General features: G+C 51.9%; 1 protein-coding gene across 1 annotated transcript; it reads right to left on the bottom strand.

The window, feature by feature from the left end:
• Positions 1 to 9,449: 9,449 nt before the first annotated feature.
• On the bottom strand, positions 9,450 to 57,052 carry SEMA7A (semaphorin 7A (JohnMiltonHagen blood group)). Its single transcript, XM_074965975.1, has 14 exons — positions 56,878 to 57,052; positions 28,831 to 28,964; positions 27,868 to 27,909; positions 27,150 to 27,245; positions 26,355 to 26,436; positions 24,933 to 25,043; positions 23,271 to 23,410; positions 22,524 to 22,705; positions 20,091 to 20,199; positions 18,248 to 18,446; positions 15,014 to 15,129; positions 13,104 to 13,255; positions 11,816 to 11,889; positions 9,450 to 10,302 (listed from the first exon to the last, which is right to left on the bottom strand). Exons 1-14 carry the CDS (start codon positions 56,987 to 56,989, stop codon positions 9,941 to 9,943), a joined length of 1,911 nt encoding a protein of 636 aa, XP_074822076.1. The 5' UTR covers positions 56,990 to 57,052; the 3' UTR covers positions 9,450 to 9,940.
• Positions 57,053 to 71,041: the final 13,989 nt, after the last annotated feature.

The following is a 71,041-nucleotide window of genomic DNA, read 5'->3' on the forward strand; positions in this document are numbered from 1 at the left end:
TTAGACTGACCTACCTAAGGTGACGTGGCACGACATTTTTCACTCCCCTGAATGATGTAGCTAGGTGGGTCTAATTTTTAAGTGTAGACCAGGCCTTAGAGCCAATTATTTGGTGTTCACCACCTCCAGCCAGTAAGACGTGGACACGAGCAGACTTCTGGGCCTGACTACACAGGGGTTCCTGGATCTCAGCACACAGCCCAAGTACATGGGGATCTCTACGGGGGGAGGAGTGTAGACATGGCTAGGTCGATAGGCAAATTCTTCTGTCAACCTAGCTACTGCCTCGCAGAGAGATGGATTAACTACGGTGCCGGAAAAAACCCATCCCAATTCCTGCAATGTAGGAAGCGTCTGCATTACAGCAATGGCTGTGACGCTGTAGCGGCTGGAGGGTAGCCATGGCTTAATACGCCTGTTTCTAAGAACTGTTCGAAGGCATTGGGCTGGCTCCTCTGCCGGGGTAAAATGGCACAGCTCTGCAGGGAGCTGAGAGCACAGCTGGGTGTCTGGTCTGAAATGTTCATAACAATGAGCTTCACTTACAGATCCGTGGCGCCTTTTAGCTGGATGGGATTTAAACAGGCTCCTGTAATGGGCTAAATCTTTGTGCTTGCCAGTGTTTTAACAGTCACAAGAACACAGTTCGGTCCCACTTGCACCTGGCTTTACACTGGGTGACAAGGAAGTGCCCTTATTTGGCTAGAGCCCAGGGGGCCTTCAGACTGTCCATTCTTAGAAATGTTTGCATGTGGCTAGTTGTAACTAAGCTCTGCGGTTCACACCTCCCGGAGCTGCGCTGCGTGGTGTGGGGAAGGATTCACACCTTGCCGGTAGGCTCAGTGGAGGCTGGAAATTGCACCTTGCGGAGGGCTGAATGCTGTGAGAAGAAGGGGAGCTCACACCTTTGCTGAAGCAGGGAGGAAGCCCCCGTGGCTGGGGGTGCAGCTCTGCACATGTCTCTATGCACACTAGATTCTGCATGGGGCTAGAGGAGAGCAGCCCGGAGGTGACTCGCACTGGTATGCTGGCAGGAGGCCCACAGGAAGGACATGCCAGCTGGGCACACCTGATACGTCGTGAGTGACTCTCTGCAGCACCACCCTGAGTGCAGGTTCCTGCAGGGTGACATTTTCCTGCACACACAGTATCCGTCCGGCTCAAAAGTCAGCCCAGGGGTTTCAGCGTGAGTACCCCTCTGAGACACCAGGTGCATCCGTGGGTAGCTAGCCCCACCCACTGCGTGCAGCGCCAAAGCAATGCTGCTATTTATAGCGTGCTCAGCACTCGCTCAATCAAAGCTAGCACAGGCATGGCTCCTTGAACGGGGATTCGCGCCTCCAGCTGCAAGGGCCACAGCCACACAGGGCAGAGTCCGTCCCCTCCACCAGCTCTGGCCCCCACCCCCTGCACCCAAAGTTGCTGTGGGTGCCGTGCTTTATTGCTGCCCTGGGACCCAGCCTGGCACACAGGGGCCGTGTGGTAACAATGATGTGGGCCCCCCCCCGGCCCCCTCTCCTAGTCCCACCTCAGAACCCCGGGCCGTGGCTGTTTCAGCCTCTTGCCAGAGGGAAGAAGGCTCAGGGCTAAATCCTGGCATCGATCTCCTGCACAAGTCACAGATCAAACACTCACGCAGGCTTTTCCCAGGACGTGCCCTCACACACATTCGCAGGGTGAAAGGATGCTGGCACTTAGCACAGAGTGAGTGCTTTTCTGCCATTGCACTCCCAGTGCTTTGGAAAGATGGGCACTTTTCATTGTTGGGGAAACCCGAGGCACCTAGAGGTGAAGTGAATTGCCCAGAACTGAAGCCTATGGGAGAGATCATATAACCTACCTAGAAGACAAAGAACCATATCCCAGGCTGTGGGAGGTCTCTTGGGAGAGGCAGAGGGCTTTAGTGGATAGTGCACTGGACTGGCTCTTGGGTGAGTCATGTTGCCGCTCTGCGCCTCGGTTTCCCCTCTAACCCTTTTTCTGTCTTGTCTGTCCAGATTGTAAACTCTTCGGGGCTTACACAATGTCTCTCACTGTCTGTTTGTTCAGCACCTAGTGCAGTGGGGCCCTGATTTCAGTTGAGGGCCTCTCCGTGCTACCATAGTAACTAAGCCTTGTGTTGTGTTTGGTTTCAGAAGCCCCTCCTGCACATCAAGGAACCCAGGGAACACATCTCTGACAATGCCAGATGGCAAACCACCTGTAAATGCACTGACAGGCCAGATTGTACCCTCAGCCACCTGGACCCATTGAGAGCGGTGGAGGGCTCAGTGCGAGTTGATCACTGAGGTCATGCCCAGGAGCAAAATGCTGACCACGAACAAACTTGTTTTGCCAGCTGTGCCCCCTCCAATTCCTGCCTTTGTTTAAAGAGACGGGGCCAAGATTTCAGGCTGCGATTTGGCTTGTTTTGGTTTTTGGTCCATTGTCTGACTCCCACGGAAGCTTGACTCACATTCCACTCCCTGCTCGCCCCATCGCCCTGCTGGTTTTCATTTGACTAACAACAACTTCTTTTCCCCATTTTACATTTAGCACACGTTTTTTGTTTCATGTAAAAAGACATTGTCCCAATTACTGCAGGTCAGCCGGGATATAGGAGTTTAGTTTTGCTTAAAAACTACAGCTCTGTACTGAAATGAATACACATGGAGTATCAGAGTGATTACTGCTACAGCCAATACACAGAAGCCCCCAGCCCGCAATCGAATCCATGTAAGGCCCCATAGGTGTCTGGCGAACCCTGCCTTCGAGGAGGTTAGCCCCCAGCCCCACCCCTTCCACCTGAGGTCCTCCCCCCGCCCGCCAGAGCCCCGAAGGCCTGCCTCCTGCCACTGGAGGAGCCCCGACTGGCCTGCCCCAGCCCGAGCACCGGCACTAGCCACCCCTGGCCCCCTAAGACTCTGACCGCCCACCTGAGCCCCAAGCTCCAGGCCACTGGCTGGAGCTGAGCCCCCACTGGCTTCAGGGGAGAGGGTGAGTGAGGGCGGGGCCTTGGGGCGGAGAATGGGCGGGGCCCTGACCTCAGTTACAGGTGACTTAGCCTCCCCTGGCCTTCGATACCCGCTGCCCATGCAAGGCCCCACACCCCATACTCCCACGCTGAGCTCCTTGAGCTTCACATGGGTTTTCATAGATTCTAAGGCCAGAAGAACCATTGTGATAATCTAGTCCAGTGGTTCTCAAACTTTTGTACTGGTGTACACATAGCAAGCCTCTGAGTGCGACCCCCCTTATACATTAAAAACACTTTTTAATACATTTAACACCATTATAAATGCTGGAGGCAAAGCAGGGTTTGGGGTGGAGGTTGACAGCTCACAACCCCCCATGTAATAACCTCGTGACCCCCTGAGGGGTCCTGACCCCCAGTTTGAGAACTAGTCTGATCTCCTGCACAACACAGGCCAGAGAACTTCCCTACGACAATCCCTGCCTAGAGTGTATCTTTTAGGAAAATATCCAATTTTGATTTTAAAAATTGAAGTGATGGAGAATCCACCATGACTCTTATTAAGCTGTCCCAATGGGTATTGACTCTCACTGTTAAAAACGTACACCTTATATCTAGCCTGTATTTGTCTAGCTTCAACTGCCAGCCATTATATCATGTTAGACCTTTCTCGGCTAGATAGAGTGACCAGACGTCCCATTTTTAAAGGGACAGTCCCGTATTTAAACCCTCCTGCAGGTGTCCCGACTTCTTAAAAATGGGCAAATTGTCCCATATTTTCTGTCTCCCCCCCCGCATCAGTACTGGCAGGTCCTGCTGCTGGCTGGGTCCCTGCTCACCAGCCACCCGCCCACCAGTGGTGAGTGGGGGGGGTCCAGTGGCCGATGATGGGGGTGGGAGTGCAAGAGTAGTGGTGGGGTGAAGCTGCAGCAGGTGGGGCTGGCCGCTCCCGCTGCTGGTCTGTCAGCACAGCCCCCGCTGCTTGCCAGCTCTCGGCCAGCAGGGCCCGCCCCCCATCCCGTTCGCAGGAGAGAGCCCCTCCCAACATACCCTGTACCTATAGCTGACATTCTTTCTTCCTAGATGCGCTGGCTGCACGCTGCGATGGCTGGTGAGTGCTGGTGGGCACTAGGCGACAGCCAGTTAAGTGTCACCTCTGCTGGCCACCAATCGGCCCTTTACATGCGCCCCCCTCGCTGTCCTCTCCCTGCTTTGCCCCGTCACCCCCTGCATATCTTCATATCTCCTCCATGTCCCCCCCAGCGGGGCGTGTCCCGCTCCCAGCGCTGTGCGGAGAACCAGCCCCTGGTCAGAGCGCTCAGCTCACCGGCAGCCTGGCCGGCAGGCTCCTTCCTTCCCTCACTGCCTCTGGCTGGGCCGGCGCCCCAGGAAAGCCCAAAATCTTCCAGCCCGGGGTGCTGGCTAGGAGGAGCCAAGCCCTGCATGTGCCAAAGCCCTGCACAGTGCTGGCATGGGGAAGCCTCACCGCCCCTCAGCTAAGCTCTGAAGTGGTGTGTGTGTGTGGGTGGGGAAAGCGATTTCCAGCCTATTTGCGCCCTGAACCTGCAGGCTCCACAGCAGCCCCCAGGCAGGGGCTTAGCACCCTCTTCACCCACCCCCTAGGGCAGAGAGCTGCTCCGTCCTCTAAGCCAGTGCGACTCAAAGTGGTGGTCCGTGAGCCATTGGCTGCCGGTCTGCGCGCACATTGGAAAAAAAAATGCCGGTCCCCCACATCCGATAGCTTGAGAAGCACTGGTCTAGGCAACCTCCCCTGTTGAGCCACCTCTCTGAACCCGGTTTGCTGAAGCCCCTGGTGCACAGTGCATCCTTAGGGCTTAACCCCTTCCTGCCCATGCTGGAGCTGGAGGACAGGTGGCAGCTGGGTTATATTGGTGGCCAGCAGCAGCCTGGAGGTGTTAGCTGCCTTTCGACACTGAGGGCAGGAAGGGACAAGCTGTTTCCAGTCACGGGGGGAGAGAGATGAGCTCTGCAAACCCCCGGGCCAGGTCATCCCTCCCCCCATGCAGCTGGAAGTAGCTCCCGTCCGTTCTCTCCCCTCCCCTCCCACCCAGTGCAAAAAGGCGGCTGCTGGCCACATTCTGGTAGGAACCCCCGCAGAAATCTGGAGAGGGAGCCTGTGATCCTGCATTCCCCCCCCACCCCCAACACACTTGTGGTGCCTCGGGAAGACACGGCACCAGGTACCAGGAGAGGTGGGTCCATCCCAGGCATGGAGGATGGAGAGTGCCAGGCAGGGACAGTTGGTCACACCACCCTCCCATCTGAGAGAGGTGTACGGGAGTGCGTGTGTGTCACCTCTGCCCTGTGGAGGGGTAGGGGTGAGGTGTCACTTCTCCCCCTGTGGATCCTAAAGCCTTAAAAATAAGAAGGCAAAAAATAAAAAGACTCCAACTACGCAGTATTTCTTTTTAACAGGGGCTCAGTCAATTTGATGTTAATTTGAATGTTTGCACTGCATAGTTCGGCTTGATTGCTGTTGAACGCGCTTGAATAGAAGTAATTTTACTGGGTGTCCTGTATTCAGCACAGGGAAATATGGTCACCCTATCTACTAGATAGACGAGCCAATTATAAAATATTTGTTCTTCAAATAGGTACTTATAGACTGTATCAAGTCACCCCTTAACTTTCTCTTTTTTAAGCTAAATAGACCGAGCTTCTTGAGTCTATCACTAGAAGGCAGGTTTCCTAATCCTTTAATCATTCTCACGGCTCTTCTCTGACCCCTCTCCAATTTATTAACATCCTTCCCAAATTGTGGGATTCCAGGAGCGGTCCCACCAGTGCCAACTACAGAGGTGAAACTAAGCTCTCTACTCCAACTCCTCTTCAGATATCCCAGGATCACATTAGTTGTTGATTACCTGCCATGGCCCCCAAATCTTTGTCAGAGTCCCTGCTTCCCAGGAGAGAGCCCCTCCCACCACACCCTGTACGTAAAGCCGACATTCTTTGTTCCTAGATCCATCCAGCTTACCAAGCGTGCCAGCTCGCTCTGTAGCAGCTACCTGGCCTCTTCATTATTTACAAGGCTAGATTTGTGTCTTCAGATCCACTTCAGCACTTCCTAGGAGCATGTATAACTCACCTCCACCAGTTACCATGTGCTTCCATGTGTCTAAATGAGCACCATCATATTAGGCAGTGAGGTTCTGGCTGGCTCAGGATTGGCTCTGGGCTACAGAGCCTTTCACCTCTGCATCACCTCTTCAGATCTAGGTCAGTGGCTCAAAGGCTACTCTTTACTCATGGCTGTTTGGTGGCCCCCATGACAAAGGGCTGTTCTCAGCACTGCCCCTAATGGACAGGTCTCCACCTTGTAACCTGAATTAATGGTGTCCTAACTTGCCCCTCCTTGGCAGTCCCAGCAATGGGGTGAGATCAGAGGAGTTCCCAACCTCTCCAAGGGCACAGCTGGAGCGATCTGGTGGCGGGGGGGGAGGGGGGGGGGAAATCCATGGGGAAAACGTGCTGTGTGGATAAGCAGAACACTTCTCTCTCTGCGGGGCCAGCACCTTGCCCCAGCTTGGAATTCACTTTTGAACAGATGCTTCCCCTTTTCCATCACTGCCCCTGAATTCCAGCAGTGGATCTGCAGTGAGATTAAAATCTCCCCCAGCTCCCAACCCCACTTTGTCCCTAGCTGCCCCCCTCGCAACGTGGTGCGATGCAGCAACTTCCTTAGTGTTCCTGTGACTTTGTGGCTGTGCTTTGACTCAGGCAGGGCAGCTCTGAACGACAAGAGAGGCTGGCGTTCCATTTCCTTGGCTTCCCAGCAAAATCATCTTAGCCACGCTAACCAACAGACAGGAAGAAATGGTGTATTGCTGAGAATTAGGACTTACCCAGCATACCCATCATCTCCACCCCGTTCCCCAATGCCCCTCCCGATCCGTTTCTGCTCAGTCTGAGTGTTGATTAAGACTTCCCACAAGTGGAATTACAATCCAAGGACACCTGAATACACACAGTCAGCAAATCATCTAGGCACGTGGCTAACTGCTTTGCTGAATCAGGGCCTGTTTCCCGCAGAGCAGCTCTCTTTCCACATGGCAGGACCCCTCCAGCTAAGAGATGGGGCCGTAATCATGACCACACTCACGCTTTAGTTAATGAAAAGTCACAGCTTTATTGAGAGGTTTTTTGAGGGGGAGGGGAACTTTAAAAAATCCCCCTCTACAACAGTGCGATGCAAAATTAACATGGAAACAGATAATAAATAAGCCTTTTAATAGTCACATCATTATGATACTAAAGTGCTTTGAGAAAGGCTGTAACAGAACCAGTGTATAACACACAAGAAAGGGTTTGCGAATATCAGAAAACGTAGTGCAGCAAAATATGCTCCATGGCTGGGTGGCCAATGCCCAGGAAACTGACAAAGCACGCGATGCCCACAACCTAAGGAGAATTCTGCTTATTTCACAGTTTATCCTAATCTCACTAGTTGAGCTGAAATGATCAGAAACAATCAACTCCTTCTAGCATCACTGAGAAGGCAAGACTCTTTTGAACAATTTTGATGAGACTCAGACTTGGGTATCAAGGTCTACATTTTGTCCTCCAATACATGCCAGCAGCTCCCAGAAACTTTAGAGGGACATGTGTGCAGGTCAACAAAGCCAGAATTTGACACCAGAACTGGATTATTTCCGGGAAAGTCTCCTCATCCATCCATCACCACACTCATCCCCATGGTATTCGAGTACCTCTTGCACATCTTTCTCCTTTGCACACAGCCCTGCTCAAAGCCAGCTCAGGCTCATGAGTGCTACGTGTGGGTATTGCTGTCTAATCTGTCTACAGGCAGGGCCACTAGTGCCGATTCTGGATTCCTTTTCTCTCGTGTATAAACTCAATATAAAAAGGTTAAGCAAGTAGAAGTCAATTTAAGGTATAAAAAAATTTAGTATTATTTTTGGACCCAAATCTCTGAATAGAGATGGGTACAAAACAACCCCCGAATCTGAGGCTATTTCCTACTCTGGGGCTGTTCAGAGACAGCTTGCTACTTCATGGCTAGCTCCTGTCACTGTGCTGGCTCAACGAGACGCCAGAGCGACCTGCCCCCTGACCTTGAGAGACGTGCAGATCCAGAACTTCACAGGACTCAGGCCTAGCTCCAGTTCTATTGCAGGCACACCCATTCACACTCGGATCGATCACAAATGATTGTAATATCCAGGTGACCAGCTCCTTATATACCCTGATGATCCACTAACAAACCCACACAGAGGTGCTCAGCTATTGGATTTATACACACACACACAATGATCTGCTCTCACACTCAAAAGGTATTTACACACACACACAAAACTGAAATGCATTTCTCCCAGGCCTCTCTGACCCCTCCCAAGAGCATCTCCTTTTCTGGTGAGCAATACTCCAAGGCCCTGGAGTTGCACAGTGCTTTAGGGTAATGGTGGTGTAGATATTTGGGCTTGGGCTGGAGCCTGGGCTCTAGGATCCTGTGAAGGGGAAACGGCCCAAGATCTCAAGGTCTACACAATTAAACAGCCCCTTAGCCCAAGCCCTGCAAGCCGGAGTCAGCTGGCACGGGGTCAACGGCAGGTATCTACTGGCAGGTGTCTGTAGCCATATGCTTAGAGAGGAATCTCTCAGAGACAAGCCAGGAGACTTGCCTGGACTCTGACTGGGCAGGTTGGGAGTGGAATAGATAATGGTTTCCAAAAACGTAGCAACAAGAACGTTAGACAAGACCAACAAGCCGTCAAGATGGGCAGTTCCAGCGGATTCCCCCCCCCAGCCTTAATCCTCACCACATGCCCAGAGTCTGCAGGAACCCAGGACAACTGCATGAATTAATGCAACTCATCCTCTGTACCCATGTGCCTCTCCTGACTCCTCTCCCCCGGCGCAGCCGGACTGACTCTTGTCCCTGCTTAGCTGGGCTCTCCCTGCCCCACAGGCTGCTGCTGTCTACAGCAATTGCTCTGCCTTTCCCTTTCAGGGGAGAAACACCAAGGCAGGATCCTTCCCCAACCCCCTGCTGACCAATCTGCAGCCCCCTCCTCTTCTAGTGCAGAACACTTATTAAAATGATCTTTCCATCTCTTCCACCCCTCCTGCCTGACAGCCCCCTCCATTGCCTGCCAACGTCACCTCCTGCACATCTTCTGTCCCAAACCACGACTCCACTCTCCTTTGTTTTGCCCCCTTCCTCTCCCCTGAGCCTAGGTTCCCTTGTGTGCACATCCCTCCCTCGCTAGACCATAGGCACCAACTTCCTCTCTTCCCTGTGGGTGCTCGACCCCAACACTGCCCCTGGCCTCACCCCCACTCCACCCCTTCCATAAGGCCCCACCCCTGCCCACCCCTTCCCCAAAGTCCCCACCCCAACTCCACCCCCTCCCTGCCAATATTCCAACTCCTTCCCCAAATCCCCGCCCCGGCCCTGCCTCTCCCCTGGAGGAGGAGGAGGGGCGGAGGGTGGGGGGAGCTTGGCTGTGGGTGGGTGCAGAGCACCCACTAATTTTTCCCCGTGGGTGCCCCAGCCCTGGAGCACTCATAGAGTCGGCGCCTATGCGCTAGACACAGTCAGATCAGCCCCCTGCGTTAATCTCTTTGGTGGCATTAGCTTCAGTCCAGTCCTGCCCCCTCTCTTTGGTGGCCTCAGCTCCTGTGCTGCATGGAATCAGGACAGGGATCTGGGCTGGTTTCATCCCCTCCATTCAGTGTCCCTAAAACACCTTCCGGCATGAAGCTGCCATGATGGAATCGATGGGTATGGACATGTGGGGGATGGAATCCATTTGCTCGGAGTGGAAGGGATGCCACTTACGAAGCTAAGAGGGGGCCGAGATGCACAAAGATGAATGTCCAGAGAGCAGCCACTGGGATGGGGCTATCCCTTCCTTTCTGAAGTGCTGGTAAGAAGGTGAAGAGGATCAACAGTAGCCCAGATGGTGAGTCCTGGCCCATGGGCGTGGACACCACCCCACCCCTTCACTGGAACAGCAGGGCAAGAGCCATCATCTGCAGGAAGCCCAGCCAGAAGGAGGGGGAGCTGGCCACAGCCTGGCTCCTCCACCTCAAAGTCTGGGAGGGCTTAGGTTGCTTCAGCAGCCATTCCCTCACGAGGGTTTGGGAGAAGCCGTTCTCCTCTGAGATGCAGGTGTAGCGCCCGTAGCGGTCGTGGGTCACGTTCTCGATGAAGTGGAAGCAGGGCCAGTGGGTGGAGCAGTTCTGGATGCAGCTGCCATTGTGGTGCCACTTGTAGGTGGCGGCATGGGATTCGGTGGGGCAGTACAGGAAATAGCGGGAGAAGAGTGCCACAGTGACGTTCCGGTAGCTCTCCAGGCTATCCGCTGGCCAGAGAGAGGAACGAGATGGTTGTCCCCAAAACATGGTCCAGCATGAAACGGGCTTGCTTCCCCCTTACTCACGGGAGGCGGGGAGGAGAAGGTCTCAACCCACCTATTCTGCATGTCCACCCAATGTGAATACACAAGCCTGATCGGAGGGGAACATTTCCATTGACTTCAATGGGCTTTACCAGGCCAGTGTTTGGAGGTTCCCTCCTGCCTCTTTAAAAGGCCTCAGACCACACCCGGGCAGATTTTAAAGGAGAAAATCTTTGTTCAACCCCAGCAGCTCCCTGAAATAAGTCAGGGCCAGCTGGGTGCCTGCAGAGTTCCCATTGCTATCAGTGGAGCAAGAGACATGCATACAGGAAGGGAATGCGGAACCTGGGTTTACAGCAGTTGTGAGGAACCGTTGCTGAGAACGGCAGGGTGAAGGGTTGCTACGGATCGTGGGGGCTGCACACAGGGTGGTCTGACTCCTGCTTCCTTTGACTTCAGGTATCTTACAGTGGTTAGTTTGGCTATGTCCCATTGTCCTGGGCTGGAGTGGATCAGAACTGCGCGTCATAGACTCTATACTGCTAACAGCAATTCTCTAGTTCAAGTGGCAGGGGCCCATGCTTTCAGAACAGGAGGAGCTGAGCTCTAGTCCTGAGGAAGCTGAGTGGCCTCAGCTGGCACTGTGCTACGTGCCATGAAATGCTAGGGGCTGTGAATCCATCACCTTATTTAACTACAAACAGGTATTAACACAACCCTGCACATAACAGGGGTGAGAGATTCAGTCCTTCTCACCTGACTGCAGGTACTAGCTGCTAAGTAGCTTCCGTCCCCCTTCCCACAGAGGGGAGAGCAGTTTATGCAGAACAGTGCTTACTCTTGGCCACTAAGGGTCAGTCTTCACTCCAGTGTTAGCCGGGAGATCAGTACTCCTGGGTTAACCTAATGCCAGGAGCGAGCAGCCACTGCAAAGCCTTGCCCATGTTAATGTGTCCTCACTGGTGCTGTGCTCCCCCACGGGTTGCTAGGACTTCTGGGGGCCCACTCCATGACTCCTAGCATTTCAGTGAGCTAAGCCACTCTATGATTCTTCCCAGGGAGTTGTGGGAGTCTGTCCTGCTGGGCACAAGCTGGATTTGGGGAAGGCAGTGAAGGACTACCAACTCGCAGGTGCATCCTTGCTGCAAAGTGGGCAGGTTACCAGTGCCAGCGAAAGCAGCACCCAAGCGCTAGCCTGCACCCCCTGCTGAGCCGGCTAGCCTGGGTGCAAAGCACTGCTAAATCCGGAGAGAGGGTTTTGCATGTGGATGGAAGGGGGGTTGGGGCAACACCCAGGAAAGAGCCCGAGTCAACTCTGCAGTGAAGGCAGATCCTACAAGGTACAATCTTCCCAAGGGTGTATTAGAAAACCTCTTCCTAAGACATTAATTACCTACCCTACCCATGCCCTACCTGCCCAACTTTTCCCAAGAACAAGTGGCTCTAGAAATCAAAGAGCAGTGCTGATTATAAATACCTTCCTGCTCTTTGAAGCTGGAATGGGGACATATTTCCGGTGAGGACTCCAAGGTCAAGTTCTGTAGCATTGTCCTGAATAGAAGGGAAGTGGGAACAACCATTAACAGAGAAACAAAAGTCACCTAGTTGTTTATATTGGATTTCTTTCCTGACCTTTGAAGATTTATCTCCTAGGGATCAGAGTTGGCCCTCCTCCTTCCTGTGACTGGGTGAAGGGAGAGAGAGACGTTGTACCATGCCCAATAATCTCCTCCACACACATTCACTCTACACTAATCTTTTAGGGCCTGTCTACATTACAAAAACAACACTAATCCCTGGCTCTTATCTAGCACATTTGATCAGTAGAACTCAAAATGCTTTATCGGCAGAGATCACGACCATTATCCTCATTTTGCAGATGGGGAAACTGAGGTAGAGAGGGGAAGTGACTTGCTCTAGGTCACCCCGCAGGCCAGAGGAATAGCCAGGACTAGAACCCTTGTTTCCAGAGTCCCAGTCCAGTGCTGTGGCTGCTAGGCCACGCTGACCCCTCTGTGTACCCAGGACTGTGACCAAATCACCTTCTTGTCTGGGAGGACAGGTAAAGCAGGTTATAACCATGTTGGAGAGCCAGGTGCCAGCCTGGGTAAAGCCATTAGTAATAGTGCTGTTTGCATGGGTAGATCTCAACAGCTCAGACTATGATACTTCTCCCCTCCCCTCCCCTCGCAGTCTTCCATGGGAGAAACTACACCCAGTAACACCTGGGCAGGTAAGCGTTCTCCGTGTACACAAGGACCTCAACTGCTTGTGGAGCAATGGGCCAGAGCATGAGCTGGGGTCAACTGGTTAAGCTCCATTAACTCGGATATCGCTATATTGTTTCATGCCCGCGGACGGTCTGGCCACATGTGAATAAGGGTCTCACAGGCTGACGCAGAGGTGGGTAGGTTTCATCCCCTTCTCATTGCTGGGCACTGCCACGTTCCACCCCAGAAGTGGGTGCATTTAAAGCAGGGCATGAAAGCTCCATCTAGGCTCAGGATGAGCCAGGATAGTGGCCAATGGATACAGAGCTTTCCAGAGGAAAGCTAGCATAGTTAGGTCAGCTTCCATGCTGCAGTCACAGGATGTGATTGCAGGTCAAGTGGACACACCCAAGCTAGCGTTAATCCTGGAGCAGTGAAGCTGCCAGCAGGGCGAGCTTCCCCTGTCCAAACCCACCCAGGCTGCCAAACCCACCCAGTACCCGCACTGACACCAGGAACAAGCAATAAAACAGGGAGCATCAAAGGGAGACGTACAGGTTAGCTTTAACGGAGACGCATTTCCCGTCTGCCCAGCCGCAGTAGGGATCCTTTGCCATGACACAGCTCTCGCAGCTCCTGTGATATACCTCGCACATGTCCATGGGCAACTGGACCACCTCGCTTGGTGAGCTCACATAGAGCTTTGCCTGCATGGGGAAAACAAAGCAGAGCTATCACTCCGGCAGCAGTTCCTCACACCAGGCGCCTTCCCGAACCCCCTCTATTTACAGAGTGCTCTTCATTCCAAGGGCTCCCAAAGCTCTCGGCGGGCTAATACGTACATAACCAAGGATCACTACCATTGCAATGCAGCCATCTCTGGGGTGGAACGCCGCAGCTGTGTAACAGCAGACAGTACGGCGATGCTATACAACAAGCAGGGAAGTGAAGAAGAACGTAGCATCCTACCAGAACTGCAAGAGGAAGCTGAAATTGAAGTTACCCAGGTTGGGATTTGGAAACTGGGCCCTCGGATTAACATCCCTGTTCTTCCAGAAAGTGGCTTGGGATCCCCAGTGCTCAGGGGCTTGATCTGGTGTCTGGGTGTGATGAAGCAAGACTGTTCTTAATGTTTCCTCTGAATATTGTGGGGGTGCCTCAGTTTCCCCTATGCAGTTTTTAAGTATCTAGGTGGTGGGATAAGGGTGTATGATCATTGCAGAGCCCTAGAGGGCAGGTGTGTGCAGGGGTCTGGACACAGAGAATGGCCGACCCCCTGTTTCCTGGCAACTGATGGCTTGGCCTTTCCCCCCTGCAAGGTGAGAGCTAAAGGGTTGGAGAACAAAGGAATCAGGTGACCTCCTGGCCCGGGAAAGGGACAAAGCCCAGAGGAGCAGGGGCTGGAGAGAGTTTCAGTTTGGGGCTGGCTGGGGACATGGAGTGAAGTGCAGACGTGGTTGTCTGGCTCACTGTCCCCCCCAAAATGGACACAGCTGAGGGGTCCTGTTCTCTGCACCTACAAGATCTGTTTTAGACCATGTTCCTGTCATCTAATAAACCTTCTGTTTTACTGGCTGGCTGAGAGTCACGTCTGACTGCGAAGTTGGGGGGCAGGACCCTCTAGCTTCCCCAAGACCCCGCCTGGGCGGATTGGCTGTGAGAAGCACACGGAGGGGCACAGGATGCTGAATGCTCCGAGGTCAGGAAGGGGGAAGCTGTGTGAGCTTTTTGCCCTGCAGACAGTCTGCTCACAGAGAGGAGACTTCCCCAGAATCCTGACTGACTTCGTAGGCAGCAGTTCCAGAGCATCGACCGGGGACTCCGTGACACTGGGAGGCAGTCTTTGCCCAACGAGGAGCAATTCCAGCGAACGTTACATCTGGAGATCAGGTATTTTAAAGAGTCTCTCTCCCTTCCTTTACGGCTAGCACCTGACCCTTGGTAGTGTGAGTGATTTGCCCACAATTAGCAGGTGGCATCAGGACTCTAGGTAGGACTTGGGGCAGCGTTTCTCAGACAGGGGTCTTGACCCAAAAGGGGGGTCACAGTAGTGCCACTCTTACTTCTGCACTGCCTTTGGAGCTGGGCGGCCAGAGAGCGGTGGCTGCTGGCCAGGCACCCAGCTCTGAAGGCAGCGCCGCCACCAGCAGCAGCATAGAAGAAAAGGTGGCATGGTATGGGAGTGCCTCGTCACTTTTTTTTTGGAGGGGGGAAGGGGTGTCCCAGCAAAAAAGTTTGAGAACCCCTGACTTAGAGAAATGTCCTTCAATCCTATGGGAAGCTGGAGGCAGCTCCAAGATACAGACATCCTGAGCCCTGATAGGAAAAGCAGACTGTTTCTAAGTCTGGTGCCCAGATTCTGCTGCTTGTGTCACTGCAGGTGGGCTGCAGCCTTCCAGACATCTCCTCTCCGCTGCGGGGGGGCCGGGATGAGGCCATGCAGAGCGACGGAGGAAGGAACTCACCCTTCTGTGATCCAGGGTCATGGCCAGGATGGGAGCTGGCTGTTGAAAGGGCTGGATCTCCAGGATGTTCAGGACGCCGTGCGGCATCTCCACTATTTTGTGGATATACCCTTTGTCTGCAAGAGACAGGAGAGCAAAGGTCAGCCCACAAAGCAGGGAGACTTGGAAGCATAGGAGGATGGTGCCAGGGCTACGCAGAGAATGGGGGAGAGAAAAAGCAGGGTCAAGATCAACAGCCCTGGGTCTAAAAGCAGAGCCTGCCTTTTCTGCAGCGTCTCAAGCTGCATGGGAAGACAATGCCCTCTTTGCGAAACTTGGCATGAATTAGTCACAGGAACCAGCAGCCCACTGAAGCTTCCAGCAAGGGGCTGATTCCAGGGCCCTGACCACTGCTGCTACGGATGGCAAAACAATGGGGGCCTTTTTGGAAAGGGCTCGACAGAGCAATAAGCACCATGGGAAACGGCCAACAAAGGCTGGCCCTGTCACCGAGTGCTCTCAGCTCCATACCCTGCAGCCCCCAAGAGCTGGTTCCCTATTGCCACCTCTCACAGACTGGGAGAGGAGGCCCTGCTGCGAAGAGCAGGAAGGTGTGACTGTCCCTTTAACATCACGGAAGGGAAAATAAACTCAAGATCTTTCCCCATCTTGGGGCATTTGACTAGACCACAAGTCTGGCCTCTCTTCCTCCTGCTCATGAATCACATCAAGTTGGGGGAAAAGGAGGAGTACATATTCTCCTGTCCTGTTCTGTTTGGATGCAGACCTCCTTGTCCTATGTCACAGGTGGCCAGAGGGTTGCACGCCCTCTGATCCTGCCCCTACAGCACCTGGTTGACCCTGGAGAGTACAGCCCACTGAAACTGACAGTGCTGCACTGGGCCATCCCAGGGCACAGTGGGGCTGGGCAACGCTCCCAAACGTTTCCAGCAACCAGCCCGCCTGGGAGGGCTCTGTTGCCAGAGGGAGGAATCCCAGGATCTATGGGGTCGCTGTGCCACTGGGGGGGGGGGGGGGGGGTGGTGCTGGGAAGGGAGCACCACTTCCAAAGCTAATGATCTTCCGGCCCTGGTTCTGTCTCTTGTCCTCATCCCCAAGCCCATGGATGCTCCTAGGCAGGGACAGAGGGGTTGGGGGTGGGGAGGAGAGCACAAGACCATTGCCAACACCGCCATTTAAAAAAATAAAATAAAATAAAATTAGGCATCAGGGGATCCCTGAAAATAAACAGACAAAACTGTGGGTTCTTCAATGGGCCTCCTACTGCTGGGTCCCACTTTCGAGCTCTTCTCTGCAACCAGGAGGGCTAGAAACTTTACATGCAAATTTCAGCTTTTCTTTTTAAAACAACGATCACCTGACTCCAGGAGCTGGGGCTTTAAAGAAAACCTCGAGCATTGAGACTAGAAAGAGCGGGTGTTGCTGCAGAGGGCTCAGGAGAGGCCGTGATGCTAGAAGCATGGGGAGGGGACAGCTCAGTCCTGAGCGCACAATGAGGCAGAATCACACGGCCATTCTATCTATTCACCTAGCTTAGGTACTGTGATATTGGGGGCTGCACAAGTATCTGAGCGCCTCACAATCCTTTAGGTATTTATCCTCACTGCACCCCACGAGGCAGGGCTCTGCTATTATCCCCATTGTACAGTTGTGGAACCAAGGCACAGAGAGACTAAGGCCCAGATTTCCAAAGTAGCTAGGTACCATCCTTCCTCCCATGCTGGGCGCTGATCTATCAAGTACAACAGTTTGCAGGAAACCCCTCTAATAGGAAATTGGGAGTCTGACATTGTTCTCTGCATTCAGCTCAGGGCGTCGGCCAGGCCAGAAAGTCAGGTCTGTGGCGGGCAAAGATCCAGCCACGTCTGCCGACGTGGATCTGATCAGGGCACCTTCCCTGCTCCATGCTGGGAACCTCTGCTGGCTTCTGAGAAGGGCCCACCTCTCCCCTCTGCCATGCCCTGCCCAGGGAGGAAGCAGACCAGATTGTGACAGCAGCTAGAAGGCAGGAGCCCAGAAGTGGCTCAGTGGGGGGAAGGCAGGTCAGCACTTGGACACACACACACGATGGGTATTCTGAGCTGCTGCACCTCAGCAGAAAGTTTGCATTGTTGGCTGAACCTGGTGGATTTGCAGCAGACCTCTTGAGAGGTCTCCAGTCCTTCCTGCACAGGAGTACGAGCCTCCAACAAAGGATTTTGGCCCCGCTGCTTCCAAACCCATTGAAAAGGCTCAGGGCATGTGCTGAGTTTGGTTTTGCACAGCCCCAGTGTGCAAAGCGGGGGGGATGGGAGGGTGTTTGGATCTGGGCCTTTTCCCCAAGCAAAGGTTCTTATGTCACCCTCAGCCTGTCTGCCTAACCCTAGCTCTGTACTGAAAGCCCCAGACAAGCAGGAAGGTTATATGCCTGCTAGCCAATACCAGCTTCCCCAGAACCGAACATGGGGATTTGCAGTGCTTCATTTGTAATGAAAGAGGTGCCGGGGCTATGAACTGCCAAGTCGAGAGGCACCGGGGCTCAGCCCTGGCTGCCCTTTGACAAATCAGCACCTACCACAAAGCAATGTCACAGCTACCAGAGCTGCAGAGCAGTGGGTATTAAATATGGCACAGCTCTCAAATATCACTCACTCTCACGCACACCCCACTTTTCCAGCCTGTACTAAGCGAGCCTCCACTGGGGCCAGAGCTTCAGGTCGTATAAAGTGAGTCTAGTTCCACTGAAGCCAAATGATGGAAGGAGTCAAATGGCGCTACATCCATTTACACACACTGAGTGTGTGGCACGTGATTGCTATTTAGTAAAGGGCCCCATTTCAACAAGTAAAAACCAAGGCACTGCACTTAGTCAGGACAGACTATAAAATACAGATGCTTCCAGCACAGGGCCTTCTATCTCAGGGTGTATAGTAATGAACTGGCTAGAGGTAGGGATGTGTGTGTGTGTACTCCCATACCACTTCCATCTACAGGATGGAATTGGAACTGTTTACCTGTGTGTCATAAGCCCTACACTGCTAACAGCTCATAGAGATTCTCCTTTAATGCTTTAGGAGCAGACTGCTATGCGTTCTATCCCTGCAGTCACTGGAAATTTCCCAGTGGCCATGGGGTGTAGTATAGGGACAAACGCAGAGTCCCTAGGTGGCCATGGATTAGTTCCAGTCCAGTGCTCCGGAAGGGGCTGCCCGGCCTGGGTCCTGAGGGTAAAAGGTGGAGAAAAACAGTCCATACCTGTCACCAAATAGAGGACGTTGTAGGTGTGTCCGTCCCTTGCCTGGACGCGATGCACCACGATTTTCTGGTAACGATTCTTGTTGTGGAATAGGGGACTATTCCTTGGGGCAACAGGCTGCACCCTTTCCTCCACTGCCGGGTGGAGGTCAGCTATTTTGAAAGTCTCGGGAGGGGTATGATTTCTGCCCCAAGGGCACTGAGCCAAGAGAAAAAAAAACACCACCACATTATCAGGGCCATCCAGATCCACAGGGAGACAAAGACATGGGTGAGCCATCTCCCCTGCTAATTCCCCAAGGGAACCCTGGGACAAGGAAGCTAGCTACCAGGGGTGTGCTCAGGCACCTTTGCTCTGCTGTGTCAGCAGAAAAGCCCCAGGGAGAATTCCCCCAGCACAGCTGTGGCGTAAAGCAGCCACAGGCCACCCTCGATGCCTGGTGCTGGGGGCATGCCTGGGGGGCAGGCTCTGGAGGAAGTGGGGCCATAGCACAAAGCGCTAAGGCAATTCTAGGCAGCACCGCAGCCCGCTCAGGGTGGGCTACCTAAATTGTGCCATTTTGGCCCCTGGCACAGCCCAGACACAGGAGGGTGCAGAAGGGGCTTAAACCACCATGCCACTCCCTGGGCTGGAAGTTTGGTCTCCAAGAGGCACAAGCAGCCCATATTTCAGAGGCCGTCCCTGGTTCCTACCAGGGAGGCATTAGCTAGTTGGGGAGAGGGAATGTGGTTTCTGCAGCAGCTGCAATCCCAAATGCTCCAGAGATGTGTCACACACCCCCAATGTCCCCCCTGACCCACATGGGGACACGCTCACAGCCTGAGGCACAAGAGAGCCAATCACCCCTATCTTCTCATGCAGTGGTCATAGTCTTATCGAGCCCTGTTATAGATCTGGCCCCAACGCACAAGGAACCTCTGCAGCAGTGACAGGTGCAGCTTCCCTGTGCGCTGGGCAGCAGACTGGTGCTTCTCAGCCGTTGGCCCTGTTATCACCCAGCCTGTGCCCTTGGCCCCACATGGGTAATTCATCTGAGTCACTAAGGCAGAGTGACGCTTTGCCCTCAGAAAACAGGTTTAAAGCCCAGATCCTCAAAGGTAAATGGGAGTTGGGTCCTTAAGTGCCTCTGAGGATCTGGGCCACAGAAACCCTTCTCCCTCTCATCAATCACTTGCCTTGTGTCTTCAAGGTCCCCACTGTCTAACAGCATTGACATCAAGGGATCAGCCCCCAATAAGTTCCCCCTTCTCTAGCTCATCCCATCTGAGGAGCTCAGAGCCCCATTATATACACTAAGGACTGAAATGTACCACTGTCACCTGGCCAGGAACTTAGATTGTAAACTCGTTGGGGCAGGGACCATCTTGGCGGAAGCGCCCTAAAAGTGTGTGAGGGGCCCCACAGGTACCCAAGTGCCCCCCTGAGGCCCTGCCCCTTCATTGTCCATCCCCCCCACGAGGTCCCAACTCCCGCTCACTCCTCTCTGCCCCCTCCTCCTGTTGCTCGCCCTTACGTCAGAAGTGGGAGTGCATAGCCCTCCTACTTTTAAAAGTGTGGGGGGGGGCATGGCCCCCTGGCCCTCCCTGTTCCCAGCACCCCTGGTACAGCACCTAGCATCATGGGCTCCTGGTCCCGCACTTGTCCCCCAGGCACCATGTGACTAGAACTAATCAGTATCCCCCATTTTACAGGGGGAGAAGCAGAAGCAGTACAGAGAGATGAGGGGACTTGCCTAAGGTCACTCAGGAGGTTAGAGGAAGAGCTGGGAATACAAATCAGATCTTCCGCCTCCTGGTGCTTTAAGCATCAGACCACCCACCCAGAAGGCCAGCTGTCACTCACCTGTCCAGGACGGATGTGGGGCATGTCCTTAGTGTAGTCTTTGAGTTTCGATGTCCGGAACACAGTGTCAATGTCACCGATGGTGTAGACACAAACGGCAGAGTACCCCCTACAAGCAACAAAACAAACAGAGGATCAGGGCCTGGCCGCCATTCTGCTACTGCTCAAATTCTTAGCCATTGTTTCTCCCAAGCTGGGGGGGGGCGGGAGGTTTATTACATAACCATGGATAGGGACAATTCTAACTATATCCCAGACACGTCTCAGCCAATGAGAATGGAGGGATGAAGCAGCAGGTCCAAGCCATGTGACAGTGGAATAGTAGCCATATGGGTGAGGACATATTAGCCAGGACACCTGAGTCATTTTGAAATGGATGCCAGCATCCTAAACCTGAAACCGTGACTCAGGCAAAACCCCCACTGAAATTAACAGCAAGGGCACCAGGGCTGTGCTTAGTAGAGAGATGCTGAAGGCTCTCTATTCCCCAAGGGAAGATTGTCTATCTTAGGTACTTCTATGGCACTGTTCCTGGAGCCTCACAGTGTTTTATGGATTTATCCTCAACCACCCTGGGAGGCAGGGCAGTGCTGTTATCCCCATTGTACAGATGGGAAACTGAGGCACAGAGAAACTAAGCAACTTGCCCAAGATCACATGGGAAGTCAGCAGCAAAGCAAGCGAGTTTGCATCGAGGAGGAGGAGGAGGAAGGCTGGGGCTCCTATAGGGGGAGAGCTGCAGAGTGAAGCTGCAGGGAAAGGTGGTCTCCTGCAATGGTCCTTCCAGGACAGGACATGTCCTCAGGAAGGAGGGGCTGAGCCCAGCTTAAGCCTGGGTGGACGATTGTGTTTGAGAACTCTGTTAATTTAATAAAAACCCAGACCTTTGGAAGGGCTGTGACTGAAAGAGACTGTGGAGTTTGTTGAAGGAGCCCTGGTGAAGGGGGAAAACAGGGCAGGGCACAAGAGAGGTGCCCTTAGCCCGAAGGGACACTTGGGTGGCAGCTGGCCCTGTTACACAATAGGATCACATTGTGATGTGGCAGCAAATGCCACACCACTGGCATCTTCTCAGCATGCCGCTATCTCAGCGTCCAATGACACTGCTGTCAATACAACAGTATCTCCTGACAGACCAGCAGGCGGGGAAAATAAAGGCTTTAATTGCCTTGCGTGCTCATAAAAATTGGGAGAGTGGCACCAATTTCAGAAGATGCAAATGTGAGCATTGCCAGGGAGAGACCTCACAGAGAATCCAGCTTTTTAAGAAGTGTTTGTTCAGCACCTAGCCCAGTGAGACCCTGATCTCTGAGAAGAGCCTGTGGCCACCCCCATAATACTTCAATCAATCAATCAATCTCTCTCTCTCTCTCTCTCTCTCTCTCTCTCTCTCTCAGAGTTCAGTGTCCTGGGCATTTCTCAGTGGTGACTCAAATCAGCAGCATTAAGCACCATAATGAGAAACAGCAAGGGGAGAGTGCAAAGCAAGTTTCCCTGAGCAGGGATGGCTGGAGGAAGCGCCATATGGGAGCATATTGTCCCTGGAGCTAATAGTTTGTCACAGAGCTGACACTTGGCCTCCCCATCTCTGCAACCCTGGGAAGATGGGCCCCTGAAAGTCTTGACTCACATGGGAGAAAGCAAGAGAAACAGACAGCGAAGACTGGTGGGAAACAGACAGGATGTAAGGGAGCAGCAGACACCCAAGGGCTAGACATCCCACGGAGAGGGCTCACCCCAGGATTACAGAAAACAAAATAGCCTGTAACATAAATACTACAGGGAGCAAAGGGGAAGACTGTCAAGGTTAAGACCTAGAGTGGACCAAGTTACTTGGGTTAGGTTAAGACATGGAGACCATCCTGGCTTCACCCAGAACTGGCCCTAGTAGGGGAAAGCCAGTCCGCCCTTTTTATCTGGCTTGCTGGGCCCTGATTGGCCTTTGCCTGCTCCCACCCCTTCTAGGCACCAGTGGACCAGCTCTCACTCGTTCTGCCTGCAGCTGATCACTGGAGGCCTCTCTAGGCAGCCCCTAGCTGTCTGAACTTGCTGCTCTTCCCTCCTAGCAGGGCACCTGCTGAAGGTGGAGTGCACCAAGGTGTTGGGGTCACCAACAGGGGGCAGTGAATGCCTGGTATACCCCATCACAGGGCCCCAATCCTGCAAGGGACTGGGGCCTTGATGGGGATGAAGGTGCTCAGCACCTCCCAGGGTTGGGCCCGCAAGCGGTCTTCTCTGGTGGCGTGAGCAACAAAGCCACGGGTGGCAAATAGTAGCAGAGGAGCACTTGCTTTCCGTCTCATGCCTTTCCCTCTCAGCTATGAGGGAGCTGGGGTGAGTGGACCAGCTATCTAGCGGCCAGCTCCTGAGGTGCCTTTGAACACCCCTACCCTCGGCTCTGAGGCTGTGGCCTGTGTGGGCCAAGATACTCACCAGGAGTTGGAGAAGAGTCCATACACTCTGGTTTCCCTCCAGTTCTTGTCTGACGGGACAATGAAGACATCCTGCAGCAAGTCGAAGTTGCCCTTGGTGGCCGGGTTGACGCAGACCAGCGTGGCCTTCAGGAAGGTTGTCCACTTGGAAGCAGAGAGGGAGCTGGTGCCCCCTTTGTCACCCTGGGGGACACAGCAGAGCCTCAGAGCCCATCCCAGAGGAGGGGGATGCAGGAGGGAATCTCTGGCACACTCCCAGCCCCTTGAATGGCTCTCCATTATCTATCTATTGTACTTACATGGCCTCCCATCACCGCAGCATGTGAGCACTTCACTATCTTTAACGTGTTTATCCTCACAATACCCCCGTGGGGTAGGGCAGAGCTGAGCTGGAATCCCCATTGTGCAGAGGGGGAAGACGAAGGCACTGAGAGACTGAGGGACCTGCCCAAGGTCACACAGGAAGTCTGTGGCAGAGGCACAGTGGTTTGCACCTTGGACCACTAAACCATCCTTTCAGCTTGCTCCCTTCCAGCACTTCACTTCTAGGCAGGTCAGAAATCAGGGGGTGCAAAAAATGACCTACGGCAGCTGGGTTCTCTCTCCACCTCCAGCACTGCTTTGTAATGCCCAGAGCAACCTCCTCACCCTGCGGCCGCACCAGCTCCCAGAAGCAGGGGAAACTCATGGAGGCAATGCCATTGGCTTTCTAACCCGCCCTGCCTGTCCCACCCTGCCTGCTCTGTACCTTGCACAGCTGGGCCACTCTGGAGACATTTAACGGGGCCTCGGGACTCTTGTCCGGATTGTCTTCTTGAAAGAAATAGTAGATCTTGTCATCATGGCGCTCATCTTGCTTGATGACAGTGGCTTTCACAAACTTCGGGTCTGGAATGGAGGAGGAAGAGCCATGAGAATGGGACAGACAAGCAGACATGTCCTAAAAATCTCTCCTAATAGAAGGGCACCTGTGACAACCATCGCCAGGGATTGAACCAGGAACCTCTAGGACTTAAACAAGTGAACTTCTGCATCTGAAGAGCCATGCTACAAAGCCAGAAACTGAAACCGACACAGATCCTCTATAGATCAGACACAAAGAGAGACCACCCCGACACACTCATTCGTGGCTTACCCCTGTTCCTGTTCCAACACCCTGGTTTAAGGCTCTGGATCTTGCCTTTTGCAGCTTCCTTGAAATGTCAAGGCTTTGGAGTCCAGCTCAGTCGAGTTCCCAGGCTGGTGTGCATGGAAAGAAACCCGTTTCATGGAGACAACTGAGTGCGTAGGGGAAATGCCATGGCATGGAAAGGAGGCCCTGCGGGCTTTGCAGTTGTTTGTGTTTAACCAGGGAAGTCCGGTAACGATGCGAGAGCCCTATTAATACACCTCCCTGGCTCCGTGAAGTCAGTTAGAGGGGAGCGCGGAGGTTCATTACTTCGTGTCCCCCGGCACAGAACAGCCTGATTACGTGATGCCCTGGGAGCATCTGCTTTGTTTGCTTCTGCAGGCTCCGTGTTTGCGCTTGACCTGCTGCCATTTTTGGCCCTCATCTGTGAGGGGGATAAAATCCCCTCGCCAGGTGGAAACCCCTGACTCTTCCCTCTGCCAATCCACCGGGGGCGGGGGGGAGGGAGGAACGATGCTTTCCAGATTTGGATTCATTACCAGGCCCTGGCTGGAGCGATAAGAGGAGCAGCCTTTGGGCTCCACCAGGTGTCCATTTATGGCCAGATGGGCAACTGAAGCGCTCTGCTCGGTTGCCATCAACAGGCAGTGACTGCAGCTGGCAGGCCAATTAAACAACTGCATTTCCTTCCAGCTTCAAACACGGGACGCTACGTCCGTTTTTCCAGTTCTTTTTACACAGCTACTTTGGTTTCCCCCAGCCTCATGCTGGAGGAACGGTTCCTCTGCAGCCACTACCCAGAGCATTTTGCACAGCACGGGCATTTAGTCCCCATCATTACTGGGATAACTTCCCCAGTGCAGCTAAAGCAAAGGTCCTGGGAGTTGCTAGCAATGGCTGGGGCCAAATAACAGGTAGAAGTTGTTTATCACTCAAGGGACGCCTTATTGTTCAGTGCTGCAAAGAACAGGCCAGTAAATGCTTTGATTTCCTCTGCTCCAGCGTATGGCAGCCTCCCCACGGCTACCTAAGGAGACTGCCTTGCCTGCCATACTCCCACCCCCGGCATGCTGCTGCTGCGCTGGAGGACTTGTCCCCAAGCCACATACTGACTCTGTGCAATCCCAGAGCAGCAGATAGGACTACAGCAGGGGGCAGAGGATGCAGGACAGCTTGTGGAAAGAGAACAAGGTGGAAACACCCTTACGTCCCAAGATCATCGTCCTGCTGGGATTAGCCTGGCAGGCAGCCCCAAGCCCAGGGGCACTCTGCCATACTCACTCTGCATCACTGTGTCGCTGGTGTAGAGCTCCCCAGTCCCTCGGACCTGGCGGAAGCGGGGTATTTTCCCATTGTGCTGGTGCAAGCTGATGGTGGAATAGATGTCTTTGCCTGCAAGATGGGAAGGATCGTTTGCAGCCGACTGGTTTTTAGTTCTGCCAATACTTGCCTAGGGAGTATTTTTCCCCTCAAGGGATCTAGCACAGGTGAAAGGAGCTGGGTTGATGACCCTGGAGGGCAGAGTCCCCTCAGATCCGCTGAGCGGGCCTGGCCTGGGTCATGGTAGTGCCAGCTCAGCCTGCATCAGCCCTGGTCTAGCAAAGAGCTCATTCTCCAAGGCCCACTCACGCCGTGGCTTCTGCGCTGGGCCAAGCCCTGCCAGTTGGGGTGGGAGTGGGGGGCTGGCTTTGGATACAGGCACTCGTCCCCTGGGGGCCAGAATCAGCAGCATCACCCCTTAGCTAAGGAAAGAAACAATTCAACAGAGCCATGGAAGCAGCTCTGGTTTCCCAGGGGCAGAAGAAGAGGGGAGGGTTTCAGGGGAGAACGGCATTCACAGCAGCCTTGGACGGGGCATGGGGATGAGCTCCCCACTCCACTGCCTTCTCCCCTGGGCATAGGGCTCAGTGGTGAGGGGTAGTGTTGGGGATGGGAGAAAACCAAGGGCCCCCAAGATAGGCAGAACGAAATCTGGCGCCTGGAAGCCCATCACAAGGGCTGAGCCTCTGTATGCCTGCCTAGGTGAGGAGGATGGGGCCAGGTCCCCTGCGAGAGGGCAAGAGAACCCACCAGCCTCCCTTCTTTGGGCAAGTGGATGAGGTGTTGGCAATGCCAGACTGCCCAGCAGCTTGGGCACTGGGCAAGAGTGACAGGGGAGGGTTTGCAGGGTTACTACCCATCACCATGGACTCTGGCCAGCCTTGGCAGGACAGTCCCAGGCTCCTTCCTCACACTGCTCCAGAGATAGGCTCTAGCCCAGCCCGGAGGTGGCTCACCCTCTCCTGAGGGGATCCCATCTCCCTCGCTGCTGGGCTTCCTCAGCAGCTCTGATGCTAGAATTAATGGGACTGACCCTGCACTGGGGGCCCACGACATCACCCTGTTCCTGGCTGGAGAGCAGTGCCCACTTCATGCTCATTCCACCTTGAGCTTCTCCCCAGCACGGAGATCTAAGGCCTGTCCTCTGACCAGCACCAGGCCGATTTACAGACCAGCGATGGCATGGCATGGAGACGGCACCATTCCCACAAAGCCCCTCCCCAACGAGCATGAGCACATAAACAAGGCAAAGCTAAAGACTCTAGGCCAGCCGCCCAACTGGTGGAAATCAGCGTGGCTCTACTGACTTCAGTGTTACACCAGCTGGGGCCCTGGCCCTGCGGTGCTACGGGCCGAAGAACAGACACAAGCATTCAGACTTACCATCAACAAGGACCAGGGAGTTCTGGTTAGGCACAAAAGGGGCCAAGCCCTGGGCGGCCTCTCCAACTTTATTCCGATCGGCCTGGGGAGGGCAGAGGGAACAATTAAGAGTCACTGTTGGTAGGAGGGGTTCTGGCACCTTGTTGTATTCTCCCAGCAGGGTAATGCAATCAACATTGGCTCCAAGTCCCTTCTGGAGCAAGAGGAGATTACCTGCCCCCAGTATCTGGGCCTGGCATGTGCTCTGGCTGCAGGGGGTCCCATGCAGAGCTAGACTGGGTTGGTGCACCAGGAAGCTCAGGAAAGGTGTTTCCTCTGAGTTAAGGCTGTGGGGGGAGGGGTCAGGTCAAGTGTTCCAAGAAGAACTCTGGCATCAAAGCTAACCTGGAGGAACATTTACAGACAAGTGCATTGGCTTGGCTGGTGTTTTCCTGAATTCCCCTTTGCTGTTACTCACTAGAGATAAGTGATCCTTCCTGTCCTCTGCCATGGATCAGATTTCCCAGGCGGGAGCAGAGAGTGGGTTCGGTCATGGACTATTAAACTCAGCTTCCACATAGGCTTTCCCCACATAGGCTTCAAAGCACTTTGCAAAGGAAGGGGAGTGTGATCATCATCATCTGCATTTGACAGATGGGGAAACTGAGGTACAGACAGGCAGAGCAATTTACTCTGGTCATAGTGCAGGTGAGTGGAGACAGAACCACAGGTCCGATGGAGAAGACACTGGACTAAGCATCAGGTGATCCAGGTTCTAGACCTGCTCACCTGCAGGTGACAAACTCCCTGGCTTACCAAGTTCCAGCAGGTGGGCTTGCAGGCATTTGTCCCACATAACAACAGCATGTCGTTGTACTTGCCAATGAAAGTCAGGTAGTTCTTCTTCTCCTCCTGGAAAAGAAAAAGGGGTGCATGAGCCACGGTAGACAGTTTAGTGAATCCCAGCTGTTCCAGGCCCAACCTTAGGAGCCCTGGTAGCACCACTAAGCTGGAGGAGATACCAGGATTTTTCTGGGTATTAAAGCCAGGAGGGACCGTTCCCCATTGTGATCATCTAGGCTGTCCTCCTGGCACAACACAGGCCCGAGAATTTTACTTGGGGAGGGGACAGCAGGATCGGAACACCCTCCAGAGCTCCAGTGTGGGACTCTCAGCCACCCCCACCCCATAGCACAGAACTGACTCAATCTCCTAATTATACATTCCCCATATTAATGGAATTTGGTCACTCCATATCTCCTGATCACCCCCATCCCGCCAGAACTTCCCACCCCACCCCTGACCCTCAATTCTTCTGACCCATGTTCCCCCTGACTTCAGCCTACATCCTCCACCCCTCTAAGTGCCCATCAAGGTTCCTTTTACGCTGGGTGGCTTAGGAGTCCTACCGCTGAACGGAAAAGGTGCGCTAACAAAGCAGAGGTGGGAGTTACAAGGGTTCCTCTGGACTATCTGGAAAACTCCTGATATTTCTCAGAGAGCTAAATCCACCTGGTGAGATCTCCAGACTTACTGGCTTTTGGCAGGCTTCTGTATCATGTGCAGGGAAGTCCTCCTAGAGAAAAGGAATAAGCGTGGGTTAGTTCCCGCCCTTGCTAAACAACTGTCTGGAAGCGAATGACGAATGCTGGCAAAGTTCGGTGAACCCATGCGCCACCCACGGGCTGAACTGGCCAGGAAGATGTGGGTGGCTGCATGGCTGGGTCAACACAGATAGTCGGCACTTTCCAGATGGTTCCCATGTGGAAGCCATGGGTTGGGAGCACTTGGGAGGCTGGGCCGGTTCAGGGCCATGTCTGGGAGTTTGGGATAAATGGAGGTGGAAGCGGGGCCACAGGTGGGCAGAGGGCACAGCTGGGGGGAACTAGTAGTGGGTTCAGGTCAGGATGCTGTCAGAGGGCTGTCAGGAAGGGCTCAGGTCTCTTGCTGGGCGAAGTGAGTAGGCATCAGTGGCTGGGTGGAGGAGGGAGTGTTAAGAGGGACTGGGGTTTTCAGAGGGTTAACCAGACTGTCCATTTGTATGACAGCAAGAGGGGTGGTGTCTGTGCCTTATGCCTAAGGGGTTAACTTGCCTGGGGGGAGTGGAAGGGCATGGAGACAATATCACCCATGCTCCCACTGCCCAGTCCATGGTATAATTCAGAGCCCAAACTACACTGGCCTCCATCGTCAGTGATGTCACTGGCTAGTCTATGTGACATCAGAATCACTAATGCTGAGGTCAAACTCTGGTTGGTCAGCTCCCTGGATAGATTGTGCAGGGTGGTTATCCAGAGGGATTAAAGCACGGGGCTGGGTGTTGAGACACTGGTCTTCTCTTCCCAGCTTTGCCCTTGACTTGCTGGAGGAGGCTGGGCAAGTCACTAACCTGCCCTGTGCCTCTGTTTCCCTAGCTGTGCAATGGGGAGAATGCGGCTGAATGACTTCACAGTGAACTTGGGAGGCTAAGCCATGCACATCTATAAAGCCTCCTTACCGTGTGGTTACTGGAGCTCTCAAAGTCGAAGTAGTAGAGCTTTCCCTCTGCTCCCACCAAGAGAGAGGAATTCCCCTCCTCATGGTAGAGAGTTGTAAGAGTCTCATGCTTGTCCAGCAGAAAGCGTCTCTCCCCTAGAAAACACAGCAGAGACGAGACTCAGCAGGAGTGTCCATGAATCCAGCAGGGTCGTTGTCTGATTACCAGCCACCCTGCCCCACTGAGGAACAGGAAGTACACACACTGATCTACGCCTCTCAGCTAGTTACTTTTGCCACATGGTAAACCCAACTGCAGAGACACCCCCCAGATCAAAGAAACTGTCACCATGTGCAGTAATCAGTAACACCACACCTGACGGATGGACCATCTAGTCTGGTACTCGGTGCCTTTCAGAAGGAGGCCCAAATGCCCGATGCACATCCACTTGTGCCATGCTGCACTGGGGGGTGGAACCACTTCTTACCCTCACTCGTCCACCAGCACAAGGCTGGAAAGCTCTCGTCAGCTTCCTCGTAGCAAGTGAAACTGCAGGCACTGTGCACATTGGAGCAGCTTCTCACAACTGTCCTGAGCATTTACCAGCCCCTACTCATGTGACATGATGAGACAAGTATCTGGCCCGTGAGAAGAAAAATAAATGGCTTTCCCCAAGTCAAGGAGAGCCCGGCCAGGTGGGGGCAGAGCAGGGGTCCGGAAATCGAGGCTCCTGGCTTCTAGTCCTGCCTTTCTGTGCTCTGCTGCATTGTACCAGAGCCCCAAAGCACATTGAAACAGAGTCTCTGCTACAGAGGGGAGCTAATACAGCCATGAGCAGGGGCCCTGTGTGGGGTGTGCAGCATGTAAAGACACTGTACCATGGAGCAATTCATGTTAGGGGTGGGGCAGGGGTTAATTCAGGTCAGATAAAAGCATTTGAGCTGCTGGGGGCTTAACTCAGCTGTGTCCACTGGGAGCTAGAGGCCTGAGGAGAACCAGCCACGTCTCCACTTTTGCCTAGCGAGGGTGGGCCGTGCCCGTCTCCTGGCACTGATCACGCTGGCGTGGCTCAGCCTCCAGCACAGAGGGGCCTGAGCCAGACCCCTGCAGTTGGCTGCCCCGAGCGTTGAGGGCACTCAGAATCCAGCCCCCCTCCAGATCCACAACATTTTGCATGCAGCTGGTGTCTAGCACAGGCCAAACCCCCACATCTAGCCACCCCCAGATTGGGGGGGGGGGGAATCCAGATCCGAATGCAGGGGCTCAAATCTCTCTCTACCTACCACACCAATAGCCACCCTCACTACCACCCGCACACTGGTGTCTGCCAGCTGATGCCTCCCACTTCTGGCTCAGCCATAAACAAGAAGAGAGCTAGAGAAGCAAGGCAGAGAGACACAGGAAGGGCAGGGAGGATCCTGATGCCCTTACAGGACGTGGTGGAAGGGAGGGGTTGGGAATATTTGATGCAGGAGGGCAGCAGATCAGAGTGGTTTGTAACTGACTCCAAAGCAGCCGGGTTATTGCTCTTCTTCCCAGACACCGCTAATTGCTAAGTGCACTGTGCATCTGACCCTTCTGTGTGCAGAACAGGGAAGAGGATTACACAGCTGCTGAGAAACTGGGGGAGGAACAGATGACATTACAAGGCTGCAGCCCTCCCAGGCAGACAGGAACAACATGCCAGACAGCCAGCATCCAGCCTTGAAGCTGCCTGCCAGTGTTGCAGAATCATACACTGCTCCCCTTACAGCAGCTCACAGCTGAGGACCTCAGAGTGCCAGGTAAACAAATTAACCAAGACTCACAAACCTGGGAACTAGGTCGCCCCGTTTTGCAGATAGAGAAACTCAGGCAGATCAAGAGCAATAGGACCTTCCGCGCAGCAAGTCAGTGGAAGAGGGAGGAACAGTCCCTGCTGTCCTTACTTACAGGCTGCATGCTCTAACCACTAGCCCACACTGTTCCATTTTGCTGCGCTCCCACGGCTCTTCCCCACCCAAGATCTAGTAGGTCAGAGGCAGCATGAGCTAGGTCAGGCCTTACACTGCTGCCTTCTATTGCTGACACCACCAGTGGCCAGGCACGTGCTCGCCAGCATTGCGGAACTAACACCACCTCTGAAAAATCAGACAGCTGTTCCATGGCCTGAGGGGCCCTCCTACTTCCTGTGCCTCATGAGGGTAATAAAACTCACTAGAGGGGAGGTGGTCTGGGGAGTGGTGTTTACAAAGTGCAGTGAACTGATCAAGCCCAGTCCCAGTGGTGAGGAGGATTGCTATTTATTCTTCGCTTACGCAGCAGTGCACTGAGGGTCATTAGTGCAACGGCTGAGCGGCGGCGAAGATCCCTTCCCTGGGGAGGCTGTAGTGCGACTGCGTTGGTTCCAGGACGGGGAATCCTCATTGCCAAGTCGACCTGTGAGAATCACCCACCCTGGGATTCGTTAGGTTCTGCTCCAGCTGGGCTGGGCTTTGAGGGAAGCTCTGGGCTTCTTCCTCTCCCAGGGGCAAGGGCCCTCTCCCGTTGATTCTCACGTCACAGCTGAGTTCTCTAGCAGAGTTCTCCTCCCACATCTCGCTTTGGTGCCCGACTCTGCAGGCCTGGAGCCACAACCGGAGCAGAGAGACCTGCGAACTCAGCCTCCAAGTGGGGGTGATGTCCCTGGGCAGTGCAGCTGCATCTGTGCCCCCTAGGGGGTATCTATAATATAGTGTAAAACAGGGGCATGAGCTAGTCGGATCCCTCCACCGTAGCCACATCACTCGGATCGCGAACTGCAGGCTGGCCACAAGACTTAGCGGGGAGCTAAACGGCAGCCTTGATGAAGAACGTAAAGCCCCGGGCTGCCATCAGAAGCGGTATTCCCCGCTGGCACACCAACGAGTGCAATGCACGACTTGTGCCTGCCCCCCCCCCCCCCCAATTTGCAGCTGGTTGCTACAGGCCAGAGCCTTCCTTGGCTGGGCTGGTACACTCTCCTGCTTGCTAGTGAGACATCTCCCTGCTCTCCGCTCTTCTCCTTCCTCTATTGCAGTGTAGCTGCTCCTTTCTGCTGTAAGCTTCCTCCCAGCGGTGCCCTGCCACTAGCAGCAGACATGAGGATCCTAGTTTTTCCCTAGACTGGGGGCAGGGGCTGTATCACCATCTTCTCTATTAAGAGCCAGGCACACTTAAGTTGCTGTGTCCAGACTATTCAGAGACCTGTCATTGTACTGACTGTCTCTTACCCTGGCCATCTCGCTGCCCTGGTCTACACTTGGGCCTGCATCTCTTTACCTAGGTTGGGGGCTAGAATCCCAGCCTAGACAAAGCCCGATGTGTGCGGCCGCGTGGGAAGTCCGCACTGGGGCTGCCTGTGCTTTGCCCGACAGAGGGTCTGCCGACACCGCAAGAGCTGTGCATGCGCAAGCCCGCCTCGCTCAGTGAAGGCAGCTGAGAGAGGGTGACACCAGTCTGGCGGAGACCCTGGGTACGTACTCCGATCGCTAGCCCACACTGCGCTGTCTCCACCGCTAGCATTACCCAGGTTAGCTGGACCCAAGCTGGCTCGGGAGGCTAGCCCGGAATCAGACGTTGCTGCGGAGATAGACTAGCTTTTACGCCAGCGGGAGGTTCGCTTTCAGCCCAAGCGAGCCCATTCTTTCCTGCTGAGAAGGATCAATCATCGGGTGCGCATTGAGCCTCAAGTACAGGAGGACGGGGCGGGGGAGAGTCTGCAGCCCACATGAGCCAAGGGGAAAAAGGCCCCTGAGCAAGGAAATAAATCTCCGGCACGTGCCTCTTGATTGACAGAGTCAATGCGCAGGGTGGGCAAAGGGCAGGCTGCACACGACCGAGCTTCCTGCCAGGCGTCTTCAGCCACGGCGCAGGCTGCCTGCCTGTCTGGCACAGCTGCTGTACTCGGCAAGTCAGAGGGCGCCTTGATTGTTCTGGTGGCTGCATTGTCTTCTCTGTGCCTCCTCCTCACAAGCAGCAGCACCTGGGATTCCAGCAGGGGAGCTTCCTCCCAACAGTGTCCAGCTGGGACGCCACATTGTGAACTTCCTCCCAGCAGTGCCCGGTCAATGCAGAGTGAGCACCTCCCTGGTCTGACCATGTTAGCGTGGGCCAAGACTCCAGCAGTGGCTTGTCAGTGCCAGACCCCAGCAGTGCCACATCACTGCCCATTTGACTGTAGGCCCGGCCCCACTGTAAAGCCTGTACTGGACCCCACACATCACCTACTGAGGCAGTGTTGTACCTTCAGGTCACTACGCGCTGTGCCATGATGCTGCGACACGACATGGCCAGGTTACCCATCCTCCCTGCAAACAGAGGGCTCACCTCACCTCACTCCGCAGGCTAAGCTTGCAGGAGGCAGGACAGAACCATGAGAATGGGTGCACGATCCTTGTATATCCACAGCGGCCTGTATCGCCGTACCCCAGCCCCCTCACTCTGCATCTTCACCAGAGGGGTTAAATTCCTTCCACTCAGCCATTTGTACTGCAACGTCAGCCTCTAGCGCAACTCTCTGTGGCTGCGCTTATCACCGCTTTCTGTCAGCCGGTTTGGTCAACTGCAAGTCACTTCCAGGAAGCTCGCTGCCCACCACATCCAGATGGAAAAATACAGCAAACCTCAAGCATGTAGTGTTGTGCAAGTCAGTTACAATCACAAAAGGCTTTTGGGGAAGAGATCAGGGCAGCCCTGGTATAGTGCTAGAAAGTACCATCCCTTCACGGCTTGGGAGAGAACGGTACATGGGGTTGCCTGCACACAATGCTCTTACAAATGTAGCCTGCTTGCTGACATGACCTGACTGGATCTCCTCCAGGATCTGTCCTCTGCAATCCCACAATGCTCTTTGCCAGAGCACCGTCTGTCTCGTGTCCTGGGTGGCTTGCAGGCCAAGTTGTTCCTTGGTTGATCCCTTTCTTGCAGATCCAACAACTTGGGCATGTTCAAAGTGTTGGGCCCATGTTCACTGCTGAATCTTCACCGGACTGAAGACAGATAGAGACACTGAAGCACAGGGAGGTGAAGTGACTTGCCCAAGGTCACCCAGTGACTCAGTGGCGGAGCCTGGATTAGAACCCAGAAGTCCTGACTCCTGGCCAGTGCTGGGCAAATACTGTACAAAAGCGTGTCCATGTCTTTCTTAAAGTGTGGTGCCCATAAATAGCAACCTCAACTGGCTATATCAAGGTAATAACCTTGGCTCCCCTAGGGTTTTACATCACAGTAGTTATGGCCATGTAAAATCCACACCCCTTTTTGCAGGGAAGACCTAGCCTAGGTGCCTGGATAAATAAAGAGGAACCCACTGATCTTATGCTACCAGCATACTCTAGCTCTTACTTGGGGGTCCAGTGATCTTTTTCCCTCTTGTGTAACATTGGTCTTCATCCTACGTTCAACAGCTGATCTAGGGAAATACATGCTGCCTTCAGACTTCCATTTCCCTTATGCAGCACAAGGCTGCTCCCTTCATTCCTGCGGATTTCAGTTTGGCTTTCTGCAGTGTGGGCGTTTCGGGAGACTGAGTTTAGTTGAGCTCAGCCACGCTCCAGAGCTCTGCTCAGACCCAAGCTTACACAGAAGCTAATGACTTGTTTCTCTTTGAGCGGCTACAACAAAAACAATCATTTTGCTGGTGCCAGAGCAGTAGTTGTTTTTCTTTCTGTCAGATGCTTCAAAAGGGAGGGTTGAAGGGTGGAATTCAAAATACACAGGCTTGCCAAATGCCATAAGTGCTTGACTCGCTGCTTTGTTTGGACTCATCTGCTAACCAGGGTTGAACCTGTCTGGTGCTTGGATGGGAGAACTCCAAGAAGAGCCCAGGTCCCGGTACTCTTCTCTCTGAATTGGCATGACCCCCAGTGCTCCCAGAAGTGCGGTGCTGGAAGTGCTGCCCTTTGACGGATTCCCCGTGTGACCTTGGGCATTGATTTCAATGCCTCAATACATTTAAGGATTTGGGTGTGCCTCAGTTTCCCCCTCTGCACAATGGGGCTAGTAGTTCTGCCCTGCCACACAGGGGTATTGTGAGGATAAATATATTAAAGACTGTGAGGTGATCACATGCCACAGTAATGGGGGCCATATAAATAGACTAGATTTAAAGCCCAAGGCTTGCCCACTGGTGGGGATTTAAAGATTTCATGGCACTTTGGTGCAAAAAGGGGTGCTACCCCCAATATCCTGGCCAAATTCCAACTTGATAAGCTGCATTCTGTATTCCTGTTGGGGTTCCATTTTAATTCTAGCTGTGAGAATTTACTGGGATACTACGGCTACCATGATCCACTCCCAGAGGTGGGTTTCAGAGTAGCAGCCATGTTAGTCTGTATCCACAAAAAGAAAAGGAGGACTTTTGGCATCTTAGAGACTAACAAATTTATTTGAGCATAAGCTTTCGTGAGCTACAGCTCACTTCATTGGATGCATGCCAGAGGTGGCTGCATGTCAGAGGTAGGCAAGTTGATCCCCACTCATGCAGTCTGTAAACACGCTGGGATCCTTCTGGGTGAAAGGTGTCAGGTTGTTCTTCGATTAAGAGACCCAAACCCTCTCCAAGCCATGCTCTGCTTTTCCATGCACAGCCCCAGACTGGCATTTTCAATGTCTGGTAGGAGAATCACCCCATGTGCATTCTTGATCTCCATTTCAGTGGAGGGGGAAAAAAAAAAATCGCAGTTCCCAGGAGAAGACTGACCCCTCAAATGAGACAATGCCATGAGGAAGGAGGCTTCCCACCCACCCTCCAAATTCCCAACAACTCGCTTTGAGCTTTTCCATGACATTTTATCTGGGTCACACAAAAGCCCCAGCCAGCTGAAGAATCAATGGAGCAATTGTCATTTCAGATGCTAACCCGAGTGGGAGAATGCATACAAGAAAGAAGAGCTTTGTGCTTTCCAGGGAAAGCAGCCAGATCAATTACTGGCAAATACCAGGACCTGGGCACAGCAGAAGAATACGGGGCAGAGAGAGATAACAATATGTCCCACAGGAAAGTCGGGCAGGTGGGGGTAATGGAGAAGCAGATAAGGAGAAAGAAGGTGCTCTCATAGGAAAATGCCTCCCGTAATTAACTAACAAGAAGCGACCCATCCAAGGAGCAAATGCTACTTCTCCCAACTACTAAGGGAGCTTGCAAACATGGTCAGTTGCACAGCAAAGGAACCAAGAAACAGACTAGCTTCCATCGACCTGGGGCTGTTCATGTTATTCAGCTAAGCTGAAGGGCACCACAACTGATCTTCAGTCTCAGTCAGCTGTCCTTGCACACCATATAGTAGGAATAAGCACGTTTGTTCTTTTACTTATGGGGAAGCGAGGAGGTGAATGGCCTCCTGGTACAAATGGCCCAAGCTCAGTGGGGAGTTGCCTTGATCTGCTCCTTCCAGGCACTGCAGTGTCTGGCACACAGGAATGTAGGACTGGTCCATCCAGTCTGGTATCCTGCCTCCAGCACTGACCAGAACGTGCTCCTTCACAGGAAGATAAGCCCCTCTTGCACCATGCCCCCATACTGCACCTGGCCAATTGTTCAATGCTCCAGCCAGATTTGGGGGTGGGGAGCGAGATTTCTTTCCGGACTCCCCACCCCCCGCCTCCCCAAATGTAACCAGTTTATGCTCCGAAGCCAGAGTCAGTGTGGTCTAGTGCAGTGGTTCTCGAAGCCGGTCCGCCGATTCTTCAGGGAAAGCCCCTGACGGGGCGGGCCGGCTTGTTTACCTGCGGTGTCCGCAGGGTCGGCCGATCGTGGCTCCCACTGGCCACGGTTCGCCACTCCGGGCCAATGGGGGCTGCAGGAAGGATGGCCAGCACATCCCTCGGCCCGCGCCGCTTCCTGCAGCCCGTATTGGCCCGGAGCGGCGAACCGCAGCCAGTGGAAGCCGTGATCAGCCAAACCTGCGGACGTGACGGGTAAACAAACCGGTCCGGCCGGCCAGGGGCTTTCCCTGAGCAGGCAGCAGACAGACTTTGAGAACCACTGGTCTAGTGGATTAGGTCTGCTGGTCTCATGAGCGTAGCAGTTCAGAGTAATCCAGTTCTACTGCTGGCTCACTCCTCACTTCTGTACAGCAGGGGCTGTAAAAGAGGGATATTAGCTACCCGCCCCCTGGATTTCAGGAGAATATAGTGGCTAATGTGTGTAGAGGGGGTCAATGCTCCTATATGCAAAGGCTTTAGTATTAGTGCCCGACTACAAATATCACCAGACATTAGTACAAGTATTAGTGAGTCGTTAATTCATTCGTGCTTTAAGAGCCTTGATTGGAAGTTCCTATTATGGCTCGGATATGGTCGGTTAGCAGGACTCCCCAGTCCTCTATTTCCGTTCTTCTCTTTTTAAAAATAAAAAAGAATCATTTACATCCTGGAAACCCCTTCAAAGGGGAAAAGTGCAGAGGGGCCCATTCAGGGAAATAGACTTCAGTAGGGGGAATCCCTTCTCATTTGCCTGTAAAAACCACACAACCCCCTGAAAACTAAAAGAGGTCAGCTGCTCTATTTATGGTACTTATCCAGCTCCCATTGCAGTAGTATCGGATACGTCACAACACAGGCTGTGCTATTATCCCCGTTGCCTCAATTCTCCATCAATGCAGAGTGAGACTCAAGGATGGGCCCAGGGTCACACAGCAAGGGTGTTGCACTAACCACAGATGCATCCTTCCTCCCCAGCATGCCCATGGGTCTATGGACAACAACAGCAGGGTATTTGCTCTGGCACGAGGCTGTGTTCTGCTTGCATTACACTGCAGACAAGTTACCAAGGGAGAGGTCAACTCACTGCTGTCATCAGTGGTGTAGCTACTGGCAGGCAGGGTGAGCGAGGGCGGCAAGCGAGGAGCAGCCACCCGTGATCAAAGGAGAAGAGAAACACATGATGTTTTCATGTGCTCAGTCACAGGCTTCCTGGCAGTTTCCTGATGAGTGGGAGCCTGTCCCAAGGACTGATCAGACGTGGCTCGGTGTTCAAAGCGGCTCACTTAGTCACTGGCCAGGGGGCCTAGAGATCTCTGCTCAGCTGGACCTGGTCCTGCTGGTGTATCCACCCAATTGTGTGCTAAGTTCCAATCAGACCCAACTGACAGCACAAGCCGCGCTGAGGACATGATCCAAAGGCAATGGGCCTGCACAGGTGGCACGGATGGCAGGTATAACTCGGCCTGCGGACCCCATATTGCCCAACTTGGCTCTCAGATTCCAGGAGTCTGTAGAGCGGGCAGGTTAAAAAAAAAAAAAAAAAAAAGTCTCCTCTTTACTTGTGATCTGGTTTGATGTGATCAGGGGTCACAGAGAGGCAACAGGGACAAGCCCCCCCCTCCCTCCAATGCTGTTCTTACAGAGTCACTGGTTGGCGTAAACCCGACCTTTCTGTGGAGCCGGCCTAGTGACAACAGAATGGATTCACCCCTCCCCAGAGACCAGAACAGGCCAGGATCTGGTTGTTGGGGAGTGGGGAGGGAAGTCTCCCAACACAGGTACTGGGTCTCAAGGCCCAAGAAGAGGGGATGTGGCAGGGGGAAACTGGGAGTGGGAGGGGGCAGGCTGGTGTCACAGCCCAGCGGCAGCTGGGGATGGGCTGCTGTAATTTTGGCCCTTGGAACAGACCAGGAAAGGGAGGGGTCAGGATGGTTTAAAGTCACCATGGTCCCACCCTGCTGGGCTGGGTCTGTGTGCGCAGTGATGCAGCGCACCATCAGCCCTCCCACATTTCCTTGTATCCCAGGGCAGCAGGAAGGGTTAATGTCAGTCTCCCCCATAGACTTTAAGGGACCATCATGATCATCTAGTCTGAGCTCCTGAATATCACAGCCACAGACTTTCACACCCCCACTCCTGTAATAGACCCCTAACCTCTGACTGAGTGACTGAAGGCCTCAAATCATGATTTAAAGACTTCAAGTTAGAGAATCCACCACTGACACAAGTTTAAACGTGCAAGTGGCCCGTGGCAGAGGAAAGTGAAAAACCCCCATGGTCTCTGGGGAGAAATTCCTTCCTGACCCCAAATATTGCGATCAGTTAGACTCTCATGAGACTAGACTCTCACAATGACTTAGCCCCCAGGCCAGGTTGAGCAAACTGGTTTTTGTGGTTGCTGGCTTCTTCACTTCAGAAAGCACCCAAGGCTGGTCTGTCTCATGGCTCCTCCCCAGTCCCATCACTTCTATGGGGGAAGGCCACTGGGACCTGTCTTCCTCTTGATTCTCTTCTCAGCATCTTGGGCCTTCCCACGCTCCCCCTACCCCTAGTAGAAAGGGCCATGGAGCTGGTTTGAAGTCCAAAGCGTCCCAGAGGGATTTCGGTTGGCTTCCATCTCTCTGGTCAGGGATTGACCTGGGGTCCTCTTGAGCTAAAGAGCCAAACTCTCAGTGGGCTGGACACGGGAGACCTGTCACACTCTGGCCTGTGGCTGCACCTCCCTGCCAGCACCAGTTCATACGCCTGGTGAGAGCCAGTAACCCTTCACCCTGGGGTGCTACACAGCCACACAGCCAAGCAGAGGCAGGGAGAAGGCACCGGGACCACTGCAGCTATGGGTTTGTTTGCCCTGGGGTCTGGGAGTTCCTTGCCTTCAACCTTGTGATAAAGTGCTGTGAATGGAGTGAGGCTGAGGAGAGTTTGTGGAGTTCTTGGTCCTCTGGTCCCCGAGTGGACGTTACAGGGGGAACCTAAGCATGGAAGGGACCTCTGGGTAGGAGCATCCTCTAGTTCTCTGCTAAAGGACATCATAATTATCCCCATTTTACATACAGGGAAGCTGAGGAACAGAGGGCTCTATTCCTTGGGCAAGTCGCTTCTCTCCTCTGTTCCTCAGCGTCCCCGTCCATCACATCCTAGTGCTCCATCCAATAGACTGCATTGTCTCTGCCCTTCCATACGGTGAGCCTGGTGTCTTTGCTCACAGTGTCATGTCTCTGCCCAGGCTACAAAAGAGGTGGGATTTGTCAACACCCCATGTGCAGAGGCTGTAGGCACTGAACTAAGGGGTTCATTTGCTCTCCCTTCCCACTGAACAAGGAGGGATTGTGGTCTCCCACATCACCTGCTGCTGCCCGGGTGGTGACGCTGGTATGTCAAGGCCATTGTTTATCAGGACCCCTTTGTCCTGCACTGTGTGTCATTACTCCAGCTAAGGGCAGCACCATGATGGCACTTGTATCATTTCAAGGCTATGCTCCCTGCTGAATGATAAACTGTAACACCCAGAAAGACGGTGTGTGCCAGGTAGGATGTGCAGAGGAGATAGACTCTAATGGCCAACATTTCACACAGCAAGATCCTGCTCTGCCTAAGACTGGAAAGAGGGGAGAAAGAGCTCAGCTGGAGAAGAGAAATAGCTGCTCTCTGACACTTCCATAGGGGGCTGTACAAAAATCCCAATTATTATTACTCAGCAGTGCCCAGAGGTGGTAGGTGCTACCGGCCTTGATCCGGCTATTGAGGGCAGACCCCAGGGTCTGTGGGAAACCCCACTGAAATCAAAAAGTTCTGCATGGATGTGCCTGTATGGATGCAATTGCAGGATCAGGGCCCTAGAACAGGGGTGGGCAAACTTTTTGGCCCGAGGGCCACATTCTGGGTGAGGAAATTGCTTGCAGGGCCGGGGGTTGAGCTGTTGGGGCGAAGTGCAGGGTGTGGGAGGGGGTGCGCTATGCAGGAAGGAGCTCAGGGCAAAGGGTTGGGGCAGAGAAGGGGTACAGGGTGCAGCAGGGGGCTCAGGGCAGGGAGTTGGGGTGCAGGAGGGGTTCAGGCTCCAGCCTGGCGCTGCTTACCTAGAGCGGCTCCGGGATGGTAGAAGCGCGCACCGGGGCCAGGGTAGGCTCCCTGCCTGCCTGCCCTGGCCCCTCGCCACTCTGGGAAGTGGCCACACTACATCCCTGCGGCTCCTGGGGGAGGTGGAGGGCAAGAGGGCTCCCGCGTTTCCCTCCCCTGTACCCCATTCCTGGCCAATGGGAGCTTTGGGGGAGGTACCCTCAGGCAAGAGCAGCGTGCAGAGCTCTCTACCCCGCCACCCTAGGGGCTGCAGGGACGTGGTGTGGCTGCTTCCCGGAGCGGAGCCCACAGCAGTGGCAATCCCGCGGGCCGGATCCAAAGCCCCGAGGGGCCGGAGTTTGCCCACCCCTGCCCTAGAGGGGGGCATGGTACCTGCCCTCCAAAGCTTATCTAAGACAAACAGGATACATACGGAGAAGACAGTAGTCAAGTACTGACATCTGGGGATGGGGTTGTCTTGACAACATAAATCCTGACTGTCCGTAAGTGTTCTTTATCTGCCTGACCCAATTGCCCTTCAGGCTAGCCATGCAGAAGGGCTGATTTCTTGTGTGTGCTGCTAATGATCAGATGAGCTCTTACACATCTAGCCCTACATCAGCGAGGCTGTGCGGCCACAAAACCCATTGGTTCTGAACAATTCGCTTCATGGGCTGCATCTTTATCGCCCCAAGACATAAGGGAGGCAAATGTCTCCTGAATCCTGCCAAGCTACGGACTAGGCACAGAGAACAATGAGGAAAAAAGAAAAAAAAAATCACATGCAATTAGACAAGCCAGGATAACATAACGGCCATACTGGGTCAGATCAATGGTCCAGCTAGCCCAGTATCCGGTCTTCAGACAGTGGCCAATACCAGGTGCTTCAGAACAAATGAACAGAACAGGTAACATCAAGTGATCCATCCCCGGTCATCCACTTCCAGCTTCTGGCAGTCAGAGGTTTAGGGACACTCAGAGCATGGGGTCGCATCCCTGTCCTTCCTGGCTAATAGCCATTGATGGACCTGTTCTCCATGATCTTCTTTTTGGAACCCTGTTATAGTTTTGGCCTTCACAACATCCGCTAGCAATGAGTTCCACAGGCTGACTGCGTGTTGTGTGAAGAAATACTTCCTTTTGTTTGTTTTAAACTTGCTGCCTACTAAATTCATTCAGTGACCCCTAGTTCTTGTGTTATGCGAAGGAATAAATGAATAAAGGAAATGTTACTTTCTGCACACCAGTCAACATCTATCATATCCCCATTTAATAGTCTCTTTTCCAAGCTGAAAAGTCCCAGTCTTTCTAATCTCTCCCCGTAATGGAAGCGGTTCCATACCCCTGATCATTCAGGTATAAAAAGCAAATCAGCCTTCATGCTTCTGCTTCAGGATGCTAGCTAAGGAGTGACTGCCTGGGGCTGGGAGGACTCTTCCATCAAAGGCATGTTGTTGCAAAATTCTCCCTAGTGGGGATTGATATACACCTTCCTCTGAAACTGGCTAGTGGGCTAGATGGACCATCAGTCATGGCAAATCTCATGCCCCTCCTGTGTAACCATAGAGCTGAGCAGAGAGGCAATTTCATTTTGGGGAGGATTTCAGTATTTTGAAATCTGGTTTATTCTGACTCTACATTACAACCAAACATTTCGAAACCCTCTGCAAAAGGGAAGGAGCTGCGCAACCTGCAAGTCCTGGACCCCATGGCAAGCTGCTGGATGGGCTGCCCCCAAGCCACGGGCCCTGGAAGACTGGGGAGCCTGGGAACTTCTGGAAACCTGCCTGGCAGGTGGCGAGCATGCTGGGGTTCTGTCAGAACTGTATCAAAATCAGACCATCGCTGTGGAATTTGCCAAATCAGAACAAAAAAAGTTTCAGTGGGATTTTTGTGACCAGCTCTGTAGAATTGTTCTGATTGGAGAGAATTAGGTTTAGAATTAAGCCATATACAGAGCAGCATCATTTATAAGAACACAGGAAATGACTCACCAGGACAAGCCAATGGGCCCTGAACTCTGGTATCCTGTCAGATAGGGGTTAATACTGGATATTTCAGAATATACAACAATGACCCAGTGCCCTAATGATGCCCCTAATTGTGACAAACTATACTATCCTTCTTGACTCCAGCTGGGAAATCAGCTTAGAAGCATGAGCTTCAATAACCCTGGTAATACTCGATCTTCCATGCTCAAGGGATGCACAGCAACACGTCTCCATAGGGTGCAGTGAGTATATTGCAAAGGCATCAGCCATTACTGGCCTGATATTCAAAGCTGCCGAGCAAACCTGAGTGGGGGCTGCGAGCATCTGTCCCCCTTGATAATCAAGCCACATGCACTCTGCTTGTTTTTAATTAGTCCATATTTCTATTCCAGTAGTTCCCAGAGGCCCCCCAGTCAAGATCAGGGTCCTGTTATGCTAGAGGCTGGATAGCAGAATTCACGTACTGCCCTGGATCTGCACAAATCAGTTTCAATGGAAGAGGAGACCAGTGGCCTGGGATGCCAGTTTAAGTAATATAGCCCCAGCTCTGATAGAAAAGGCACCATCACCTTTAGCTTCCATCTAGACAGCCATCGCCAGAGGCAGGGAGATGAAACCTCATGGCAGTTTTACCATGGTGTGACCCACCTAGCATCATGAGGTGGGTGCACTGGGTGCCACTTTAAATCCTATTGCGGGACATCAGGCCCTGCAGGGAGAGCGCTCCCACCTGAGCCTCAATCCCTTTCTGCTCTGCTCCCTCACAAGCACATTTACTGCGTCCTGTAGCTCCTGGTTTTATTCTTTCCTGGATTCAATGCAAGAGAGGGAAGGAAGGAAACACTTCAGGACAAATCAGAGGCACTTCACATCTTGGCTTCACGCTTCTGGATAAGAATCCTGAGGAAAGGGCTGTGCTGGGGCTTGAAAGCCCACAGAAACCAGAGGGTGAATCTATGGCGGGCTTCTGAGCTCTGACAACTCATCTAGTGCTGGGGAGAATTTTTAAAAATAAAAAAAAAAAAAAAACCTAGGAACTATTTTTACAATAATAATAAAAATAATCCCAAGGAAAAAAGAGAACATGACAGAGCAAGGATTTGGGAATTCTGTGGGTGTCCCCACTGTGGCAGGAACACTCATAAGTTTCCCACAAACAGACGGATCAGAGCCTTACATCCCTTCTGTGGTGCCAGGTCACATACGGCTAAGCCCCTGCACCGGGAATGAGGTCAGAGGTACCAAGTACATCCTGTATTCCATGGTTTGAGCCAACATTTTAGTAAGACTATTGCTAATCTATAAACAGAGTGGAGCCGTGGAGAGGGTGGACTCAACCCACTTCAACTGGAAGGGCTCAGTACAGCCGAGGTATGGGCCGGGGGAAAGCAGCCTCGGGATTCTGGCCAGCACCAACACAGTGCTTAGGTCCACAGATGGACTGTGCTGGCAATCCCTTGAACTTTAACAGGAAACTAAGTACGAAGCCGTTTTAGACATCCTCAAACCTCAAATAAGGAAACAGCGGTTCAGCTGGTGCCTGTCGATGACATGCAGAGCCGGTTCTTTCCTGCTGCTGTTTCCCTATTTTCCCCCCTACAAAGTAAATCTGAGAGATCGTTACAATTTACAGATGCACGCCCTCTCATTGGAAATTTACAAGGGTTCCTGCCACAGTGGGGACCCCCACAGAATTCCCAAATCCCTGCTCGGTCGTAATCTGTTTCATTTTAAAAATAATTTTGAGGAAATAATTCCTAGGGTTATTTTTAAGAATTCCCCAACTCTAGAGTGGTCAGAGCTCAGAAGCCCACCCTAGGTTGGTCCTCCATCCCCTTCAGTTTATGAGGGCTTTAGAGCCGCAGGACAGTACTTTCCCAGGGATTCTTATACAGAAGCATGAAGACAAGGTGTGAAGTCCTGGGACGCCCCAATCTTGCCAGTGAAGGTGGGTGGGGGTCTTCCCCTCCACAGCCATCTCATCTGGAAATTCAGTTCATCGTTGCTTTTGCTCTTTACTTCCATAGTTACCCGAGTACTTCCTAATCTGTAATGTATTGTCACAAACACCCCTGGGACCGGGAGGCTGGGCTCGGCTATTATCCCCACTGTACAGATGGGGAAACAGTCACGGATCGGCTCAGTGACTCGCTGAAGGTCACACAGGGTGGCTGTGGCAGAGCAGGGAGTTGAACACAGGCAAGTGCTCCCTCTCCTTGGCACCTCTCTGCTGTTCTTATTTCTCTCTAACTGAATTGGAGCAAATTAAGGCTGGGGTTTGCAAAGGAGCAGGGAGCAGCCCAGCCCCCCAGCAAATGGCAATGGGACTGGAACGTCGAACTCCCAGCAGTATAGCCACGAGAAGATCTCAAAGCACCTTCCAGCAATGAGTAAGAATTCTTAACCCTTCTTTTCCAGATGGGGAAACAGAGGCACAAGGTGGTGAAGGCGACTTGTCCAAGGTCCATCACTGATTCAGTGCCACAGCTGAGACCAGACCCCAGCTGGCCTAAACCCCAGCTACGTGCTCCGAGCACCAGGTCGAACTGACTCTCTGCTGAGGCCAAGCATGTGGGGACTATAGATCAGTAAAGCCCCAAACACAAAATGACCAATTATCAAATGCTGGGCATGGCTGTCACCTTGTCTCTCGTTTATTGCTGAAGGGGGTTAGTAGACAATCGAGCAGGAGTTCTGCACCTCTGAGACTCGGCATGTGTCCAGTAGTTGCTTGTTGAATAAGAAAAAAGGCCGGGGTCAATAAGGTAGGAGGGAGGGGACATCTCTCCCTGTCTCTCAGACACACAAACTCTCCCTGTCCCAGAGCTGCAGCTCAAGCAGTTTCCTGCTCCCAGCCATGGCACAGTCCCGTCAGGGCCAGAGACACTCTAGGGCACTAGGATTTATCCTTCCTGCTCTCCATTGCTCAGATTCTTTGCCGCTGCCAGTTGGTTATCATGAGGCCCTTCCCAGAAATCATAACAGTGGCACCTGTGTTTATCCTCCCTGTCTGGGAGTCTAAATATAAAGAGCTGGTGACTGGATGTAGGGATGTTTATGTCTGTCAACTTCTGCCTGCAGTTTTTCGAAGCTGTGCGTCAGCCCCCCCCCCCACGTCCTCCCAGGAAGGGCGTGGAGCAGGAAGGGAGAGAGGATGAGACCAGACGGCTGCGCCTTTGCCCGAGGGAGTCAGTGAAGCTTATGGCACATAAAGAGCATTGGCTAATCAGTGTCTGAGATATAACAATGTGCTGCCAATATTGTAACTGGAGGCTCCCATAGGAGCATTTCTCAGAAGCGTTCCAGGATGGGTGTGCGGCAGGGATGAGGGTACATCTCTGAGCCCTGAGGAGAAGCCCTCCTTAGCGGGGCTGATTAGTGATACCTAGAGAGGGTGGGACCCCAGCAGAGGTGGAGGGGATCCAGCTCAGCCCCTCCTTCAGCCTGGTAATGGCAAATTTAACTCTGGGCCTCTCCATGGAATCAGGGACCTTGTCATGGCAAATCAGTCATTTGAATTTAGAAAAGATGTGGACACATTGGAGAGAGTGCAGAGGAGAGCCACAGAAAGGATCAAGGGTTTAGAAAAGCTGACCTAGGAGGGAAAAGTTTAAAAAGCAGAGCATGTTTAATCTTGGGGAAGAGACTGGGGGGAAGACCTGATAATCTTCAGAAACGTTACAGGCTGCTATAAAGAGGACAGCGCTCGATTGTTCTCCATGTCCACTGAAGGTAGGACAAGGAGTAATGGGTTGAATCTGTAGCAAGATTTAGATTAGATATTAGGAAACACTTTCTAACTCTAAGGGTGGTTAAGCTCTGGAACAGGCTTCCAAGGGAGGTTGTGAAATCCCCCTCATTGGAGGTTTTTAAGAACAGGTCGGACAATCACCTGTCAGGGCTGGTCTAGGTTTACTTGGCCCTGCCTCAGTGCAGGGAGCTAGACTTGGTGACCTCTCCCAGCCCTACCTTTCAATCATGCTAGGATTTACATAGCGCTTTTCATCCCCAAAGCGCTTCATGGACTATGGCTGAAAGGTTCAAAGGTGCCCAAATCCCATGGGGTTTCAGGGAGATTTGGGGCTTTGGCAAGCCCAGCCTGCATATGCAACTGCTCTGAAACACAGACACTTCTAGGACAGAGGGCAGCAGCCAGAGACAGACCGTGAGAAAACCACTGCTCTAAACAGACACACCAGGCACAAGGGAGATAAAAGGGGCTTCTCATGAGTAGGCAGCATTTTACTGTCTGATCTACCTAACGATCCTTGCTCCTCCAAAAAGGGCTGGGGGAATTGTACCCATGCAGACCAGACAGGACCTCAGCTTTGAAGGTCTTATGCCAGACTCCAGTAAACTGCCTGGAATGGAAGAGCAGAGAGGACCTTGGCCTCACCCAGATTTGGAGACTTATTTTTATCCTAGACCATCAATTTCTGAACCTCTCTGCAGTGTGGACAGGGGAGCCAAAGGTCAGCCAGAGGTTGCGAGCAGGCTGCCGTGCACATTGCAGACTAATAGCTCCCTGCAGAGTAATAGCTCCCTGCACCGGGGCAGGGCCAAGTAAATCTAGACCAGCCCTGACAGGAGATTGTCCGACCTGTTCTTAAAAACCTCCAATGAGGGGGATTTCACAACCTCCCTTGGAAGCCTGTTCCAGAGCTTAACCACCCTTCAAGTTAGAAAGAAGGAATGTGGGGTCACATGCCCCCCCCAGATTGATTGGTCACATGGTGAGGCCGGGCCCCCTCCCTGCCAAGCGAGCTGTGTGGGGCAGGGAGAGGCAGGAGGGGAGGAACAGCTGGGAGCTGCTCGGAGGTGCTGCTGCTTTGCTGGAATGGGGGGCCGGGAGTGACTCGAGCTGTTCTGGGATAGTGGCCCCCCCCCACTGTCAGCAGGCACTGGTCATCTATGGTTTAATCACTAGGACACTGGGTTACAAGCTAAACAGACAAGCCAGACACCAGGGAGGTGACAGAGGTAAAAGGTGTTCCTCGTTAGCGTGCAGCATTTTACAGTCTCATCTACCCGTCCACACACCACCAACATCCCCTGAAAGCTCCCAAGTGAGCCTCTCTTTGCCTAACAGCTGCTCTCCTACACTTGGAACAAATGCCAGAGGGGATGCAGCTGGTCTCATTCAATGTCACTGCCTCTTTGCTGGAGGTAGAGGGTGAGGAGACAAGAGCAGAACATTGTTATTCCCACCTGTATCCCCACGGCACTGGCAGCACCTGGCAAGGGCTGGGTGCAGTGATGAGCTGTCAAAATCTTAACAACTGGTTCCCTATAAAAAGTTCTGATTTAAGGGATGTGCCCCAGTATGTATTTTTTGTATCAACTGGGTTACCATACGTCCGTATTTTCCCGGGAGCATTTAAAATTTTTAAATTTTAAAAATTCCTCCCAGACGGCGATTTAAGAACCAAAAAGCCTGACCTGTCCAGTTTAAAAAGATGGGCCTGAACTAGAAATGAGCTCTGTTTCACATGTGTGGGTCCCTGCCACTCCCTGGGAGTGTGCTAGGGTGACCAGATGTCCCTATTTTATAGGGACAGTCCCGATTTTGGGGTTTTTTTCTTATATAGGCTCCTATTACCCCCCCCACCCCCTGTCCTGATTTTTCACACTTGCTGTCTGGTCACCCTAGGGTGTGCACATGTGTGGGTCCCAGCTGCTCCCTGCCCCCCTCATTGAAGCAGGTGTGCAGGGTTACTGACCTGGGAACTGCAGGGCACTAGTGGACGTGGGGCCAGCTGCAGACAGGGGCGTGGGGCAGGGCTAGCTGGAGACAGGGGGGTGCAGGGCTGGCTGCAGGCAGGGCAGGGAGTGCGGAGCTGGCTGGAGACAGGAGGATGCGGGGTTCGCTGGAGGCAAGGGGGTGCGGGGCTGGCTGTGGGCAGGGCAGGGGGTGCGGCAGGGGCTGGCTGGAGGCAGGGAGTGCGGGGGTGGCTGGGGGCAGGGTGGTGGGTGCTCACGGGGAGAGCAGCTCGGAGCAGCCCGAGCAGCAGGACACAGCCTAGGCCCAGCAGAGCAGCCGGGGACCCACCAGGCAGCAGCAGGAGCCCCAGGGCCAGGGGAGCAGCAGCAGCAACAGGGCTCGTGTCCAGGGCCAGGTGGCAGCCCACATGGCTCCCGCAGCGCAGCGCCCCCGGCGACCGGAGGAGGAATTACATCACTTCCTGGCCAGAGCCCATCAAAGCCTCAGCGCCCCCTGCAGGGAAGCGGGTTAACAACCGGTTCTAAAACTGCTTCAAAATTTAACAACCAGTTCGCACGAACCGGTGCGAACCGGCTCCAGCTCACCACTGGCTGGGTGCTCTGTGCTATTGGAGACCATAGTATCACCCCAGCCTGAATTCCAGTGTCAGCCCCAGAGACCTAGTGGCAGCAGGGTAAGCCTCGATCCCTATCGGTGTACATTTTTAAGGGAGTTGTACGGTGGGGAGGATGGAATCTGGCTTGACAACCAGAGGACAAATGAGCTTTAAACAGCCCAGACTCCTGGGGTGCAATTCTGCAATGCACCTCCAGGGGGGTGCAGCACAGATACCCTAACCCAGCAGATGGGGCAGAGGAAAGGTTGCTTAAAGCAGGCTGCATTAATTTAGAGCCTGCCCCGGCCGCTTCATGTGTCCAGGTGTGGTCACAGGAAGGAGAACGCTTCCCCTGGGTCCATTTCCAGCTCAGACACGGACTCACAGTGTGACCTTGGGCAAGTCACTTCGCCTCAGTTTCCCATCCGCATCATGGTAAAGATGAAAGGCCTAGAGTCCTCTGAAGGGCTGAGCACAAATAAATGCCTATCAAGCACTTGGAGAGCCTCAGACAAGACAGACCATCGAGGGTACCAGCTGCATGAAGAATTACACTAAGGCGGAATATGTACATTTCAAGAGCTCAGCCCTTCTTTTCTGAAGGACTCAAAGGCCATGGAGCCTTCCATCTCCAAGGTGAATGCTCCTCTCCCACCCAGGTCTGTAGGGTCTGAAGGACGTTGCCAACTGACTGCGCTTAGATCAGTGAGTGTCTCAGTCTCCACCCCTGGTGGGACACATGTCAACATCACAGAACCATCCCTCCCCCACCACTTGTCCCCCTTGTGGACCTGGGTCTGAAGGGGCCCTGAGATCCTGTGCTCCCCTCTCACTCCTGGTCAGCACCCAGGCACATGGGTGGAGCAGAGGGAGATAAATATGAGCTACTTTCTCCCCTGCACCTGATCTGGGGATAAAGAGCGCTCTTTGCACCCTCCACCCCCACTGCTTTCCACCCAGCCTCTTGCACTTTACAAGATAAAAAAGCAACAGGGAAATTTGGCATGAGGAAGCAGCTCAGTTAGGGGAAGAGACTTTCTATTCTCCAAAAAGCCTGCAGATGACAAGGAACAGTTTGGAGAAGTTCATACCTCATGTAGAGGGACCCTCTGCTTGATTAGCAGCGGGCACCACTCATGTCTTTATGGGCTCCCTGCATACCATTCTAGGTACTTCCCTGGCTCCCCATCACTGCAACAGTGAGTTATGTCAGTACCTAACTCCCATTGAAATCAATGGGAGTTAGATACATAACTACCCTTGGGGATCTGGACCTGACTGCTTGGTGGGCCCCATCCCTTCACTAGGGCTAGAGAAGTGAATTCCCTGGAGTCTGAATTGTGTCTTTCATCCAAATTGCTCCACCAATGACCCACCCTCACTGCTGAGGCACAGGTAGTCACTGATTATCTATTTATATTCTTTCCTTCCCCACCCGTGCCAAGTCATAGTGCCAACACTGCTGGATATAGTATTAGCTGAAATTTAATCAACAGATGCATCACCGAAATTAAATCATCATCATACAAGCTGGCAAACCTTCATGACTTCCTATTCTCACACTGAGTCATTCAGTATTCCCTTTGGTTAAGGAAATGCTTACTGGGGATAACGATACAGATGTCCTCTGTAAAGCGCTTTGAGATCCACAGATGAAGAGTGCTAGATGAGAGCTAGGGATTATCATCATTTTTATTCCCACAATGCATAATTAGACTGTGGAACTCAATGCCACAGGAAGTCAGTGAGACCAAGAACTTAACATTCCAAAAGGGACTGGAGTGATTTATATGGATAGCAAGAAAACCCAGAGCCATCGTAATTATGGACGACAATTTTGGAAGGAGTATTAAACTTCAGGGCTTCAATCATTCCCTACGCATTAGAGATCAAAATGAGCCCTAATGTGGGGGCAGATTATCCACATCTGCTACTATGCGACTCTTGCACCTTCCTCTGAAGTGTCTGGTGCTGCCACTATCAGCAGTGGGATACTGAGCTCATGAACCATGGGTCTGATCCAGTCAGGAAATCTTTACGTGCCTACTGCTATTGGAGATTTTTCTGTCACACAGGTGAGCAGGGGCTTTTGGAGCAGGAAGATCTGTATTCTAGTCCTGCTGAGCCATGAAGTGCCAAGGCCATAATACTGAGCAGGGGCCAGTCACAGAGGTCAAGCTACTAACAGGACTGACCTTGGGCTAGGTAGCATTTGGAGTTGGGGCTAGTTGAATGTACGGGATGCATTTTGAAACGGACACTGATTTAGAAGTCCCGTATGCCAAGTAAAGCAGCATGAACTTTACATTGTTTATTCCAAACCTATTTGTTTTCTTCACAGTCCTATAACAGGAGGGGACAAAAACCACTTGCTCTGTTTGGTTAAAAAATGTTTTGCACTGAGTCCTAATTATGCCAATGTCACCCCCAGAGAAGATGACCACAGAGCAAATCTGCATCACTGGGAAAGGGGCTTTCTACTGGAAATGCTTATGCTGGTAACTTCATCCCAGGTGCCCTTTTCGCCTGGGGGAAACAGGGCTTCAGTCATGGGGAAACAAAGCTGTCTTCAGCAGTGGAAACACCATGTGGCTTCCTTGCTTTGATTCTTCCTCTGCTGTCTCACTTTCCATTCTCACTGGGGCTGATTCATGGAAAAGAAAGGTTCCCCACATTGCCCCTCCCCCACAAACTGCAAGCCTTGGGCAGGCACAGAGCAGGACCGGAACGGGGCATACTTCTCAGCAAGGGAGCTGATCTCAGTGCTGCTCCACGCCTGCCCAAGGCTTGCGATTGGGGGGCGGGGAGGGCAAACGCCCCCAAACTATGCCCAGGTTAAAAAGGGGGGCACATAGGGGTCATAAACAGGTGTCAGCAGGCACACCCACCCTGCGCTGATTGCTAACTTGGAGTCAGGGGGTCCTGGCTAGATGGGGGTAGGGTCCCAGCGCAGTACCAGCTGTCATGCTCCTGTACTAGCTATGGACTGCTCATGGAGCTTCCTTCTGAGCGAGATACACACCAGATGGGCTCATCCCATCCTTCATTGCCCTGCCTGGTATGGCTGAGGTGAGCTTTCGTAAGGGGTATTTTACACATCGCACCACCTAGTAGTGGAACAGCATCACACGGTTTGGCCTTCCATTACACCAGTATGGAAAAGCCGAACTACTGCTGCAGTAATGTAGCATATTGGGCCAGCTCTGTTCTTCCTCTTGATCTCTTACTTTGCAGCCCTACCATGCTGTAAAGTAATATCTGATCTGCCAAGCCAGGGCTCAGCATGGGATAATCCAAATGTACCTTTTCCAAAGCATAGCCCAGCGGGCCAGCGTTTAGTTCCAACTGTGCAAGCAAAAAAGAACACAAGTTACCAGCCTGAAGACACTTCCTTCTGCATTGGCAAAGGGAGGAGTGCCCAAGTTCTCTGCAACTCTGAGTACTGAGGGGCTATTTTGCAAAGCTACAGAACTCCACAGCTTCCTTTCTTCTTTCCTCTGCACTAGAGGAAGTTCAATGCACCAGAATAGACCCATGGGCCACCCTGTCTAGCTTCTGTTCCGACAATGGCTAATGCCAGATGCTTTGAGGAGGGTGTGAAATCCTTGCAATTAGAAAGGAGTCCAAGCTTTGACATTTGGAACAGGTTCTGGACTCGGTCCCCCTTGAGACCACAACTGAGAATGAGGAAACATGCAATTGGGTCCCCAATACCCATGTTTGCAAACAGACATGACCTAGCTACATATACACTGCTCCTATGTCAGGATCTGGTGGCTAATCTGCACTAGAGAGACAGCCAAGCCCACTAGATGGTTCCTATGCTATTTAAAGGGATACCACCCAATTCCTGCACTATGGATCCCATCTCTCTTTACAACATGACTTATTGGGTAAGACTATCCCATGGTAGAGGGAATTGCTTCCCCACCTCAGCTGGTGAGCAGCTCATGCCCTGAAACTGTTATGTGTTGAGGACTGTGTTGGAATTGCAAGCTATTGCTCTAAGAGTGGTAGAGGAAGTGGGGGGTAGGAGGTCTGGCCTGTCTTGCAGACTAAGGGACTCTGTCTGAAAGTACATGATCAGAGTCAGTATTGGAAAAGGCCATATTAAAGAAAGGCAAGATAAAAGCTTCCAAGCCACACAGAGCTTTGCTTCAGGTCTGGCAAAGGCGCTCCCAGCATCACAGCAAAATGCAAGGGGTCAGTGATAGATCTGCCCCCAGCCACGAGCCAGGAAACGAGGCATGAAAGCTTTCGCTCTGATCTCGGCTCTCCCTGCCTTGCCGAGACACTATTGGACTCGGAGGCCAGCACAGAGCTGAGGAGATCCAGGATGCCGCTCCAGCCTCAACTCTGACCTCAGCAGAGAACATGTGGGGGATACCCCAGCACCATTCTAGAATGGCTTCTTGTGGATGCTTCAAAGAGAAGCTGTCACAATGACCAGACTCCCAAAGCCACTAGGACCCCCAATCAAACAGCATTACATTCGCTGCACAAGAGCTCCGATTCCTTCCTTACCCAGGGGATAAGCTCAGGGGTTTCACCAGCCTATGCTCCAGGTGTGAATGTGAGCTGAGCACATATAGCTCCTGTGCACTGCACTCTTCCCCTCCCCACTCCCTGGAGCAGGCACGTGGCAAGTGCAGAGATCCCAGGCACTTTGCATTGGATTAATAGGCCTTTGTACCTACCTCGTGGTGCCATCACAGAGCCTGGCAGCTCTGCCAGCAAGAACAGCTGGGATCATAGGGCTGTCACACAAGCCCTGGTTAGAGGGCTGGAAGGGGCTTCATCATACTAACCGGGAATTAATTTTAATGGGCTTGAGGGAGCCGAGGGGTCAGGTTTGTGGGGAGGGGAGGTCCATATTAAGACTGACAGAGTCCCTTTAATAAGGTGAGGAATCAGCTACATGGTATTAGGGACTTGCTAAATGATCCCTCCAGAGGGTGTGTCACCAGCCCTGGTAGCCAGCAGTGTCATTTTAGAAGCCCAGATCCTCAGGCGGTGGAGTTCATAGAGAGTGACTGATTTGCAACAGCCGAAGCGTTTCTCTCATCCAAGAGCTGTCCCCATTGCCATGCCAGCCCCAGCTGGAGGAGGTTAGAGCCAACAATGATGTGATATACATCGAGAATCGCAGGACCCCAGAGCACTTCACCATAAAGCAAGGGCAGCTGCAATGGAAGTGCTGGCTTCCTGGCAACGTGCCTCCATCCCTACCCGGAGGAGCCAAGCTCTCGGAGCCAATGCAGCCAGGATCCCAGTTCTCTGCTGGTGTTATCAGTGCAGCTCCAGCCAGTTACAGCAGCAGTGAACGTGTTCCTGGCTCTCCGGCCCCTCCAGGTGAAGGGAAAAAAAAAGTGCGTGGACACTGCGGCTCCCGCAGACACATGCATGAGCCACCCGAGCTCAAGCCTTGGGTGTCGGGTGGGCTTGAGTGGCTAGCACAAGTCTACTCAGGCTGGGAACCTCACCCGCACCTGCAGCGTAGAGACACCCATAAAATCCTTGGTCATTTTTGTTGCGTCCCAGTTGTGGCTGTGGGTTTGAGAATGCTGATCTGAGCTAGGTCTGAAGTAGGCCAGGCACTTCCCAGACACAAGATAAGACAGATCCTGCCCCAAACAGCTTATCATTGAAGTGTCTGGAATGCAAGTGGGGTGGATCAACACAAAAATAATTTCCCAGCCTCCTTTCCCACAGGCCAGACAGCCAAGAGAAGTAACGGCTTTGGGTCACTATCCATCTGGGCTGGATTTGAACTCCTGACCAAAGGTGCCAGACTCCCTAGCCAATCCTCTCTCTCTCTGCTATCCAATCTGCATCCCAGCATGACTTGGGAAAGAAAGATGTGGGTGACAGGGAGCCAGACTTACACAGCCAACAGCGGATTTCTTAAATTAGACATGGTCACTGGATCCCCAGCTGTTCAGAGAAATCCTGGTCAGGATCCATTAAAGCAGTGGTGGGTAAACTCCAATGCTCACAAAATTGGGGTTGGGGTGCAGGAGGGGGTGGAGGCTCTGGAGTGGGGCTGGGGATGAGGAGTTTGGGATGTAGGTGGGTGCTCTGGGCTGGGACAGGGGTGCAGGTTCTGGCTGGGGGTATGGGCTCAGGGGTGGGGCTGGGGATGAGACGTTTGGGGTGCAGGAGGGTGCTCCTGGCTGGGATTGAGGGGTTTGGAGAGTGGGAGGGGGAATAGGGCATGAGGAGGGGCTCAGGGGTGCAGGCTCTAAGTGGCGCTTACCTCAAGCGGCTCCCAGAAACAGTGGCATGTCCCTTCTCCAGCTCCTATGCCGGGAGAGGCCCCAGACCCTGCTAGCACTGGAGTAGGGCCATGTGGGCTGCTTCCTGGAGCTGCATGGTGCGGCCCTGACTCAGAGCCCCAGCCGGAGCAGGGCCGAGCCACACAGGCCAGGTTAAAACAGCCCGTGGGCCGTAGTTTGCCCACCCCCGCAATAAAGCAATAGGGACGCGCTGTGTCTAAGCCCTGCATCAGAAGCCATCCCAAAGCATATATTTGCCATCAAGTTTCCCACCACTAATTATCAAACGTGCTCCTTGGTGACAGCGTCTCCCTGCATCACGTGCCGGTAAGCCTAGCTTGGGGCACATGTACACTACAAAGGCTCCGAGAGGGTAAATAACTGCGTAACAAGCAGCAGGGGAACACGGCCAAAGAGAAACAGGTGCCATAGAAACCTGGTTGCTTCGGCCTGCTCTTTCCACTGGGACACGCTCCCTTGGAAAGTGGTGTTTCCCCCTCATGCTTAGCCAAGAGGCTGGTGATATGGCATTTTTTCCTAAGGGGAAGATTCAATGGAAATTATCCTCCCCCCCAAAACTCACTCATTTCCCAGCCAGGGATTCTATGTCCCCATCTCCTCCTTGTACCATTTGTCTGCATTATTTGCCAGACAGAGGTAATAGTGGCATCTTTCCCCTGGATCGCCTTAGTCTGACTCCCTCCCCCCACATGCTGTGAATATTATTCAGAGGCCTTAATATTGCCCATGCTCTCCAAACGCCCCTGAGCAGCTGCTTCTGAGCTGCACTAATCAGAAGCTGCACGTGGTTGAAGAACAGAGGGTTCATAATAAGCTAGGCCATAGCTGGGTGCAAACATGCCCTCAACAAAGAGGCTCCAGGAGACTATACAGAGAAGCTGTTGGTCACAGACTGACAAGAAATTTCCAGCACAGCTGTCTGCTCGGTTCAGACAAATAGCGTATAAATCAGGGACACTGCAGTGCCTTCTGTTAATGCCTTCGTACATGGCGTTAATCGAGTTTGCGGGGGAGGAGAGAAACCATCAGTAAAAGCTATTCTGTTCTATACATTTACGTGTGCTCCACAAACACACTGTATACGCTTCCTCGTCTGTAACCTCACCTCACTTCTAATAGCTGTGCCCCCTCGGTTTCTGCTCAAGGAGCATGCAGTACTACATGTTTAGCGTAGAGCCAAACTGGCACAGAGACAACAGGTTAAGTAACTCTAATGAATAGGAAGATAACTGTTTTACAAGACAAGCGTTCAGCATTTCAGCTTCTCAGTATCTGTGTAATTCCAGAGAGAGCTGTTACAGTCTCTCTCCAGAAACTAGGCATATCAGCAGCCTTAATTTGTGCAGTTTGGAAAGGGGATGAAATAAAAAAAATACATAAAGGTCTCCTCAAGAAAGAGAGGGCTCAGCTGTAAAAATTAAGAAACTGATCAAGAAGGAAAAAGATCTTAACACATGAGAAAAAGTTGCTAGCTAATATCTTTTCATGTACAACAGCATCAATCTTTCTTGAAGAGGCAAATACGAATCAAGACTAATCCCAAAGTGACTTTATACAGAGAGAAGATACAGATTGTTACACCAACAGGGCTATTCTCCGCATGTCTCTTGTAAATGGCTCATATTGTTTATACATTTCAAGGTTGCCAGATCTGCGTGTCAGGGAGTGCAAGGATCTGTCAGGCAGTTGCTCTCTGGGACTTACCTTTTGGAGCTGTAATAATTCTAGGATTCACCCTTGAGTGCCCAGCTGTCAGGAAAAACAGGTGGCTAGTCCATAGGGCAACGAGATAGGTAGCACGTGAGTTCAGACCCATTTCCACAGCTCTCCAACGAGCTCAGCACCCTACTTCTGCAAGAAGAGTAGAGAATAACACTTAACATGCAAACCTTTGAAAGTGGGTGTGACTAGAGTGATTACTCACTAACCAATCAGAGTGCAAGCAGGAAACACTATGGGGAGGCAAGGGGGGAAAACAGTTACCCCAGCTAGGTATAAGGGTTTATCAAAGCTTGGAAATTTACCAAATCAGCTACTCTGGAATAAGAGTCCACATGAGGAGTTATGGCAGGATTTCTGGTCTGGAATTATTGTAGAATAAGAATTCCAGACTAGCTATTTCACTTCATTTCCAAAGGAAGATAAGCCCTGACTCACCAGCCAAACCCTTTATGAAGGGAGGCTGGGGGGAGTATGACATCACTGCCTGAATCCAGAACACCTGCTCCTTGTAGATGAAACAGGGAGTAGCGATTGCCCCACAGATCCAAAGGCCGATCCCCGCCAGCTCCATACAGCTGTTCTTGGGGAACTTGGCACTCTGCAAGCTGGCAGTGCCAGGGAGGGGTCACTTTGTGCCTGTGGAGACAGATGGGGCAAATCCTCAGGGTTAGAGAGATACTGCAGCCCCCTGCTTACTTCTGTAGCATTGCAACCCCAAGCATTCAAGAAGCATGAGTGCAGGCCCCTGAAATCATGAGATTGCTTAAAAATTGTGAGCTTCTAAATAGAATACATTGGGGGTGATTTATTTTTCTTGGCTTTCTAGCCTTTGAGGGCCACCTTTACAAGTTTTCTTCTGCCACCATAAGGGACAGAAACTTACTTTAAAAAAAAAAAAAAAAAAAAAGCTGAGATTCTGGTGTATTCCCCTAACTTTGGTGTTTAGGGCTTTTAACTCCAGCTATCGCCAGGCTCACGGTAAGAATCACAAAAGTTGGCAGTGGTCTGCCAGATGAGAGACAGCATAGCCTAGGGGGTAGAGCACTAGTCTAGTACTCAGAACTGGACTGTATTCCTGGCTCTGCCACTGGCTGCTGGGTGACCTTGGGCAAGTCACTTTGCCTCTCTGTGGCTCAGTTTCCCTGTCTGTAAAACAGGCCTAGACTTGAGCCAACTGGCAGTCTAGGTACTTACCTAATCCATGAAGCCAATGGAATATAGCTCTACTTAACCTTGACATTGGGAAAAAAGATGACATCATGAAAATCCCTCCTGTATTTCAATTTGATACATCTTTCTTCCCCTCCAATCCTATAATGTTGTGCCATGTTGCTGTTCACTTATAAACAGCTGTTATGTTCCACCCCAGAAGTGGTGGCATTTTTGTACTGGGTTCATTGATCCCTCTGCATACTGGGCCCAAATTTAATTTACCACTCTGGCAGTGTGAGTCTTAATGCGAGTGTAAATGTAATTCATGCCCACTTTAAGGCCCCCCTTTACATTATCAAGGTGGGTGAAAGTACATGAAAGTCAGGTCCATCGTTTATAAATCAGCAGCGCAGTATATATAAATGTCACTCCCTTTCTAGGCCCAGCAGCTGTTGTTGATAATGTGAGACTAAAATTTTTTTGCACCTAAAATTTGGTCTGTACACACAAAAGATACATATAGCTTTCAAGGGTATAATGTATTATTATTTCCTTTATAGTTTATGTCCTGAAGTATCTTAGCTCTGGTTTTGTGCTGTGTGTTTATACAATTAGTATATTATTTTTACAACATTGCAAAAGTCAGGACTATCTGAAAGTGATTAGCTTCGTATAAATTCTATTAATAAAAATAGGAAGATATTGGTCAGCACGGTGATTTATTGGTGCAATGGGTAAATCATGGTAAATTCAATTAACAGAGCAAAACAATCTCTAAGAAAAATGGCATTTCATTTAAACTACTATTCTAAAAGGGAGATTGAGTTAGCAGTCCAGAAGATACCATTATGGTCCCCTAAACTACCAGTTAAGGTATTTATTTACATAAAGCTACCTAATTGGTTAACTTTGCACCAATCCTCAGCATTCTGGATACATTGAACTCCAGCCACGACAATTTTTAGTCAATGATGAGCTAGGATTCTCTCTCAGTTTGTAATAAAAATAAACAATCTATCCTTTGCATTAGCTGCATTCATGCATGTGATATTCAAGTGTTTTTATCCTGGCATTAAGAACGTGGCTCTGGACCACAAAATTTAGCTCCAAACTCTCCCAAGGGGTCTTGTTTCAGGGCCTATTCAAGCCAGTTGCACTTGGTATAACAGGAAAAACCACACTTCATTAAATCCATTTTAATCTCTGAGTTTATTCTGGAGCATAGGGAAGAAACACAATCGTTTTTATAAATAGCTTGAACTTCAGCCCAGCCCTCCAACCAATCACTGTCAAAATGCTTCCTCCAGAGGGTTCCTCTTATTTCTAAATGGCTGTTTTCATACATTTCCCTGTGTGATGGTTCTTGGGTGCAGGAGGTGGGCGTTAGCTCCCTAACATTAGCAGCCTTTCAAGCACTCTCCACCAGCCCTGTCTTTGCCTTACAGGTAACAAGAGGTGCACCCCAGTCCCTGAGGCCCTCTGAATATTCCCCTCTGATAGCCAGCCCGACATGGACTACTCACAGAAATCCCAGATCCTCTGCCCCCAAAAGAGCAATGTACCCTGGTTTACCAGTTTTACCTTAAATCACTGCTCCTGTATACACACAGCACTTGTAAGAAACGAAAGATGGCTGATTTAAATAGGAAATAGAAACAAGAGAAAGTGGTGGAAACAAATGGTTACTATACAGAACAATCAAAAATCACAAATTAGGGCCTACACTTATTACTAGTTACCTTTCCCATCTAATAAAGAAGGTTTTCCCCTAGGGAGACCAGATAGCAAGTGTGAATATCAGGACAGGCTTTTTCCGTGGGGGGGGAAGAGATTTGGGTAATAGTTGTGTATATAAGACAAAGCCCCTAATATCAGGCAGGTCCTGATAATATCGGGGCATCTGGTCACCCTATTTCCCCCCCCACTCCCAAAGGTCAGTCCATTGCAGAGCTGGCAATCAAAGGATGGCAAAGAAAACGCAATTCACGCAGCCAAAGGAAAATAACTTGTAAACACAAAGCAGAAGGGAAACAGACCAACCCTCGCGAGAAAAATGATCTTCACATGTTTTATAATTATATTTTATAGCGGGGGGTAAAATCCAAGCTTTATTGTTCAGATTTTAGGATTCATTTGAGCAGTGAGGCAGGGCGATTTGGTTGTGCTAGGGTTCCCTTTAACTTACGGCAATAAAATATGCCGGGAGGGGGGGCAGATTTTCAGACACAAATGGACTCGTTCCCCTCTGTGTCTCTGAAAATCTGATTTGCACTATGATTTCTGAGAGGAGATGCTTATTCTGGGTAATAAATCCCTGATCAGTAATCTGGATCTCTGTATGCAGTAGAGGTGCCTTACCTTTGTTTTATATGCCTCACCCCTGTGAGCAGTTTAAGCTCCGGCTGTAGGAGTGGAGGGCCCTGCTGAGTGATTGTGTTCCTGAACTGCATGCATATAGTCTAAGCAGAGAGTTAGGATGTTATCCTATACTCCTCAACCAAATGGGGATTTTGCCTGAGTAACAGGAGCTTTAGATGATCGGGTCTTTAATTGATTATTTGTGACCACAGCCTGGGCTAGCGCAGCGTTCTGTCTTGCGGCTCAGAAAGCATGTGAGAGTTATTAAAGGAATGGAGTCAGAGGCCCAGATACAGCAAGCAGGGAGTTCATTCCACACTCTCCTTTATGGTGTGCAAGGCAAAGTAGCAAGGCCCCCATTCAGCAAAGCTCGTAAGCATGTGCTTTCGTGGGTTAGGGTTAGAGTTAAGCATGTGCTTAAGCGCTTTGTTGAATCAGGGCCAGAAACAGCACTCGAGATGGGAGAGCGGCGGATCCCAAACCCCTTGATGTTAATAGGAGTCTTTCCCATGACTTCAGTGAGTTTTGGAACAGGCCTGAAATGAGAGGGATGTGAATAGCAGCTGAAAAAGGGCTGCACAGCATAAGGAGGGAACAATGGGATTCTGGGTTCTTTCACTCCTCCAGCAGCTCACAAGGACAGAATACAGGCGCCAGCCAGGATGTTGTTGTGTTGAGTGCGGAAGAACCCAACAAGTTCAGCCTTATGGGGTCTCGCTGCCAGTGAGCTGTCAGCCGCGGAGCTGGGAGTTGAATTCTGTTTTGGGTTTAATGCCAATACCTTCCCCGCCTGAGGCGGCATTTTAAAACACAACCTGCCATTCACAGCACTGGTCTTTGAAGACTAAAGACATGTTGGTGCTCAGATCCTACCGTATAATCAGGGAAAGAAGGACAGGGTTATTTTTACAGCACCTGGGCTAGAACAGTACAAAAGGACTTGCGCTCTGCCCCAAAGAGATAACTAAGATCCATTTATACAGGAATTGCCGTTAAAGTTTAGCTACCACCGATATTTTTTGTGACACACTTTTGTGCCTTGCTGCTGTGCTAGAGCGCCTCCTAGTGTTACCACAGGTGCCGTGCATAATTTCCCAGCACAGGGTCCTGCATTATGACTGTTTGTAAGAGCAAATATTTATACGTGGTTCCTTTCATTCAGAAATCCCAAAGTGCTTTACAAAACTGTAAAGCCAGTTTCCAGGCAAAGCCAAAGTTTGCCTGCACCTCTAGAGTTTTCTTTAAAATGTTGTTAGCCTCAGAACTGGCAGGTTAGATCTGGGGACAAAGTAGAATTTTTCTACCAAGCTTGAAGTGAGTTGGAGAAGGGGATCCTGAATTATGACACCCTGGGCTCCAGCAATCCCCGACTGGCAGAATGGCCACTGGAGCTATAGGTAGTCGGGTATAGTATTGGGCATTTTTGGACACCATGGACCAGACCAACTTTCAAAGTTAGCCCGGACCAGGGAATTTAAAGATGGTTTAAATTACCTTTACTCAGACTCCCTCCCATGCTGTGCCTAGCACAGCTCAGTCAGACCAGAGAACTTTGAATGGAATCTGGATCCTGATCTGAATGTCAGAGCTCTGCTGTTCTGAAAACACAAAAATCAATTAAATGCAGGACGCAGAGCAATGCAATCTTTCTGAAGTGTTTTCATTCCTCATCAGATGCCTGAACCATAACTAGCTGAGCCAGATGCCTGGTTTCCCACTTTATTGAGCAAGGACTGAGATAAAATAGAAATTAGGAAGATTTCAAATTGTTCTTCATGGGTCAGCCCTTCCCTTAAAAAGCCCTGCCAGCCCTTCCCTTAAAAATTCCTGCAGCTTTGCAAGTCAATTTCATGCAAGTATCAGACACCTCAGTGATGGATTCTATGCAGTTTTGCCTGAATTGCAACATTCAGATGCAAAATCAGACCTAGATCGGAACCTCCCTGATGTACATTAAAGAATCACAAAGCATGGAGTTTCCTAAATAAAAATTTGTATTTAATCACAGAAGGATGATTCCAAGGAACTAGCAATCATCAATCAAACAGCCACCTTACCATTAACAGTCTCCATCTGGCCTTTTTCCAGACTAAAAAAAGAAAAACTTGTGCAAGCTAGAACATTAGTTGCAACGGTGATTCATCATTTGTCCCCAGAAAATCTATCCAACAGAAACAGAGCAGGCCATGCACCTGATGTTTTAATTGACCTTTGTGCAAGAGATAGAGCAAATTAATCCTTTAGTTGCTGAATTGACCACAAAAAGCAGAGATCTAACAGACCACTTGCTGTGTCTTGCTACTCCAGAATCTGTATCTGAAGTGATGAAGTCCTCAAAGCTGTCCTTTTTCAGCCAATGCTGCTAATCTAAGGCTAGGGATGAAGCTTCAAGGGAAACTAACCATGTGTGATTGAAATATTGGACAAATCTTCACCATCACGGGCAGAAACAACACTGCAGTTCCGTGCAATGTAGCCTTATTCATGAATTCCCACAAAACACACAAGGGGAGCATCACTCAGCCACCCTGTCCCTCCCTCAAGCCTCCCAAGTGAGGTGAGTCTCAAATGATGTCCTACCTTTGGGCCATGGCTGCCTGAGAGGAATGCCAGGGAGGAATTTTCCCCATGGTACTTGGAGGGAGGTGGGTAGATGTTGCCTTCTTCTGACGCACCGAGCAGAGGACATCTGTGAGGAGGAGGCTGGCATGTCCCAAAAGATCGATGTCTTTTGTTGGCAGGTGGCAGACACTGGTGGCTCTTGGTCCTTCTCATGTGCTAGCTGGATTGTACTGAAGCGGAGAGTGTGCAAGCATGAGCATGTATTTCACTGGTCTCTACTACATAGAGTCAGCACTGCTCAACTGTGTGTCAAAGCTCAGTACCGCTAACGGAGATGCTCCTTTAGATAAACAGATTTTAGGAGCCTGTGCTTTGGAAGCAGGAGGATCTGAATTCTATCCATGCTGACACAGACATCCAAAGAGGCCGTGACATGAGCATAAGTGACAACCATGAAGTCCTGGAGAACCATGGGTTTGTACAGTGAAATCCTATTACAAGAGACTGGGATATACACCAGGAAGTCCTAGGGTTTTGTCCTCTTGATATTTCTGCTTGGCCGTGTGATCCCTTTGGGAAGGAGCAGCACATGGTAGCAGAGGAGAAAGGACCTCTCCCAGCAGAAAGGCTGCCACAGTTATCAGACAGCTTTCCTTCCACCTGGGCTTTGTTATGTACATGAAGGGGCAGGGATATGAAATAAAGTGAAAGAAGAATGGAAGAGAATTAAACTCTTATCACAGCTGAGGAAGGATATTGTTTGTTCCGGGGCTGGCAGAAAGACATTTGAATTCTTAGGAGGCTAAAGCAATCAGAAGGAAATGGAGCTTCGTAGCCTTTACCCCTTGCCATGGCAAAGGGGAGACAAATTAATGGTCAGTAAAAATGAAAGGTACTATGACTCCCTGAAAACAGGAGATCCTGCTTGGTGCCCCGTGAGAATGCATCCCTGGAATGAGTTCATCAACCACTGCTCTGGCCCAGTCACTACAGTAGCTGAGCACCTCACAAGCTAAAACCCAGATCTTTAAAGGTTCTTAGGCGCCTAACTCTGATTTCAAGGGGAGTTAGGTGCCTAAATACCTTTGAGATCAGAGCCTAAGGGTACATCCATACAGCAGCTGGAGGTGTAATTTCCAGATCAGGCAGATGTATAAGCATGAATCTTGATTAAGGCAGCGCACAAAAAATAGCAGCATAGGCATGGCACAGGCTAGTCACTCAAGTACACACCTAGGATCTTAGGCAGGATTGTACAAGGGAAAGTTGCAGGTACTACCACCTGGGTCACTCTTTTTAAGTGCACTAACTTGATCAGAGCCAGTGTGGCTATGCCTACCGAACCTGGAAATTGCACCTCCCAGCTCTAGTGTAGATACATCCTAAGTGACTTGTCCACAGTCAGACTGGGGTGCAGGAGGGATTTGACCCCATGTCTCCCAAATTGCAGGCACATACCCAAACCATCAGACAATGCTCCCCTTTTCAACCAGATACTCTAGTTCTCAGCAGAGCCAGACTGCTGGCAAAAGTAACAGATGCCAGCATCTCAGAAAGCCCTGTGGGATGCTCGAGTATTATAGCTGTTTATTATTTGCATTCCGCTAGCACCTAGGGCCCCAAGGAGGGATCAGGACCCCACCAAGCTAAGTGCTGTCTACACATATCATGAAACAATGGCCGCAAAGTGCTTAAGCTCAGATCCTGAAAGTTATTTAGGTTACAGTCTTCCACTGAAGTGAAATACATTGAGCAGCTGGGCCTTACAGTCTAACTAATGTTTCCTTTTTCCAGTGTTTCCGATCATGTGGGGGGGGCGGGGGCGGCGCGGGTGTAGCGGTTTTGGACTCACCCCTGCGGCGCCTCCCACTGGTCATCCAGGGAATTAGCATTCCAGCCTCCAGAGCGCCCTCTGCAGGCCGGTATCCCGCTTGCCCCCGAGTCCCTCCTGGACCCCGGTGCCCCCTTCCACGCCAGGGTGTTGCCACCTGCAGTACCGCATAAAGATCTGGGTCTCCCCTCCCCAGGGAACCCCCAACCCTCTACCCCACCTCGCCTCAGTCTATGGCCACTGCCAGTCATCACCTAGCCCCCATTCCCTGGGGCCAACTGCTCTGTAAGCACCACTCATCATAGGCAAGGGGGGTTTGGACCTGCTGCCTCTGCCTACCCCTTGGGCTGCCCTCTGCAACTCCAGTACCTATTTGGCCTTCCACTAGGCCTGCAGCCTGGGGAGTTTCCAGGCCAGAGCTCCCCAGCTCCTCTGGCCTTCCCCCAGCCCTGCTCCACCTCAGGTACCTTGGTATCCTCCCAGCAGCCAGATCCCTCCCTCTCCACAGGCTAGAGAGAGTCTCTCTGCGCCTGGCTTCCCTAGCTTTTATAGGGAAGCCTATAAAAGGGTCTTTTTGGGGCATGGCCACAGCTGAGGCTGCCTCCCAATCAGCCCAGCTTTTCCCCTGCCCCAGCCCTCTCCCAGGGCTGTTTTAAGCCCTTCCAGGAGGAGCAGAGCGGGTGACCACCCCGCTACAGGGGGGTACATCGGGGATATATAAAAGATAACTCTTGTTTCTGATGACGTGTGTGTGCATGAGCATAGCTGGGATATATAAATGATCACCCATGTTTCTGATGATGTGTGGTGTGCATGTGTACCTGGAATATATAAGGGGTTTATCACCAGTGGTTTTGATTACATGTGTGTGCGTGCGTGCATATCTGGGATAAATAATGGTTGATCATGAATGTTTCTAATTACGTGTGTGTGTGTGTGTGTGTGTCTTCTTCTTCAACACTTAGCCGAACAGTAGGCCATAACGATCATGAGTCATTCGGTCCATTCGTGTGCAGCCGCAAGGGCTTGATGGGCCAAGACTCCAATGTCGGAACAGACTTGATCCAGCCACATAACGGGATCTGCTTCTGGGCCTCCTCCACCCCTTGATTGGTGGAATTTTATCCCGGATGTTACAAGCCACTCGGAGAATGGCATTTGCTGGAATGCCTTGCAGCATTCTGGCGACATGTTTGAAAAGCGTAAGACGCCATCTGTGGACAATGGCCCCAGTACTGTGTAGACTGGAGCGACTGTAAACGCCTGTGTTACGAATGAAGTCATTCCACTTTATGCCCAATAAACAATGTCGGCTTTTTGTGTGGAAAGCCTCCGGCTTTGCCCGGCCTGAGCGGCATAGTGTCCATGTTTCACAGCCGTACAGCAGTACGGGGAGGATATAGCTCAAAGAGATCCTGAACACGGTTGTTGTACTGAGATGATGCTAGTTCCATATTTCTTCTAAACAACCCATGGCAGACACTGTGATGCCAATCCGGTGAAGAACTGGTTTGAGGAACTGGTGAGTATAGGACCCAAATAGCAAAAGCTGGAAACTTCTTTGACAGTTTCCTTATTCAAAGATTGAAGTCACTGGTGGACCTGATCCTAGGTTTTGCAGCTTTGTCTGTTACCATGACTGACCTTGGCCGACTCCTCCTCCATTTGCTGGAGTGCTTCGCAAAACCTGTCTGGGCTCTGTACTAGGGGAACAATGTCATCAGCATAGACTAGGTCTGAGAGCGAGAAATCACTGATCTGAATGCCTATTGACCTGACAGAATGCTGCATTACGAAATCCACTGCCTGACAAAAGAGCACAGGGGCCAAGACACAGCCCTGCCTGATCCTAGATACTGATTTTAAAGGTGTCAACCTCCCATTCCCAAGATGTCCATGGACAGTGGTTCTGTGTAGCTCACTAATCAAGTCCAGAAGAGTGATTGGGACATGTATGCCCTTTAAGGCCTTCCATAAAGTGACTCAGTCAACTGAATCAAATGCAGCCTTAAGATCAACTTACACCATGTGCCAGGGCTTCTTGAACTTGCAGTGTATCTCCAACAACAAGCAGAGGACCAAAATGGCATCTAATGTGGTTGTGTTCCTCATAAAATCTGACTGATGGGGGTGACATTTCCGATGTAGCAGGGGCTCCAAACACACCAGCAGAACATGCACAAACACGTTCCCTGCCACGGACAACAAGGTGATTGGCCTGTAGCTCTTACATTCACTGCGCGTTCCCTTGCCCTTATAAAGTGAGATCACAATACCGTCCTTCCAGGCAGCTGGCAAGGTTCCAGTTCTCCACATCAGGTGAAAGTTGGCCAGACGTGTATCTGGGATATATAAATGGCTGGTCACCCATGCAGCATGTCTTCTTTATAACTGGTGCTATGAAATATGAGGTGCGAAAGGCCTGTTCTCATGGAGGCTCCAAAGTCTGAGACCTTATCTGCGAATTTTGCCAAACCACTGGAAAATAAGCCAGGGTTTCAGTGAGCAATGAGATCCTGAGCCATGACCTGGCTCCCCTGTGGCAAATGATGTGCAGGCTCCTAGTGGAACAAGTCACTTCCATGTCTCCCTCGCAGAGGAAATAACAGCCTCTGTGGTCCCAGGGATTTATGTCACGGATCAGGGTCACAGAGTTTATACCCAAGAACAGCCCAGCTCAGCAATCCCTCCCCACAGCAAATGCTCACCTTATGGGAGGTCATCTAGTGTGTGTTGAGACAGGAAGGAAGGAAGGAAGGCCATTCCTGTAAGCGACACAGATAGTGACACAAGGGGAACGTTCAGCACCAAGGGGCCTGGGATGGGGCTTAGGGGGGAGGGATAGCTCAGTGGTTTGAGCATTGGCCTGCTAAACCCACGATTGTGAGTTCAATCCTTGAGAGGGCCATTTAGGGATCTGGGGCAAAAATTGGGGATTGGTCCTGCTTTGTTAGACGAGATGACCTCCTGAGGTTCCTTCCAACCCTGATATTCTATGATTCTATGAACACCTGCAAGGTAAGGGATAAAACCCCAGTTAGTCACATGCCGCACCTGGGGGGTGGCTGATTAACTAATTGCCTCCTGGCCTTGTAAGTAGACTGAGGGAACTCAGGGATGGAGAGAAGACCCTAGAGAGAGAAGGTAGAGAGTTCCTGGCCTCGCTTGGGCCTGGGGAAGGCAGACTAAGGAAGGCCACAGGGTCAGGACTGGTCCCCATGGTGGGCCCTGGAAAAAAGGGGGAAAGATCTAGGGAGAGATTGAAAAGAAAGTGGGAATCTCCCACAGAGGGAGACTCCCAGTGAGCAGAGCAGGCTCCTGTGGGATAGAGCCCAGAGGTAGGGTTTGTAAGCAGAGAAGACTTCAGTCGCCCAAGGGGGCAGAAGAATTATGCAGTTTTCTTTGCACTTGTTCATGATACCCAGGAAGGGGTCTGAAATTAGCTGACTTGGCTGGAGGGCTGAGCCACAGAAGACCTGGGGCCAGAGGCAGTTGGCCTGCAGGAGGCGCTAGAGCAGAACATAGCAGCAACACAGCCAGCACTGACAAAAGGAGGTGAGCGAGCATGGTCAAAACGCCACCTTAGTTATTCCAGCCTCCATCCAGCCTCCTTGTCTAGCCAGCTAGGGACAGATTCTGCTGTCATTTACACTAGCATCAAGGACTCTACTGAAATCAATATGAGTTACTGTGGATTTACACCAGCGTAATTGAGATCAGAAGCTGGCCCTAGCTGTTTGGACAAATAGGGCTGTATTTAAACTGGGACTTTAATCCAGATTTACAACAGTGGAGGGGAGACCAGAATCTGGCTGTTAATTCTCAATTTTTATATTACCAGATGGGCCTGGATACACCAATGGCATTTAGGCTCATTGATTCACACAGAAGTTAGGTGCCTTAATACCTTTGAGGATCTGAGTCATGCAGCTTATATTAGGATCAGTCTTGAGATACGGATGGTCTGTGCTTGGTGCAGGACCTGACTTCTGTGTGGGGGCAAGCAGTGCAAGTGGTTGTTGGCCACCTTTCCATCACTGCTTGTAATTCTGGGACCAGTTCAGCGCCTAGCACAACTTAGAGCAGCCTCCATATACATAACAGATGAGTGCTAATGTTGATGAATCACTTTGCCCACCACCGAAATGCAGGCACCTCTGGAGTTGAGATATGGCAGCTGACTAGTAGCACAAAAGTTTAGGCCAGGCCATGAACAGTACTGTAGACAACTGAAACGGCAGGAATTTTAGGTAGGCAAAATCTAATCACACACACTGGTGTTTAGCCAAGATGGCAGAACTAACATGTTCTGCAAGGTTATTAACATAAATTCCTCCCTGAAATAAACAAAACTGACAAACAACCTAGGCAGGGAGAAAAAGATTGTGTAAGCAATCTGGTTAAAGCAACCTGGGTTTTGTTCCTTTTCTTAGGTCAGGAGCGAGCTGGTTTTTCTAGTCAAACTGTTTTATATTTTGTCTAGGATCTTCTTAGAAATATTCCTTTTGTCTGTGGATCAAGAAGTTAATAAAGGAGGTTTGTGGATAATTGCGGATGCTGCTTCTCTTTTCAGGTCTTTCTCTTCCTCTCATGCACTGTCATGTCAATGATTGTTTATGGTCTCTTTGACTCCATGGGCGGAGAGTGATTTTCTGAATGTCTTAGTATTATTCATGTAGCTGGTATTGATCCTTCAGACACAGCCTGCCATCCAGATGAATGATCAAAAGTACTCTAGCTCAGACTGATTGATGGACAGATGACACCAGAAAACCAGACCAAGGACAGACAGATGGATGACAACAGAGAGATGATGTATTGCAGATGGATGGATTAATGACAGACAGATAAAGGTTTGATAGACAGGTGATGACAGGTACGATAGACAACAGGAGACAGACGGATGAATGAGGAGCGGCAAACGAAGACACGCACATGCTAGACCAACATTTCTCAAATGCGGCCTCCGTGGCCACATGAGGCCACCAAGGGCTTTTCTTGCAGCCACAGGCTCCTGGGCTGTGATGGGGTGGGGGTGGGCAAAATAGCACCCCGTCCCCCTCACTGTTGCTCCTGGATGCACTGCCTTGGTGTTGGTTGCTGGGGCCAGCAGCAGGGATTGGGACCTGCCCCACTCTGGAGTCACCTGGGACACAACGCTGTATGTAAGCAGGGGAGTGATCCCACGATTGTGGGGAACTTTCCTGGCTTATACACTATCCCGGTGAAATGGGCTAGCGAAAGGATCTGAGCCCTCGCTCCCACTCCCTTTACCCAGAGGCCTGCCTGACCTCGAGGGCTCCCCTTCCACGCTTCTGTGTGACAGAGGCCTTGTAACCCCAACAAGGCTAGGCCCAGGATTCCTGGAGGGCTCAACCCCCAGCCTTGTCGTGGTCACTTAGGACAGGGGCTAGGGTGTCCCCACTCCGGGGTACTCTCTCTGCACTGGATGCTTCCCTGACCCACTGATCATTACATACAGTTCAAAGCAAATACAATTTATTAAACAGCAATCAATTAAAAAAATAAGGAAAGAATGGGAAAGGTTAAAGGAAAACCCGTCACCCCGCTCTGTGGCATGGGGACATCACAACTAGCCCTGGCTGGAATGTCAGGGCAGTTCACAGCCTGTTCCTCACAAGACCCAGCCTCCTTCTCAGGCCCTGGCTGTGCTGCAGGGATGCTGCGAGTCGGACACTTGCTCTGCTGGTGGCCACACGCTCTCAGGCTCTAGGTGACAGGACCCTTCTTCACAGCATCGCCCCTGCCCTGTCAGGGTTACAATCCCCCTTCAAGTCTGGCCAGCAGGGCCTCTTGGCTGGAGGCACCTCCCTGCACTGGGCCCGCTGCCCAGGGTCCCCCTCACACTCTCCAGCTGCTCACCACACCCAGCTCCGGACTGCTCCAGCCCCAGCCCCAGCCCCAGCTCTACTCTGCCTCAGCACTGCTGCTGCTCTGCCTCCAGCTCCCTGGGCTGCTTCTCTGGCCCCTCTGGCGCTGGTTGCTGCAGCTCTCCTCCCAGCACAGGTCTCTGCTTCCTGGGCTGCTGTTCTGGCCCCTCTGGATCTGGCACGGCTCTGCCCCCCAGCTCAGCTCGGGCCCCTGCTTTCTCCTTAGCTCGGCCCCACTCTGTCTGACCCAGGCAATTCCAGCTCACACCGAGGACGGGACCCCCCCATGGCCTGCTGACTCCCTGATTAGCCTGCCCACCCTGTCAGTCAGACTGACCTGGAGCATTGACCT

This window comes from Natator depressus, chromosome 10, assembly GCF_965152275.1.
Source record: "Natator depressus isolate rNatDep1 chromosome 10, rNatDep2.hap1, whole genome shotgun sequence".
In the NCBI taxonomy this organism is placed as follows: domain Eukaryota; kingdom Metazoa; phylum Chordata; order Testudines; family Cheloniidae; genus Natator; species Natator depressus.

Coding starts and splice junctions, on each gene's coding strand:
- SEMA7A (XM_074965975.1), bottom strand. CDS start 56,989: ATGGGTCTGAACTCACGTGCTACCTATCTCGTTGCCCTATGGACTAGC. Junction 28,965..56,877: donor AATTATTACAGCTCCAAAAG/GTAAGTCCCAGA, acceptor TGTGTTTTCTAG/GGGAGAGACGCTTTCTGCTG. Junction 15,130..18,247: donor CGTCCTCTATTTGGTGACAG/GTATGGACTGTT, acceptor TGTCTCTTGCAG/ACAAAGGGTATATCCACAAA.